The 56,364-nt window shown below is 37.1% G+C and overlaps 1 protein-coding gene across 1 annotated transcript; it reads left to right on the forward strand.

Annotated features, from left to right (window-relative positions):
• Nucleotides 1–3,237: 3,237 nt before the first annotated feature.
• Nucleotides 3,238–52,125, forward strand: LOC128553237 (E3 ubiquitin-protein ligase rnf213-alpha-like; the record flags this gene model as incomplete). Its single annotated transcript, XM_053534363.1, is given in 24 exon segments — nucleotides 3,238–3,904; nucleotides 9,704–9,759; nucleotides 10,619–10,898; nucleotides 23,752–23,856; nucleotides 24,333–24,440; nucleotides 26,450–26,642; nucleotides 27,713–28,021; nucleotides 28,711–29,008; nucleotides 31,156–31,429; nucleotides 33,978–34,134; nucleotides 37,017–37,237; nucleotides 37,765–37,938; nucleotides 38,775–38,933; nucleotides 40,092–40,259; nucleotides 41,311–41,557; nucleotides 42,746–42,973; nucleotides 43,273–43,459; nucleotides 43,916–44,052; nucleotides 44,671–44,745; nucleotides 46,347–46,453; nucleotides 47,453–47,597; nucleotides 48,319–48,517; nucleotides 51,533–51,770; nucleotides 51,979–52,125. Coding segments are annotated over 24 exon segments (4,440 nt in total), but the record flags the coding sequence as incomplete, so codon positions are not given.
• Between the last annotated feature and the right edge of the window lie 4,239 nt (nucleotides 52,126–56,364).

Genomic DNA, 56,364 nt, shown 5'->3' on the forward strand with positions numbered 1-56,364 from the left:
CATTAAAAAACATGGCCGCCAGTGGGTGTGGTCACTTTTCATCAACAATTTCTTTAAACAACATCTCCTCCAAAACCACTGAATGGATTTTGATGAAACTCAAATATGACCACTCAATGTTCGTTGTCCGTTGTGCGTCGTCCGTCCATCAACATTTTCTAAAACAATTTTCTTCTTGAAAACCACTTGGCAGAATTACATCAAACTTCATAGGAATGATCCTTAGGTGGTTCCCTTTCAAAATAGTTCAAAGAATTCCATGCAGAACTCTGGTTGCCATGGCAACTAAAAGGAAAAACTTTAAAAATCTTCCTGCCCAAAACAGCAAGGCATAGAGCCTTAATATTTGGCATGTGATATTACCTAATGGTCCTCTATAGAGTCCCTGCCCAGGGGGTCCCAAGTTTTACATGGACTTATGTAGGAATTTTTTAAAAAAATCTTCTTGTCTTAAACCACAAGACCTAGGCCTTTGATATTTGGTATATAACTTTGCCTTGTGCTCTGGGGGTCTCAAGTTTTACATAGACTTATATAGGAAATAAAACTTTAAAAATCTTCTGGTCTGAATCTGCAAGGCCTATGCTTTTGATGTTTGGTATGTTGCATTGCCTTATGGTCCTCTACCAAAATTGTTCAAATTATTCCTTTGCGGTGAAAAGAGGCCCAGCCTCGGTGGGTCTCAAGTTTTACATAGACTTATATGGGAATTTTTTTTAAAAATCTTCTTGCCTGAAACTGCAAAGCCTAAGCTTTTGATATTTGGTATGTTGCCTTTCCTAGTGTTCCTCTACCAAAATTGTTCAAATTATGTCTCTGGGGTGAAAAGAGGCCCTGCCCTGGGGATACCAAGTTTATCATAAACTTATATAGGAAAAAAATTAAAGATCTTCTTTCTGAAAGTTCAAGGCCTAGGTCTTTGATATTTGGTATGTAGTATTGCCTAGTGGATCTCTAACAAGAATGTTCAAGTTATGCCCCTGGGGTGTATAGAGGCCCCGCCCTGGGGGTCACTTGTTTTATGAGTTTTATAGGAAAAAATACTTCAAAAATTATCAGATCATATTTCCTAGACTGTTTAATTATAATTACCAGATGACCCCAAGCAAGTAAAGGTCACTTGACTGTGACCTTGACTTACTGACCTACTTTCTTGTTTTCTAAGATAAGCCTTGAAATTTGGATTGCAGGTACAGTTTTGCATACCAATCTTAAAACTGACTTTCAGTGACCATGAATGTGACTACTGACTTACTTTCTTAATATTTTAGCATCAGTTTGTCATTTGAAACATATGGTTCATATTACTCAGGTGAGCGATCCAGGGTCATCATGACCCTCTTGTCAAAAGATTTTCTGGTTGCATCAGTCTATGAAATTTAATCCAAGCAAATGAATAAAGTCCCATTGATTGTATTTATATCATTAAAGTTCATGTCTCCATAAAATAGACTTTTTTGTCAAAAGCATTGTTTTCCCCCACCCCCCCCCCCTTCCCTCTCCAATTTGGGGAGACATACTGTTTTTGCCCTGTCTGTCCTTCCTTCAGTCTGTCTGTCACACTCCATTTCCGATCAATAACTGGAGAAAAATTTGACCTAGAACCTTCAAACTTCATAGGGTGTCAGGGCTTATATAGGAGATGACCCCTATTGTTTTTGGGGTCACTCCATCAAAGGTCAAGGTCACGGGCCTAGTTTTTGAAAACCATTTCCGATCAATAATTAGAGGACCACTTGACCCAGAATGTTGAAACTTCACAGGATGATTAGACATGCAGAGTAGATGACACCTATTGATTTTGGGGTCACTCTGCTAAAGGTCATGGTCACAGGGGCCAGAACATGCAAATCTATTTCCGGTCAGTAACTTTAGAACCATTTGACCTGGAACCTTCAATCTTCATAGGATAATGGGACTTACAGAGTAGATGACCCTTTTTGTTTTGGGGGTCACTCCATCAAAGGTCAAGATCACAGGGGCCATGTGTTCGTCACACTTCATTTTCAATAAATGAGTGGAGAACCATTTGACCTGGAACCTTCAAACTTCATACATTGCTTAGGGCTTACAGAGTGGATGACCCTTATTATTTTAGGGGGCTGCTAGATCAAAGGTCAAGGTCACAGGGGCCTTAAAATGGAAAACCATTTCTGATCAATAACTTGAGAAACACTTGACCCAGAATGTTTAAACTTCATAGGATGATTAGACATGTAGAGTAGATGACCCCTATTGATTTTTGGGTCACTTGATCAAAGGTCAAGGTCACAGGGACCAAAACATGGAAAATGGTTTTCAATCAGTTACTTGAGAACCACCTTAAAACTTCATAGGATGATAGGACTTATAGAGTAGATGACCCTTATCGTTTTTTGGGTCACTTGAGCAAAGGTCAAGGTCACAAGGGCCTGAACATGGAAAACTCTTTCCCATCAATAACTTGAGAACCACTTGACCCAGAATGTTTAAACTTCGTAGAATGATTGGACATGTAGAATAGATGACCCCTAATGATTTTGGGGTCACTCCACTAAAGGGCAAGGTCACAGGGGCCAGAACATGGAAAACCATTTCCAATCCATAACTTAAGAACCACTAAGCCAAGAACTTCATATGATGATTGGACATGCTGAATAGATGATCCCTATTGCAGCCAATCATCAGTGTCTCTTTTGACTTTTGCTCCTGTCCCCTATTGACTTCTTGCTTATTACAACTATGCATTGAGGTAGACATGCGCTTTTATGCCCCCGCCATAAAATGGGTGGGGACATATAGTGTTACCCCTGTCCGTGTGTGTGTTTGTCCGTTTGTATGTTCGGGAAAGGGTGATGTTAGTGTCCGGTCCATAACTTTGACATGCATGGTCCGATTTCAAAATAATTTGACACAAATAATAAGCATGGATAGACGATGTGTCAAGCGCAAACACCAGGTCCCTAGGTCTAAGGTCAAGGTCACACTTAGAGGCCAAAGGTCACATACAAGACCTGTCCGTGTGTTTGTGTTTGTGTGTTCAGGAAAGGGTGATGTTCGTGTCCAGTCCATAACTTTGACATGCATGGTCCGATTTCAAAATAATTTGACACAAATAATAAGCATGGATAGACGATGTGTCATGCGCAAAGCCAGGTCCCTAGGTCTAAGGTCAAGGTCACACTTAGAGGCCAAAGGTGACTTTGTCTTGAGCATTTCTTCTTAATGCATGGAAGGATTTTGATGTAAGTCGGTTCAGTTGTAGACAGAATGTCATGCGCATGAACCAGGTCCCTAGTTTAGAATTATTTCCCTTTGTAGTTACTATAAATAGCTTATATTGTTACTTTTTTATTACTGGTCGTACGGAAAAAACAAGACCACTTTTCTGCAGTACAACATGCATGTTACATCCAATTTTGAGAAGTATTTTAACCTATCTCTACCTGGTAAAGATTTTTATGTGGACTTAGGAATTTTTTTTATTTTTTATCTTTTTGTTACTGTGTGTATAAATAGGGCCAAGGGTCCTTTCTCACTTTGTGAGCGGTACCTTGCCTCTGACCTTTCTCATGTTGCGGCGGCATCCGTGTCTGTGACACATTTCTCGTCTACGAAAGCATCTTCTAGTTTCTTGGTATATTTAATTGTATATATTTAATTCAATCAATTTCCCTCTTTTAGTCCTATAGAGAATATGCTGAAGCACTTGCAACCACTCTTTGAGGCGGACTACTTCCTGCCACGGTCGTTCATAGCTGCTGTTGATCTGGGAGATTTGCAGAAAGTTATAGAAACAAAGACAATACCTGTTGAAGCTTGCCTTGCACACTTGACTTTCCGCCTGAAAACAATCAAACCTCTTTCTTACGTTGATTATCGAGATAATTGCAGTAAGCTGTATGCAATGACGATGGATGAGAAGGTAATTTATTGTTATTTGTTTTTAAGATGATTTAATGTAAATCATTAAAAATTTTGTATGGTATCATTTACCTGTTGAACGCACTTTATTAGCTCACCTGTAGCAAAAGTTCAGGGTAAGCTATTAGTATAGGCAGGTCATCTTCTGTCATCAACATTTTAACTTATCATTTTCTCCTTTGAAACATTTGGCCAGAATAAATCAAACTTTGTCTAAAGCATCCTAACAAGGTCCCCATTCAAGTTTGTTCAAATGATTCCACTACATGCCTTTAAAGGGCCGCTAGAGCTAAAAATGTATTTTTTAAAATTATTTCTTCCCATGAACTACGTGACTGATCATCACAAAACTTGGCCTGTAGCATCCTTGTAAAGGCCTTTCTTAGATGTATTCAAATGATTTTTCTTGGCCACTTTTAACTTGCCAGAGCTATGACCGCCTCGGTAGCCTAGTGGTAGAGCGTCCATTTCGTGTGCGGGAGGCTGTGGGTTTGATCCCCGGCCGTGTCATACCAAAGACATAAAAAATGGTACTAGCAGCTTCCTCGTTTGGCGCTCAGCTGCATAAGGGGATAGTGATGGGACTGGTCAGCCCGGTGTCAGTGTAATGTGATTTGGTGGGGTATCATGCCACGTGTCTACGGCGTGATATTCCAGTGAGGCAGCACTATAAAGTTGGGCATTGTGCTCACTGCTACAAGTAGACACTGTCGTTTATATGACTGAAAAAGACGTTAAACCTGAACACGCACACACACCTGTCAGAGCTAAAAGTAGAAAAAACAGTTTTCCAACAATTTCTCATGAACCTTTTGGAACATCACAGGGCTCGACAAACCCTCTTGTTTCAGTTGTCGGTGTTTTCCTTTCATTTAGTATCCAAGTGTCTGTCATGTCTGTACAGGACAGAAACATTCATTAAGTGACTTCACTTTTAGGTCATATGATGCAGTGTGTCATATATATAATCAGGGTCAAATAGTTATGGTCAGAAGAGCAACATAGGGCCGTGAGTACCCTCTTGTTTCAGTTGTCGGTGTTTTCCTTTCATTTTGTATCCAAGTGTCTGTCATGTCTGTACAGGACACAAACGTTCATTAAGGTGGAATGCGCCCCAAATTTTTTTGCCGAATATTGTCCTGAAATTTATACTGTACAAAATTCAGGATATATGTGATTGAGTTAAGGTTTTACTTTTTCGCCATATTGTTCGTGTTTTTTGCTATTGTGTCACAAACATGGCCCCTGACGTCAGTTTTCATGCAATGGCGAGTTCCGAGTCTTTTCGGCATTTTTCCTTTCCTGCGCTCTGAATGTCATGTAAATGAAAAATAAAAAATAATTGTCACTTTGCATTCAGAAAATGCTACTCAGTGGTATAAAATTCAGTGAATTGAAATTGACGCTTAGGACGTCGGTAACGATTTTGTGACGTCAGAACGGTTTTGCTAAAAATTTTGCCTTAAAATTCAGTTTATTAAAAATCGGCTCGATAAAAAAACGTATAATTTTGGTATGTTGTTTGGCAATGTGTGTACGTCTAGTAGACACATAAATACTCAGGGGTCACCGACTTCAATTTTTCGCAATATAACGTGACTTTACCCTCACCCCCAAATGGTTTGTGGCTATTAGATAACGTTAGAGTAAAAAAAATGTGTTTCAGCTTACACAACTCACGTATTTATTATAAGAAATTTTCACGTTATGTTCGATCTCAACTTCAGATGCCATTGTACTAGTGAAAGAAAACACATTTGACAAACTATATATCTTGTACAATTGTTCGTAAGTATTTGACCTGGCACTCATTAATCTTCGCTAATATTTTCGGACGTTTTCGTTACTTTATGCGATATTGTATCCTGAAAAGATCTATAATTGCACAAATAACCTTTATAGTTAACCGTCTGACTTCCAAGCACATTACCATGGGTACGAAATTACCGCAGACCAATTTCTAAATTCAATATAATGTAGTGTTACCGTATTTGCTTTTATTCTTACAATGTCTTTTGCAACGATTTTCGCGAATCTTGTTTTCTCTTGTAGTATCTATTTTCGGGAGAAATTTGCCTTTTTATCTAAGATACCTTTAAAGATTTTTATTCGACACTTACTACTAAATATATTGAATACAAGTAAATGAACCATAAAAAAATAAATAAATAAGACTTAGTGTATTAATATTCTGTCCTGTAAAATTTGGAGATAAAAGTTGAAAATAAAGATGTTAGACTGAGGACTACAACCCACAACTTCGAGATTGACGGCTAATTGTTTTGTCCCCGCAGCCACTTGCACATGCGATATTTTTTAATTCATAAAGAATACTTACGTAGTAGTTATTTCTCTATTGAGAGCCAGGTCAATTCTTATGGGCAATATATCCACTTTTTGCTATCCATTTGTTATTCCTATTGATGGTGTCAAAATGCAGATTCAAAGCTTGAAAAATCGATGTCTTTTCTGTTACTTCTCAGTCTAATGCAAAATGCTAACTTAGCTTTGTAAAAAAGCTAGTATGCAGTCAGTTGACGATTTCATTTCGTGAAAATAGGTACTTCAACATGTTTTAAACATTTAGAAATTTCATTCATATGTAATTTCATGATATGAGGGTTTGCCTGATTTTACCAGAAATATTTATCGACGCATGTCGGACTGTTGCGCCATTTCACATGTATATATAATCAGCACGAAAACAGTATACCAGATCCTATATCTGATATGAAATTATTATTTTTTACATAGATTAATTATGTCTCCCCCAGGAGACATATTGTTTTTGCCCTGTCCGTCCGTCCGTCCGTACGTCACACTTCATTTCCGAGCAATAACTGGAGAACCATTTGACCTAGAACCTTCAAACTTCATAGGGTTGTAGGGCTGCTGGAGTAGACGACCCCTATTGTTTTTGGGGTCACTCCGTCAAAGGTCAAGGTCACAGGGGCCTGAACATTGAAAACCATTTCCGATCAATAACTAGAGAACCACTTGACCCAGAATGTTGAAACTTCATAAGATGATTGGTCATGAAGAGTAGGAGCCTGAACATTGAAAACCATTTCCGATCAATAACTAGAGAACCACTTGACCCAGAATGTTGAAACTTCATAGGATGATTGGTCATGAAGAGTAGATGACCCCAATTGATTTTGGGGTCACTCCGTCAAAGGTCAAGGTCACAGGGGCCTGAACATTGAAAACCATTTCCGATCAATAACTAGAGAACCACTTGACCCAGAATGTTGAAACTTCATAGGATGATTGTTCATGAAGAGTAGATGACCCCTATCGATTTTGGGGTCACTCTGTGAAAGGTTAAGGTCACAGGGCCCCGAACATTGAAAACTATTTCCGGTCAGTAACTTGAGAACCACTTGACCCAGAATGATGAAACTTCATAGGATGATTGGTCATGCAGAGTAGATGACCCCTAACGATTTTAGGATCACTCTGTTAAAGGTCAAGGCCACAGGGGCCTGAACATGGAAAACCATTTCCAATCAATAACTTGAGAACCTCTAGACCCAGAATGTTGAAACTTCATAGGATGATTGTTCATGAAAAGTAAATGACCCCTATTGTTTTTGGGGTCACTCCATTAAAGGTCAAGGTCACAGGGGCCTGAACATTGATAACCAGTTCCAATCAATAACTTGAGAACCACTTGACCCAGAATGTTGAAACTTCATAGGATGATTGAACATGCAGAGTAGATGACCCCTATTGATTTTGGGGTCAGTCTATTAAAGGTCAAGGTCACAGTGGCCTGTTCATGTAAAATCATTTTTTGGAAATAACTTGAGAACCACTTGACCTACAATGTTGAAACTTAGTAGGATGATTGGACATCAGAGTAGATGACCCCTATTTATTTTGAGGTCATTTGATCAAAGGTCAAGGTCACGGGAGCCTGAACAGTGACTTGAGAACCACTAGGCCAAGAGTGTTGAAATTTAGCGTGATGACTGGACATGCCAAGTAGATGATCCCTATTGCAGCCAACCGTCAGTGTCTCTTCGACTTTCGCTCCTGACCCCTATTGACTTCTTGCCTATAGGACTTTGCATTGGGGGAGACATGCGCTTTTTTACAAAAGCATTTTCTAGTTTATTTTGAATCATGAAACAAATTCTACCAATTTAGACATCAATCTCCACTATTTATTCGTGCGAGATTACGAGTTGAGAGAAGAGTCTGTTCTATACGCATATTGCTGAGCAGCTGATATCATTTTTTATATCCTTGGTAAATGGCTAGCGATCAAAGTCCCGACCTTCCGCACTAGAGAGACAAAGAGACAATGACAGTGAGGTCATAGTAGGGCAGAGTAGCTAGTCCACCGAACAGATTTTATTCTTTAAAAAAAAAGATCGTCAGATGACTATAAAAGGTATTGCAGCTGGTCAGACGCAGAGAATTTATTCCTGAGACAGTGTCTTTTTATTACAATCGAGCACAACTGCTGGCCCGATGCAAATAGTTTATTTCTTGGCGGGAACCTTATGATCAAGTGCAGTTACAAGCTCTTAATAATGAATGCTAGAAAATATTTCATAAAATCCTCACCAGCTGCAGCTTCCAGATTTAAGAAGTACGGTAAAGGAAAAGCCATATCTGTTTCTCCGGATGCCCAGGATATAGATGTAGAAACTGTAGTTTCGTGTTCACACTCTGAACACTTGAATTTAAATGATTATAAGTCTTATCTAGGAATCAACACACATAATACATGTTGATTAACCAATGATCAAAAGTCTTTTTCGATATTATCCTTAGATGCGAAATGTCGTTTACATAAATTACACCCTTTATCAAATATCTCATTAAGATATTTCATATCTACAATTCTTTTCAGAACAGGTCCGTAATCACCTGAATGTTATTACATGTTTTTTAAAAAGAAATCGACTTTTTCTTTAACACACTTTCTTAGCAAATCTCGCCATATGTCTCTCAATACTTTCATGTCGATTCATTTCATCAATTCATTCCGAATTTACCTTTAATACATGCAGCTTCGCGTATTCTTTAGATTATTTGGTTAAAAAATGACGATTAAATGTGTCATTTCTTAATGGGGTAGGGGTAAAATATCGTCAAATATTGAAAAATTGAAGTCGGTGACCCCTAAGTATTTATGTGTCTACTAGACGTACACACACTGCGAAACAACATACCAAAATTTTACATTTTTTTATCGAGTCAATTTTTTAAAAACTGGATTTTAATGCAAAATTTGTAACAAAACTTGATGTGAGATTTTCCGTTCTCAGTGACGTCACAATATCGTCTCTGACGTCCTAAGCGTAAATCTTAATTCGCTGAATTTTATACCATTGAGTAGCATTTTCTGAATGCAAAGTGATAATTATTTTTTATTTTTCATTGATATGACATTCAGAGCGCAGGAAAGGAAAAATGCCGAAAGCACTCGGAACTGGGCGTTGCACGAAAAGTTACGTCAGGGGCCATGTTGGTGACACAATAGCAAAAAGCACGAACAATATGGTGACAAAGTAAAACCGGAGCTCAATTGCATATATTTTGAATTTTGTGCAGTATAAATTTCAGGACGAAATTCGGCAAAAAAATTTGGGGCGCATTCCACCTTAAGTGACTTAACTTTTAAGTCAAAAGAATTGATGAAAAGATATTGAAAGAACTGCACATTCATAGTACCAGTTAAGTTGTTAATAGAGATAAATGAGTATAAGAACTACTGTTTCAGTTAAGCTGAAATTGTGGGATAAGCTGAAATTGTGAGATGATATTTGTTTTAATCTTCTTTCAGACTGTTCAACAGTGTGTGAATTCATTACTAAAACAACTGCAAGAGACTTTTTACAGGTATGAACTGATAATCCAGTAGTATTGTTAATAGTATTATTGTGAATAAATATATATCTATTATCATAAAAGTAAAGAATGTTATTGCAATAAATATCTCCTTGATAATATAGAAATTAAATTAGCAGCTTTGGTACTTTGGTCGTATCTTTCTTACATGGGTTAGTGAGTTATCAGATTGCAAATAATTTTCAAACTAACATCAGCAAACAACAAAATTACAAATGGTTGAGAGTCTTGAGCACATTACTGTGATGATCGACAGCTGAATGAATGAGAATAAACGTAAAACGTATTGAGTTAATTATGTTTTTTACAGCAGAGCATGGTTGAATAAATGTTGCAACATGGGAATAAACTTCCCTTGTAAATCAGAAAGTAGTATTTTGGTGTTTTTTTTACATATCATAGGGCATGTTGAAACAAAACATCATACAATTGTTAATACAGCACTTGGTTGTCTGCCTTTAACCCTTATCATGCTGAACATAATTTTATTCTGCCTTTGCAACCTGTGTAGATCATGATCAGCCTGCACATCCATGCAGTCTGATCATGATCTGCACTGTTCGCTATTCAGTCAGTATCTTTTTGGTAAGCACCCCTTTTAACAGTTAATGGTACTGTCCAAATTGAAAGATGGACAAGTTTATTATAGAAATTCAGCAGGATAAGGGTTAAGTATTAGGCAGTCAAGCAGTATTTAAGTACTTGTACCAGAGATCTAACAACATTATTTTTACAAAACAGACCATGGTTATGTAAATGACTACTGTTGCAAGAATGTTAGTGCTCCTCAGCATACACAAACTAGTAATCTCATTGTCATTAGAAGCACACAATTTTATTTCAATTTCAGTGAAACATTAGTGGAGTCACAGTGGACAGTGAGCTACATAATTGCATCCCACATGCTGAGGAAAAGCATCCAAAACAAAAGAGTAGATACAGTTTACCTGTGTGCGCAAGTGCTCATTCATTGCATTGCGATGTATGACAGGATGATTTCAGAACAGAAACCTCCCCAGGATGCTAAAGCAACAAAACATCAAGATGTTTTACAGGACAGTGCCAGAGAGGCAGTGAGATGGGTAGAAACATACAGAAGATGGGATTTACAGATGAAAGAAATTTTAGACGTAAGTCTTGTGTATGGTATGCTACTTGAAATAATTCTTTTCAGTTCTTTCAGAACTTAAATTGCTTGTTTTACTGTTATAACTGTTTTCAACTAAATGAAGTAAGTACAATATAGCAATTCCGTGCTTCACTTGTGTATTTATCAATGTTCTTGTCATACCTTGTCTGTATTATAAAATAAGAGTTGTATTTGTGGTAGAAGTCCAGACTACGTAATTATACTCTTAATTTGACACAGTTATTTCTTTATATTGAACTATTGTGATCACGCTGTGTCCACCTCCTTCTGGCATCAATAATTCAACTGTTGATACTCTAGAGGTCACAATTTTGGCCTAATCTTAATGAAGCCTGTCAGAATGTTACATCTCAAAGGAGATTGTTACTGGACCATCTGGGGTCAAAAATTTGGTCACTAGGTCAAATAAAAGGAAAACCTTATTAAAACTCTGGAGGTGGCATTTTCATGTTTTGTCTAAAAGTTTATTAAGTCAAGATGAAATTTTAAACTGGGTTATTTGAGGTCTAGAGGCTGAAAATTCTGCTTGATATTCATAATACATTTTCAGAATGTTTGTCTCGTAGGGTCAAGTTTGAACTGGATTGTCTGGATCAAAAACATAGGTCACAAGGTTTTATCATACACAGACCTTGTTAACACTCCTAAGTTCACATTTTCTTCATGAGACTTGGTCAGAATGTTTGTCTTTTTAAATATAGGATGAATTTGTAACAAGGTCACTTGGGTAAAAAACTAGTTCGCTCTGCCAAATCATTGACATGATGGTTAAAGATCTACCTGATTTACATAGAGCATGGTCAAAATATTTTTTTCTGTATATGAAATCTAGTTTTAGCACCAACTTAGAATCTCCCTTCAATGGTAGGAATCTAAAATTGTACAAATGATGCCCTGACTCCTGCTGGGGCTAGAGTATGGAGGTTTTTATGTGTAACAAGGGTTTTCTTTCAAATGGCTCAAAACTACTTGAACCAGGTTCGTAGGTCAAAGTTCAAGGTCACAAATGGAGCTCAGAAGTCTAATTCGTCTGTCATATTCTGTGTCTAGAGCATAACTTTATAACCATTCAAGGTATTGACTTCAATTTTGGCATATAGGTATGCAGCAATGAGATAATGTGCAGACTGCATGAGCCAGATAGATAGATAGAAGGTCAAGGTCACATCATAGTCAAATTTTACATCGTATATTTTATGTCCAGATTATAACCTCAAAGCCATTGAAGCTGTTTTCTTTGAACTTGGCATATAGATAGGCTGAGACAATGCAGGTTGTATAAACTCAGTTGGTAGCGCTAAGATCAAGGTCATAAATTTTTAGCTCACCTGAGCACAAAGTGCTCAAGGTGAGCTTTTGTGATAGCCCTGTATCTGGCATCCGTCGTCAACAATTTGACTGTTAACACTCTAGAGGTCACAATTTTAGGTCAGTCTTAATGAAACTTGGTCAGAATATTACCCTCAATAAAATCTTGGACGAGTTTGATATTGGGTCATCTGGGGTCAAAAACTAGGCCACCAGGTCAAATCAAAGGAAAAGCTTGTTAACACTCTAGAGGTCACAATTTTTGCCAAGTCTTAATGAAACTTGGCCAGAATGTTACCCTCAATAAAATCTTGGACGAATTTGATATTGGGTAATCTGGGGTCAAAAACTAGGTCACCAGGTCAAATCAAAGGAAAAGCTTGTTAACACTGTAGAGGCCACATTTTTGACTATATATTCATGCAACTTGGTCAGAATGAAAACCTTGATCTTCTTCTTGTCGTTCGCATCTACACTTTCAGACCAGTAGCCTCGATGAAACTTGTGGTCTGCCTAAGATCCTCAATGCCTCCATACAGTTTCTGGTGGATTGAGGTATCTATTGGCCAAGTCGCAGCTCGCTCCTGGTCGTGCCTTTTATATCTCTGAAGTATATGCTCCGCAGTCTGACCTTCTTCACCACATGGACAAGTTGGCGATGATGTCAGTCTGTATTTCTTGTACATGTGAGCATTGAGCTTGTTGTGCCCTGAGCGGAGCCTGACCATCATCACTTGTTCAGACCGATCAAGGAGATGAAAAGCATCTTCCTCCATCCTTGGTCTCGTTAGTGCCTTGATGATGGTGACTTTCTCCTTGTAACTCACAGGTACTGTTGGTTGTTCTGACTGAGCTCCTAGCTTAGCCAGTTTGTCTGCCTCTTCATTGCCTGCAAGTACACAATGGGATGGAATCCACTGAAGTGCTACTTTGCAGGTTATACTCAGGCTCTGCATTCTCCTGGCTAGCTGCGGAGCTTTATTGTTGATCAGAGCTTCCATGACAGACAGTGCATCTGTGAAAAAGACGACTGAGGAGCTGTCTTCTGCCGAGTCTTCAACCATTGATGATCTTTAGGTCAATTTCAAATCTGGGTCAGGTTGGGTCAAAAACTAGGTCATCAGGTCAAATCAAAGGAAAAGCTAGTTAACACTCTAAGCCACATTTATGACCGTATCTTAATGAAAGTTGGTCAGAATGTTGATCTTGATGGTCTTTAGGTCAGTTTTGAATCTGGGTTGGACGGGGTCAGAAACTAGGTCACCAGGTTAAATCAAAGGAAAAGCTAATTAACACTCTAGAGGACACATTAATTTATGACCATATCTTAATGAAACTTGGTCAGAATATCAATCTTGAAGATTTTTATGTCAGATCTTTAATCTGGGTCAGGTAGGGCCAAAAACTAGGTCACCAGATCAAATCAAAGTTAAAGCTATTTAACACTCTAGAGACCTAATTTTAAGTTTGAAACTCATGGGAATTAATCAGATTGTTTGTCTTGATGACCTCTAGGTCAGGTTTGACTCTGGGTCATGTGGGGTCAAAAACTAGGTCACCCGGTCAAATCAAAGGTAAAGCTTGTTAACAATCTAGAGGTCACATTTATGACTGTATCTTAATGAAACTTGATCAAAATGTTGATCTTTAGGCCAAGTTTGAATCTGGGTCATGTGGGTGAAAAACTAGGTCACCTGGTCAAATCAAATGTAAAGCTAGTTAACACTCTATAAGCCACATTTATGACTGTATCTTAATGAAACTTGGTCAGAATGTTAATCTTGATAATCTTTAGCTCAGATTTAAATCTGCTTCAGGTGGGGTCAAAAACTAGGTCACCAGGTCAAATCAAAAGTAAAGCTTGTTAACACTCTGGAAGCCACATTTATGACTGTGTCTTATGAAACTTGGTCAGAATGTTAATCTTGATTAATCTTGAAGATCTTTAGGCCAAGTTCAAATCTGGGTTATGTTGGACCAAAAACTAGGTCACTAGATCAAATTAAAGGATAAACTAGTTAACACTCTAGAGGCCACATTTATGACCATATCTTAGTGAAACTTGGTCGGAATGTTAATCTTGATGATCTTTAGGTCAGTAGGTCAGGTGAGCGATACAGGGCCTTCATGGCCCTCTTGTTCAAAAATGTGCTTTGAATTTGGTGTCTGGAGCACAACTTTTATTTTGGCCAAGTTATGCCCCCTTTTGGACTTAAAAAATCCTTGACAAAGTTTTGCATGCTAGTACATATAGCTATTATTTAAAGATACATATCTTTGTAACTTATTTTTTCTTTTTCTTTATCAATAACCAACCTAACAGGATCAAGTACCATAACTCTTACATCTACTTTGGGCAGACTGTTCCCCCTTTTGGACTTCCTGGTTTAAGTTTTATATGCAAGTTACTATATGCGAAACTAATGCAGATAATGCGCAAGACCCAGACCCCTAGCTCTGTCAGAAGTCTAAAGGTTAACAGGGTCTGTTTCTTGTCCGGTAAACAAAATGAATCAAATAAGGGGGTTATGCCTTTAGAGCATCAGTAATCAGTAAGTTGATTTCTTACATCACTGACCATGTTTAAAGCATAAAAAGTGCAGTTTTGCGACTTGTTAAAAAGTTGAAAAATATATTCTCCAAGGCCATAAAAACATTTATGGTCAGGCCAAAAATTTAGGGTAGATCGGGATACCAGAAACAAACAATTCTTTTTTACGCCCAATGAGTTGATGTGTCATGTGCAAGACCCAGACCGCTAGCTCCAAGGTCAAGGTTACCTTTTGAGAACAATTTTTAGCTCGACTATTCATAGAATAGTAGAGCTATTGGACTCGCCCAAGCGTCGCGTCCGCATCGGCGTCCGCGTCCGCGTCCCAATTTTGTTTAAGGTTTTGTATGTAAGCTGGTATTTCAGTAACCACTTGTGGGAATGGATTGAAACTTCACACACTTATTTACTGTGACAAACTCACTTACATTGCACAGGTTCCATAACTCTATTTTGCTTTTTTACAAAATTATGCCCCTTTTTCGACTTAGAAATTTTTGGTTAAGGTTTTGTATGTAAGCTGGTAACTCAGTAACCACTTGTGGGAATGGATTGAAACTTCACACACTTATTCACTGTGACAAACTGACTTACATTGCACAGGTTCCATAACTCTATTTTGCTTTTTTACAAAATTATGCCCCTTTTTCAACTTAGAAATTTTTGGTTAAGGTTTTGTATGTAAGCTGGTAACTCAGTAACCACTTGTGGGAATGGATTGAAACTTCACACACTTATTCACTGTGATGAACTGACCTACATTGCACAGGTTCCAAAACTCTATTTTGCTTTTTTACAAAATTATGCCCCTTTTTCGACTTAGAAATTTTTGGTTAAGGTTTTGTATGTAAGCTGGTATCTCAGTACTTACTAATGGGAATGGATTGAAACTTCACATACTTGTTCACTGTCATGATCTGACATGCACTTAGCAAGTCCCATAACTCTACTCTTTTTTTTTTCAAAATTATGCCCCTTTTTCGACTTAGCAGTTTTTGGTTAAATTTTTGTATGTAATCTGATATCTCAGTATCCACAAATTGGAATGGATTGAAACTTCACACACTTGTTCACTGTCATGATCTAACATGCACTGTGAAGGTCCCATAACTCTACTTGGCATTTTTACAAAATTATGCCCCTTTGACTTAGCAGTTTTTGGTTAAGTTTTTGTATGTAAGCTGGTATCTCAGTATCCACAAATTGGAAAGGATTGAAACTTCACACACTAAATGTTCACTGTCATGATATGACATGCAGTACAGAGGTTCAATACCTCTACTTGGCATTTTACAAAATTATACCCCTTTTTAGCTCACCTTGTCACTAGTGACAAGGTGAGCTTTTGTGATCACCCTTCGTCTGTCGTCCGTCGTCAGTCCGTGCGTGCGTGCTTGCGTGCGTGCGTGCGTCCGTCAACAATTTCTTGTCTGCACGATAGTGGTTTCATTTATGATTTTATTTTAACCAAACCTGCACACAACTTGTATCACCATAAGATCACGGTTCATTTCTTGAACTGGCCAGATCCCATTATGGGTTCCAGAGTTATGGCCCCTGAAAGGGCCAAAATTAGCTATTTTGACCTTGTCTGCACAATAGCAGCTTCATTTATGATTTTATTTTAACCAAACTTGCACACAACTTGTATCACCATAAGATCTTGGTTCTTTTCTTGAACTGGTGAGATTCCATTATGGGTTCCAGAGTGATGGCCCCTGAAAGGGCCAGAATTAGCTATTTTGACCTTGTCTGCACAATAGCAGCTTCATTTATGATTTGAATTTAATTAAACTTGCACAAAATTTGTGTCACCATAAGATCTTGGTTCCTTTCTTGAATCGGCCAGATCCCATAATAGGTTCCAAAGTTATGGCCCCTGAAAGGGCCAAAATTGGCTATTTTGACCTTGTCTGCACAATAGCAGCTTCATTTATGATTTGATTTTAACCAAAGTTGCACACAACTTGTATCACCACAAGATATTGCTTCCTTTCTTCAGCTGGCCAGATTCCATCATGGGTTCCAGAGTTATGGCCCCTTAAAGGTCCAAAATTGGCTATTTTGGCTTTTGCAGCCATATAGAGACTTCATTTATGGTTTTATTTGATACAAACTTCCAAAATATCTTCAACAACAATAAATCTTGGATTCCATGACAAATCAGATCCAATCGTAGGTTCCAGACTTATTTTATATCTGATTACCTCCCCTGATTGTAATCAAAATGGATTTATATCAGTAAGTACTTATAGGACTTATTTGAAATTTCATCATTGTTATTAGTTGGACCGAGACAAACAGGGTAGATAACTATGAACTGATTTTATGTCCAATAACCTCCCTTTATTATCCCCCGACGAAAGTCGGAGGGATATAGTTTTGGCGTTGTCCGTCCGTCCGTCCTTCCGTCCGTCTTTCCGTCCGTCCGTCCTTCCGTCTTTCCGTCCGTCCGTCCGGAGCCATATCTAGGAAATGGTTGGGAATATTTATTTAAAACTTCATATACATGTTCACCACAATGAGTTCTTGCGGCCCGTCAACTTTCAGTCAGATTGCCCAAGTAACACCAGAGTTATGGCCCTTAGAAGTTTCTAGTGTTAACTATATAGGGTACTATAAATATGGTAATTTCTGCATCATAACTTTTGATATATTTGACCTAGAACTATGAAACTTAAACAGAATTTAGATCACCATAATGTGGTTGTGTACACACAATTTCATTTGGATTTATTTGTAAATTAAGAGTTATTCCCCTTTAATTGTATAAAAATCCACATATTTGTACATAACAAACTTACCTTTTGGTAGAATTTCATTAAATTTCTTTCATTCTTTCCATGAACATTATTGTAAACATGTAACGTTGTGTACCCACACCTGGTCCCCCCTTTACCTTGGTCACACACCTCCCCCCCTATCACCGACACTCACCCCCACCCCCCCCCCCCCCACAAAAAAAAAAAAAAAAAAAAAAATTCATTCCTATTTGATTTTTTTCAAACAAACTTCATATAGTTACATGTTCACCACTATGAGGTTAGGGGGTCCCATCAAGTTTCAGACAGATTGCCCAAGTAACCCCAGAGTTATGGCCCTAGAAGTTTCTAGTGTTAACTATATGGGTACTTTAGATCTATAGATATGCCAATTTCTGCATCATAACTTTTGATATATTTGACCTAGAACTATGAAACTTTAACAGAATTTAGAGCACTATAATGTGGTTGTGCACAGACAATTTTGTACGGATTTCTTTTGTAAACTTCAGAGTTATTGCCCTTTAATTGTCTAAAAATCCACATATTTGTACATAACAAACTTACCATTTGGAAGAATTTCATTAAATTTCATTCATTCTTTTCTGTGAACATTTATTATAAACATGTGAAGTTGCGCACCCACACCTGGTCACCCACTTGCCTTGGTCACATCCCTCCCCCTCCCAACCCCCTCCGAAATTTTTTTTTTTTTTCATTTCTTATTTTAGATTTTTTTCAAACCTTCGAAGTTGTACCATTCCCCCACCTCACTTCTCCACCCAGTCATGCCCACCACTGATCATGCATCCTCTGCCCCCCCCCCCCCCCCCCCCCCTCCAACTTCACCCTTTTACCTTTTTTAGCTCACCTGTCACATAGTGACAAGGTGAGCTTTTGTGATCACCCTTCGTCCGTCGTCCGTCGTCAGTCCGTGCGTGCGTGCGTGCGTCCGTCCGTCAACAATTTCTTGTCTGCACGATAGTGGTTTCATTTTTGATTTTATTTTAACCAAACTTGCACACAACTTGTATCATCATAAGATCTCGGTTCCTTTCTTGAACTGGCCAGATCCCATTATGGGTTCCAGAGTTATGGCCCCTGAAAGGGCCAAAATCAGCTATTTTGACCTTGTCTGCACAGTAGCAGTTTTATTTATGATTTGATTTTTACCAAACTGGCACACAACTGGTATCACCATAAGATCTTGGTTCCTTTCTTGAACTGGCCGGATCCCATCATGGGTTCCAGAGTTATGGCCCCTGAAAGGGCCAGAATTAGCTATTTTGACCTTGTCTGCACAATAGCAGCTTCATTTATGATTTGATTTTAACCAAACTTGCACACAACTTGTATCACTATAAGATTTTGATTCCCTTTCTTGAACTGCTAGATTCCATTATGGGTTCCAGAGTTATGGCCCCTGAAAGGGCCAGAATTAGCTTTTTGACCTTGTCTGCACAATAGCAGCTTCATTTATGATTTGGATTTAATCCAACTTGCACAAAACTTGTGTTGCCATAAGATCTCAGTTCCTTTGTTGAACCGGCCAGATCCCATAATGGGTTCCAGAGTTATGGCCCCTGAAATAGCTAAAATTAGCTATTTTGACCTTGTCTGCACAATAGCAGCTTCATTTATGATTTGATTTTAACCAAACTTGCACACAACTTGTATCACCATAAGATCTTGGTTCCTTTCTTCAACTGGCCAGATTCCATCATGGGTTCCAGAGTTAGGGCCCCCTTTAAAGGTCTAAAATTGGCTATTTGGCTTTTGCAGCCATATAGAGACTTCATTTATGGTTTTATTTGATACAAACTTCCAAAATATCTTCAACAACAATAAATCTTGGATTCCATGACAAATCAGATCCAATCGTAGGTTCCAGAGTTATTAATATCTGATTACCTCCCTGATTGTAGTCAAAATGGATTATATCAGTAAGTACTTATAGGACTATATTTGAAATTCATTATTATCATAGTTGGACTGAGCCAATCAGGGTAGATAAATAGACTGATTTTATCAAATATCTCCCTTTTTCACATTAAAAGGGTAATCTCCGTAGCTAATGAAGATACTGATCTGAAATTTCATTTATGTCAACAGATTTATTTGGCAGAAACCTTCTTTTGTTCACTTACAATAATTTATTTTAATTACTTCCCTTTTACGTTAATATGAATAGCTTATTTTTAGTAACTTTTTTAGCTCACCTGTCACAAAGTGACAAGGTGAGCTTTTGTGATCGCGCAGCGTCCGTCGTCCGTGCGTGCGTAAACTTTTGCTTGTGACCACTCTAGAGGTCACATTTTTCATGGGATCTTTATGAAAATTGGTCAGAATGTTCCCCTTGATGATATCTAGGTCAAGTTCGAAACTGGGTCACGTGCACTCAAAAACTAGGTCATTAGATCTAAAAATAGAAAAACCTTGTGACCTCTCTAGAGGCCATATATTTCACAAGATCTTCATGAAAAATTTGGGCAGAATGTTCACTTTGATGATATCTAGGTCAAGTTCGAAACTGGGTCACATGGGGTCAAAAACTAGGTCATTAGGTCTAAAAATAGAAAACCTTGTGACCTCTCTAAGGCCATATTTCTCAATGGATCTTCATGAAAATGGTCAGAATGTTCACCTTGATGATATCTAGGTCAAGTTCGAACTGGGTCACGTGGATTAAAAACTAGGTCAGTAGATCTAAAAATAGAAAAACCTTGTGACCTCTCTAGAGGCCATATTTTTCATGAGATCTACATTAATATTGGTCAGAATGTTCACCTTGATGATATCTAGGTCAAGTTTGAAACTGGGTCACATGGGGTCAAAAACTAGGTCATTAGATCTAAAAATAGAAAAACCTTGTGACCTCTCTAGAGGCCATATTTCTCAATGGATCTTCATGAAAATTGGTCAGAATGTTCACCTTGATGATATCTAGGTCAAGTTCGAAACTGGGTCACGTGGGGTTAAAAACTAGGTCAGTAGATCTAAAAATAGAAAAACCTTGTGACCTCTCTAGAGGCCATATTTTTCATGAGATCTTCATGAAAGTTAGTCAGAATGTTCACCTTGATGAATGTAGGTCAAGTTCGAAACTGGGTCATGTGGGTCAAAAACTAGGTCAGTAGGTCTAAAATAGAAAAACATTGTGACCTCTCTAGAGGCCATATTTCTCATGGATCTTCATGAAAATTGGTCAGAATGTTCACCTTGATGATATCTAGGTCAAGTTCGAAACTGGGTCACATGCGATCAAAAACTAGGTCAGTAGGTCTAAAAATAGAAAAACCTTGTGACCTCTCTAGAGGCCATATTTTTCAATGGATCTTCATGAAAATTGGTGAGAATGTTCACCTTGATGATATCTAGGTCAAGTTCGAAACTTGGTCACGTGGGGTTAAAAACTAGGTCAGTAGATCTAAAAATGGAAAAACCTTGTGACCTCTCTAGAGACCATATTTGTCATGAGATCTTCATGAGTATTGGTCAGAATGTTCACCTGGATGATATCTAGGTCAAGTTCGAAACTGGGTCACGTGGGGTCAAAAACTAGGTCAGTAGGTCTAAAAATAGAAAAACCTTGTGACCTCTCTAGAGGCCATATTTCTCAATGGATCTTCATGAAAATTGGTGAGAATGTTCAGCTTGATGATATCTAGGTCATGTTCGAAACTGGGTCATGTGCGGTGAAAAACTAGGTCAGTAGGTCGAAAAATAGAAAAACCTTGTGACCTCTCTAGAGGCCATATTTTTCACGGGATCTTCATGAAAATTGGTGAGAATGTTCACCTTGATGATATCTAGGTCAAGTTTAAAAGTGGGTCACGTGCCTTCAAAAACTAGGTCATTAGGTCAAATAATAGAAAAACCTTGTGACCTCTCTAGAGGCCATATTTTTCAATGAATCTTCATGAAAATTGGTCAGAATTTTTTATCTTGATGATATCTAGGTCACATGTGCTCAAAAACTAGGTCATTATGTCAAATAATAGAAATAACGACGTCATACTCAGTTCAACACTGGGTCATGTGGGGATAGGTGAGCGATTCAGGACCATCATGGTCCTCTTGTTTTTTTTTTTTTTTAATTTTTAATTTTCAATCAATATTTGTAATCAAGATGTGAAATTTTGTTTCCTCTCCCGTTCCCCTGCACCCCCACCCCCTAAAAAAATAAATATATACATATATCTATATATAGATATATATATTTCCATTCCTTTTTTTTTTTTTTTTTTAAATGTTCAAACCTTCAATATGTTAAGTTGTGACTGCACAAACCTTGCCCTCAGCCATGTTCAAGATATCTTACCTGTGTTCTCTTAAGGACATCTGATCTTTTAAGTTCAAATGTACATGTAAAACAGCAACAATGGTGCCAAACCACTCAAAGACAATATTACATTCCAGTTAAACTTCAAGCTCACATTTCAATTAACTGCATTTAATTTTAAAAGCTAAGCTTATTACAGTAAGCATATCCCATTCAAAATAGATTCTTTAGTCAGGATCAAAGTATCATACATTTATTATGTACTCTTTAATTAAACATTTGTTTCTGTTAATTGATTTTGACTAATGAAATTATATGCTTCTTATTAACATCCTTAACTTTTTGCCGGATATATCTTTTTGCCATTCCTCACCACAAACCCTTTCGGCGGGGGATACCAATTCATCGAATTTGCTTGTTTCAAATTAAAATGGGTATATCTCCATAACAAATGAAGATACTGATCTGAAATTTCATTTGTCAACAGATTTATTTGGCAGATCCTTCTTTTGTTCACTTACAATATTTTTTTTTTATGCCCCCACTTTGGGGGGGGGGGGGGGGCATATAGATTTGCTCTTGTCCGTCCGTCCTTCCGTTCTTCCATCCGTCTGTCCGTCTGTCCGTCCTTCCGAAAATGTTGTGTCGTGCGTAGCTCTGAAAGTATTTGACGTAGAGTCACAAAACTTTACAGGAATGTTGGTCAGCATGTGTAGTTGTGCACCTGGGGTTTTGCGTCTTGATTCATTCAGTCATGTAGAAGTTATGGCCCCTGACTTTGTAAAAATTGGTCATTTTAATGTTGTGCGCGCCTAGCTCCAAAAGTATATGACCTAAGGGCACAAAACTTTACAGGAATGTTGGTCAGCATGTGTAGTTGTGCACCGGGGTTTCGGGTCCAGATTCATTCAGTCATGTAGGAGTTATGGCACCCGACTTAGTAAAATTTGGTCATTAATGTTGTGTTGCGCATAGCTCCAAAAGTATTTGACCTAGAGTCACCAAAGTTTACAGGAATGTTGGTCAGCATGTGCAGTTGTGCACCTGGGGTTTCGCGTCCTGATTCATCCAGTCATGTAAGAGTTATGGCCCCTGACTTAGTAAATAATTGGTCATTTTAATGTTGTTCGCGCATAGCTCCAAAACTATTGACCTAGAATCATCCCAAAATTACAGGAATGTTGGTCGCATATGCAGTTGTGCACTGGGTTTCGCGTCCGGATTCATTCAGTCATGTAGGAGTTATAGCCACTGACTTAGTTAAAAATGGGTCATTTTAATGTTGTGGCGTGCGTAGCTCCAAAAGTATTTGACCTAGAGTTTTTGGCTCCTGACCTGGGAAAAAATTGTCATTTTAATGTCATGTAGTGGGGGTATCTGTGTCCCATGGACACATTTCTAGTTTTAATTACTTCCCTTTTACGTTACTATAAATAGCTTATTTTAGTAAATTGGCTGTAGGGAAAACACGAGACCACTTTTCTGTGGTACAACATGGATGGTACCTCCAATTTTTAGGTGTATTTTGACATATCTATACCTTGTAAGAATTTTTTTTTTTCTTTTTGGTTAAATTTCTTCGCTTTGTTGTTCCTGTCCTTTGGACTTAGATATTTTTTCTGAGGACCTTCTTGTCCTCAAGTGCAATGATAACAGGTGAGCTATATAGGGCCATCATGGCCCTCTTGTTCAACTTTTGTATTCATTCAATTGACAAGGCTGTTTAAATGTCGAGCGTTGCTGTCCTCCGACAGCTCTTGTTTGTTGTCCTTTTTTGGTCTGGTCACAAAATAGTTAATACCTAAACTATTCTGGCATATTTTGTGCAGCTAGACTATTGTAGCAGTCTTGGTCACACTTTGGGGGCATTTGTCACTAATAGTGACAGCTCTGGTTTTTACCATTTAACTATGATTTTCTTTTTTTTAAGGTTTGGAACAACATCTTTGCCCCAGTGGAACTTCAATCAGAAGATGTTAGGAATGCCTGGAACAAGATCATATCAGAAGGACTTGTGTTCAATCTGGAACAAAGGGTGTGCTACAAATTAGTACTTAAAAATGACTGTTTATGGTATACAAAATTCAGTTGTGCAGTGCTGGCTATGTTTATAGTATAAATGCATTACAAACAAATCTGTGGATAAAGCTGAATGCTTTGGAGAGCAAAAAGTGTTCTTTATTTGCTGTTGAATATATAATTTTTGCAAGTTAAAATACACCGCAAATGAAATCTCGAGGTCTATATAGTTGGATGGTCTGTGTTCTCAATTGTTTGATTGCATTCTTACTATTCTTACACATATTGACAGTAGATATGCCATTAAGTATTCTTATCAGTGCATCTGAATGTTTTTCCTTTATCTACTGCAATCTGTTTATTAGAAAATTTAGTATTTTTGGTCATTTCAAAGTGCTGAGTCGGTAAAAACAAAAAAAGGCCTAGTTTAATCTTTGTAAATTAAATATGGTTTCTTACTTGCATATAATTCTTTTCGTTTTTATGTTAAAGGTGTGTAAGGAAGTATTCCAAATGCAAAAGTTTGTGGAATTATATTGCCAGAAGCTAGACGAGTACAATCCAAGCATGCAGGAGTGCATGAGTAAAGTTGCTTTTGTGGTAAGTGAAGATAGATTGATTTTTTTTGTGCATAATGTAAGACAGAAAAACTAACTTTGTATCAATAATAGAGGAATTTCCAGACTTTTATAACCAGTATCTGCAACTGAGAGAAATCAGAGTTCAGAATATTGTTCAAGATAAAATGCCAAGCGAAATAAATATGTTGTGATAGTTTGTCAAAGTATAAACTATACAAGACTTTTTGCAATAGTACTTGATGTATGATTTGAATAAGGATACCTAAAAATGTTCATGACAACATTATTTAACCAGTTGATTGACTTTTCTTCACTGTTCATGTACATGTTTCGACAGTGATGTTACAGCTTTATGTATTTTCTTTTCTGTCTGTCCACCTGTCCATCCATCTGTATGTCTGTCTGCCTATCACACTTCTTTTCTGGAGGGTTACTCAAAAAGTATTGAAGATATCAAGTTGTAATTTTATAAAATGATAGAGCTTATTGAAAGGAAGTGCAGTGACAAGGAATCATAACACTGGATGGTTCCATGTTTAGCTCACCTGAGCACAAAATGCTCAAAGGTGAGCTTTTGTGATCGCCCTGTGTGTGTCGTCCATCGTCGTCCGTCCGTCGTCAGTCATCTGTCGTCAACAGTTTGACTGTTAACACTCTAAAGGTCACAATTTTGGCCCAGTCTAAAAGAAACTTGGTCAGAATGTTACTCTTAATAAAATCTTGGATGAGTTCGACATTGGGTCATCTGGGGTCAAAAACTGGTCACCAGGTCAAATCAAAGGAAAAGCTTGTTAACACTCTAGAGGTCACGATTTTGGCCCAATTTTAATGAAACTTTGTCAGAATGTTACCCTCAATATAATCTTGGATGTGTTCGATATTGGGTCATCTGGGGTCAAAAACCAGGTCACCAAGTCAAATCAAAGGAAAAGTTTATTAACACTATAGAGGTCACAATTTGGGCCCAATCTTAATGAAACTTGGTCAGAATGTTACCCTCAATAAAGTCTTGGATGAGATTGATTTTGGTTCATCCGGGATCAAAAACTAGGTCACCAGGTCAAATCAAAGAAAAAGCTTGTTAACACTGTAGAGGCCAGACTTATGACTGTATCTTCATGAAACTTTGTCAGAATGTTAATCTTGATGATCTCAAGGTCCAGTTTGAATCTGGGTCATGTAGGATCAAAAACTAGGTCACCAGGTCAAATCAAAGGAAAAGCTAGTTTACACTGTAGAGGCCACATTTATGACCGTATCTTAATGAAATTTGGTCGGAAGGTTAATCTTGATGATCTGTAGGTCAGGTTCAAATCTGGGTCAGATGGGGTCAAAAACTAGGTCACCAGGTCAAATCAAAGGAAAAGCTTGTTATCACTCTGAGACCACATTTATGTCTGTCTCTTCATAAAACTTAGTCGGAATGTTAATCTTGGTGATCTTTAGGTCAAGTTTGAATCTGGGTCATGTGGGGTCAAAAACAAGGTCAACGGGTCAAATCAAAGGAAAAGCTATTTAACACTCTAGAGGCCACATTTATTACCATATCTTAATGAAACTTGGTCAGAATGTTAATATTGATGATCTTTAGGTCAAAAGGTCAGGTGAGTGATACAGGGCCTTCATGGCCCTCTTGTTTGAATTATTTCTCTTTTTCGAAAAGCTTGTCTGGGCCATAATTCGAATACTATGTAAGATATTGACTTGATATTTTACAAACTGATAGAGGTCAGTGAGAGTGAGTGCAGTGACATGGAACCATAACTCTAGGTTATTTTTGGATTACCATTCTTTTTTTGAAAACCTTGTCCATGCATTTCTTGAATATTGTGCTAGGTGTTGACTTGATTTCCTAAAATTATTATCAAAAAATAAACTATGAAGAACAAAGCCAGTTGCCTTAAAACTTGCAAAATAATGAAAATTACATACCAACCATATGTGTTTTTAAGACAGCTCCTGTTCACTTTTCACCACTAATGTTTGTGAAGTGAAAACATTATCAACAGTTTATCATCATACTTTTAGGCCATTGCAAAGGGATATACAGTTGACTATGGCCAGTTCTTGCCATATCAAAATAAACGCTTTGGAAGTCTGCTGTCTGAGTTATTTATATCTGAATGGAAAAAAAATGTGAAGACTGGAAAGGATGAAGATATTACCATGTTGAGACATGTCCTTAGATGGCCACCATTTTCACAATACCTGAAAATTTATTGTAAGTATGAGTGAATAGGATTGTTTGATCTTTTATTATAAAGAATATATTGGGTGTTTTCACTACCTGGTAGATGCCAGAGGGATGTTTTAAAGCATTCAATGTCACTGTGCCTGTAAATACTTCTTGGTATATACATGTACATGTATACACTACTTGGGGTATAGAATTCTTTATCTGAGAAAGCTATTCAGCTGCCTGGTTCTATATTGATGCCCACACATGCCTGAAAAAATACCTTATGGGGCATTTATTTGACGTTTTCAAAAGCTAGAAAAGTTTAACACAGTATTAACCCCCTCCTCCCCATCCCCACCCCACTAGCCCCAAAAGATGTTTTGTCATTGCCTATATTCTTATCAGTGGAATTGGTGTCAGTAATGTTGTGTAACCATTGAAAATGAGGTTCAAACTACATGTATCACATTAAGGAATTCAAGATAAACTTGTAGAAACACCAATGCTTCAGAAAAGATATTAGTTAAGGTATAAGGCAACAAAATCATGACTGGTTTCTATTTTTTTTTTTTTGGTTTTAAAATAAGATTAACAATAATAAAAATAAGCTGCACCATGAGAAAACCAACATAGTGGGTTTGTGACCAGCATGGATTCAGACCAGCTTGCGCATCCATGCAGTCCAGTCAGGATCCATGCTGTTCACGTTCAAAGAGTTAGAGAAACTGTTAGCAACCAGCATGGATCCTGACCAGACTGTGCTGATGCACAGGCTGGTCTGGATCCAAGCTGGTCCCAAAGCCACTATGTTGGTTTTCTCATGGTACGGCTCAAATGCTTTCAGACAGAAACATTCATCTTGATTTATTCAATTCTCATAACAGGTATTTTGTAATCATGCATGAGTAAGCAATAGGCGGAGAGTGTTCAATTAAAAAAGAAACTACTTTAAGATTTTAAAGCATAACATGCAAAATACTGGCAAAACTAATTACAAGAAACAGATTTATTTGCTTTTACTAACATTTTCTGTCAGTTTGTTTGATTTTGCATTTTTGCCTGCATTTTGAATGTGATATACTTTTCTATTTTCGTCATTTCCTGTATTACAGATAAGGACCAGAAAAAGATGGAAATGCTCACAGAGGAATGTTTACAGCACCTTATTCAAGCTGTATCTGTTATTGACAGCAGAACTACAGCTTTATTGACTGGTTCTATGACTATTGGAGACTTCAACCAGATAACTGAAAAAGATGGAAAATTTCCAGAACTTGCTGAACTTCTACAGATCAAGAAAGAACATACTGCAGCATTCATTACAAAAGCCATCGGAATCAGACAAAAGGAACTTGGAACTTTCCAGGTGCAGGCCAAAGAAATGGCAACACTTGCATCTGTCTGTACACAGTTAGCTAATGGTGAGTACAGTCAAACCTGTCTATAAAAAACCACCCTTGGGAGAGCCAAAATGTGGTCTTTATTTGGAGGTGGTCTTTATTCATAGGTTAAAATACACTGTTATTGTTAAAATGGAAAACAAAACATGGGGTCTTCAGAGCCAGGTGGTCCCTGTTCAGAGGTTGTCTGTAACACAGGTTTGACTTTTATACTTAAAGTGGACTTGTTGACAAGTTTTGTTAAAAACTACCAGTGATCAGAGGTCGTCTTGGTCTATAGACATTTAGTAAAACACAGCTTGCATAGTTATATTAAAATTGACTTGATGAAATCTATGTCAGAAGCTAGGCCAATTCAACTGTTGGACACATGAGAGTGGAATTGAGGTCAGTGGTCTAAGGCCACATTTACTGTCTTGTTATCGCCTCCCTTTTTTACCTAAAGTTTTGAATTAAGCTGAAATAGCAATAGAAAGTACCAGTAAAACCAAAATATTGCATTAGCTCTTTCAAAATTAGCTATAACAGAAAATTGCTGAATGCGAAAGAAATTAATATTCCCATTAAAGGGAGGTAATAAAATTTGATGAAAGCCAATAACAAATATAGTTCTTGTTGGACTTTGACAGATTTGTAACAGCCCATACACACTCAGTGGGTTGGCATTTTTTAGAAATTTCTTTTCATTCTTTTTTCATCCTTGGAAATAGTTGACAGAAAGTGCATTGATGACACACTAAAGAAACAGGAACATATAGAAAAACACCAGATAAAAGAATTCTGTGAGCCTGCTGATGTAACTAAAGTAGACATTATTGAAACATACAAGCCCAGGCTGTGCGCATTTAGAGTTTCCCCAACAGTAATGAGTATTGTACCACATCTACATGCCTGCTGTGAAAGCAGTACATTCATGATGTCCTGGAATGCTCAATGTCAAGAAGTATATAACCAGTGTGCTACACTAGACGATGTAGTGCAGAAAGTTTGGAGTGTTGTAAAAAACAGGTAATTCTGATTTAACTTTGATGCCCTTTTTATTGGTGAATAGTGACGTAGATGTAAGAATTATTGTGTTTAATTATTATATACCATTTTAGACATGATGCTGAAATTTTTATTAAATTATCTGAATTTTAGAACTGAAGGTTCACTATGTATTACCATTTTACTAAATTTGTTATTAGCTCACCTGTCACAAAGTGACAAGGTGAGCTTTTGTGATCGTGCAGCGTCTGTCGTCCGTCGTCCGTGCATGCTTGCGTCTGTAAACATTTGCTTGTGACCACTCTAGAGGTCACATTTTTCATGGGATCTTTATGAAAGTTGGTCAGAATGAATGTTCATCTTGATGATATCTAGGTCAAGTTCGAAACTGGGTCATGTGCGGTCCAAAACTAGGTCAGTAGGTCTAAAAATAGAAAAATTTTGTGACCTCTCTAGAGGCCATATTTTTCAATGGATCTTCATGAAAATTGGTCAGAATGTTCACCTTGATGATATCTAGGTCAAGTTCGAAACTGGGTCACGTGCAGTCATAAACTAGGTCAGTAGGTCTAAAAATAGAGAATCCTTGTGACCTCTCTAGAGGCCAAACTTCTCAATGGATCTTCATGAAAAATGGTCAGAATGTTTACCTTGATGATATCTAGTTCAGGTTCAAAACTGGATCATGTGCCATCAAAAACTAGGTCAGTAGGTCAAATAATAGAAAAACCTTGTGACCTCTCTAGAGGCGATATTTATGATGGGATCTGTATGAAAGTTGGTCTGAGTATTCATCTTGATGATATCTAGGTCAAGTTCGAAACTGGGTGAACTGAGGTCAAACACTAGGTCAGTAGGTCTAAAAATAGAAAAACCATGTGACCTCCCTAGAGGCCATATTTTTCAATGGATCTTCATGAAAATTGGTCAGAATGTTCATCTTGATGATATCTAGGTCAAGTTTGAAACTGGGTCAACTGCAGTCAAAAACTAAGTCAGTAGGTCTAAAAACAGAAAAACCTTGTAACCTCCCTAGAGGCCATATTTGTCAATGGATCTTCATGAAAATTAGTCAGAATGTTCACCTTGATGATATCTAGGTCAAATTTGAAACTGGGTCATGTGCGATAAAAAACTAGGTCAGTAGGTCTAAAAATAGAAAAACCTTGTGACCTCTCTAGAGTCCATACTTTTTAATGGATCTTCGTGGATCTTCATGAAAGTTAGTCAGATTGTTCACTTTGATGATGTCTAGTTCAAGTTCGAAACTCGGTCACGTGCCATCAAAAACTAGGTCAGTTGATCAAATAATAGAAAAACCTTGTGACCTCTCTAGAGGCGATATTTTTCAATGGATCTTCATGAAAATTGGTCAGAATGTTCACCTTGATGATATCTAGGTCAAATTTGAAACTGGGTCAACTGCATTCAAAAACTAAGTCAGTAGGTCTAAAAATAGAAAAACCTTGTGACCTCCCTAGAGGCCATATTTTTCAATGGTTCTTCATGAAAATTGGTCAGAATATTCACCTTAATGATATCTAGGACAAGTTTGAAACTGGGTCAACTGCAGTCAAAAACTAAGTCTGTAGGTCTAAAAATAGAAAAACCTTGTGACCTCCCTAGAGGCCATATTTTTCAATGGATCTTCATGAAAATTAGTCAGAATATTCATCTTGATGCTATCTAGGTCAAGTTTGAAACTGGGTCAACTGCGGTCAAAAACTAGGTCAGTAGGTCTACGTCAATCGTGTGTCCGTGCATAAACTTTTACTTGTGACCTCTCTAGTTTAACAAATTTGGATGACATGTACAGTTTTACACACTTATCTTTAAACTGTCTTTCAGTGACCATAAATGTGACATACTGATCTACTTTCTAGTATTTTAGCATCAGTTTGCCATTTGAAACATGTGGTTCAATATATTCAGGTGAGCGATTCAGGGTCTTCATGACCCTCTTGTTTTTCATACATATTTTGATAAATCCGTATTTAAACAATGTCACTCTGCTAACGGAGTCAATACTAAAAGTAGGTATGGTAATGGTCCAGTGATACTTGACTTTGCTGGCTAAAGAGTTTCATTGAAATCTGCCATAAATTGTGTCATGTCCTAGATTTACATATAACCTGTGTTAAACATTAAAACATTTTGATAAATTGAAGATGGGACACTATAAAAAACAGAATACAGAGTGGTGATATAAAATTCAAAGACTTTGAGAAAGTTGTTGGCCAGAGGTACAGGGATGGATATGACCAGATGAAAGTAGAGTTAAGGATGATGAATATTCCTGAGAGATGCATCAGGGAACGAATAGATCAGCTGATGAAATACAGACAGTTGGAAGCTTGTGTAAAAGGAGCAAAGACAATACTAAAGTTTGCTCAGGAGTACAAACTGAAGGGAGATTTTACTCAAATAAGAGTAATTGCAACAGTAAGATGATATTTACAGAAATTCTTTTATTTTTAGTTTTTTATTTGTAGTTTTTTTTTTTCACTGATATAAGTGCCATTAACCAGAAAGTAGGAGTATGCACTTATATGCTTAGTATTTGTTTGCCTTTTAAAATAAATGGTTAATGTTTTTGTTCTTACAAGTCTGGCATTGACCTCTCATAAATTTGTTAAGATAGTTCTGCTTTGCCTCTACAGATAAAAATCAAAAAAATCTTTTGATAACTTCTTCACATGAACTACTTGAGAGGTCATTATCAAATTCTGTCTGAAACATCTTTGCATTTACTTCCTTCAGGTATGTTCACATGGTTTTGCTTAATTCTTTAGAGGGGCATCAGAGGCAAAGCTAGAAAGAAAAACGCTAAAAAAACTTCCTCCTGAATAGCTGGATGGATCTTCACCAAACTTGGTCTGTAGGATCCATATAGATAGACGCTGCTCAGTTTGCTTACACAGTTAGGCTTGACTGCACTTAGGGGTCTTTAAAGCTTCCAAAATAAATGTTTGAACACTATCATGAACAGTTTGATTGATGTTTGGTCAAAAGCATCCTCTCAGATTTGTGCAAATTTTTCCCCTTGACATGCTCTATCTCACCAAGGTTATCATATTTCTGAATGAATGTTTTTTCACTCAAAATTGTTGCAGTTAATGATACAGACTAATATTTTAGAGGACTTCTTAGTAATTATGTCTCCTATATGTTACAGGTTTAGTGCTTTCCATCTGTCTGTCTGTCTGTCAGTTTGTTTGTCTGTCTGTCTATCCATCTGTCTGTCATAAAGTTTACCCATGTAACTCCTTCAACACCATTAGGCTGATTTACACTCAGCTTCACAGGAATGATCATTGTTCATTCAGTAAGAAGATTTTCAGTGGAGTTATAGCTCTTGATTCATCAAAGTTTATGATGTTTTGCCCACTTCTCTTATCTTATAAGATGTATTTCCATTAAACGTCACAGGAGTGATCAGTGCCAAACCTCATTATATTTATTGTCAGCATTTTCTGGTTAAATGATTTTCAGCTGAGTTCTGGCCCTTGATTCATCAAATTTTATGATGTTTTATCCACTTCATTTTTATTATCCAGCTGAATTCCACCAAACCTTACCTCATTACATAAATTATATTCTCAGCATTTTATGGCCATTGATTGGTTATATTTTACCTTGTACAGGCAACTGCTCAGATACAAACAGGAAGAATTACACCTAACTTCACAAAAGTGATCATTGCCAAGCCTCGGTGCACATATCTTTGGCATGTTTCAGTTCATTGTTTTCTGACAGAGTTATGACTCTTGATTTGTCAAATTTATGATACTTTAGCCAGAGTTATGACCCTTGATTTGTCAAATTTATGATACTTTAGCCACTTTAGCCACTTACATAGTGGTTTCCACCAAACCTTACAGGAGTGATCAGTACCAAGTGTTAAAAGTATTATCGACATGTTCTGCTTCAGTGATTTTCAATGAAGTTATGGCCCTTGATGTGTTATATTTTATAATACTTGCTGTATACAACTAGGTTAAATTACACCAGACCTCACACATGATCAGTTTGAAGTAGAGTTGTGTATAATATCATCATGTTCTTATTAAATGGTTTTCAGTGGAGTCATTTCCCTTGATATGTCAGATTCTTTGATCTGTGCTACTTCTCCTATTCCACTGGTTGGAATTCCACCATACTTTACACGAGTACCTCTACCATTGGAATATGATGGTTTGAATTGTTTTACAGTTAGTGGTGGGAAACATACAATTTTGTGAAAAAGCAGCCTCTTCTTACTATATCAAAGATTTTCAACCTGACATAGTTCAGTTTTTTTATCTTGAAAGCCAGTGATAGCCTGAGAAATGTCAGATGTATATTTCATACACTGCGAAAAAAGAGTTAATATACGGGAGTGTACGGGATCCCGTATATTACCCGTATACGGGAAGAAATACGGGAAAACTAAAATACGGGCGTGTACGGGGCTTGTATATTTTAAAGTCCGTATACTAATAAAATACGGGTTTCCGTATACTATGAAATACGGAATTCTTAGTATACGATACTCCGTATATTATTGAAATACGGGAAATTCTAAAAAGGGTTATTCTGATCGTATACAACACCGTATATTCCCGTATATGTCTGGTGTACGGGAATACATAAATCCGTATATTACGAAAATACGGGACGCATATTTCCCGTATATGTTTCACATACAACCCCATATATTTCCCGTATATTCTGGATATACGGGATATATTCTGGAAATACGGGATATGTATAGTTTGTATATTTCGAAAATACAGGGATTTAATTTCCCGTATATTCTTTGTATACAACTCCGTATATTTCCCGTATATGCCGGAAATACGGGATTTAAATAATTATAGCCAGGTGAAAATGTTGATATCAGAATTCTTCTCACCAAATATAAACAAGAATTTCAAAGAAGTCCACAGCTCTTATTTTGTGCTTTCTGAGAGTTTTAGTGTGTCTTAAGCTTATAAAATACTATTTCCAGCATGGAGAAAATGATCAAGACATGAAAGCGTTTGATAACAGCGTAATGAAAGCCTGTGAATTTCTGAAAGACCTAACACCAGACAAGGAAAAGTGCTTGAAAATGTTTGTTCACTGTGAACCACTTGTCCATTGGCTGAAAGAGTCAATGAAAAAATGTATGTCAAATATTGTCTTTATTTCAATCTACTTAGACTTACCTGTTGCTAGAATATTGTCAAAATCTATAGATTTTAATCCTTTTTGCAGAAACTAACTGCCTATGCTTTGTTATCCCTCGCCGATGAAATCCGTCCGCAGCCATTTCTCAGTAACTACTTGGTAGAATTTCATGAAACTTGAAATAAACATGAACCAACATACTGCGATGATGCCCGTCAAGTTTTTTTTTTGATTGGTCAATTTCCCTCAGAGTTATTGCCCTTGATTTAATAAAAAATGTCCGTCTGCAGCCATTGCTCAGTAACTAACAGGTAGAATTTCATCAGATTTGAAATAGACATGAACCAAGATACTGCGCTGATGCCCGTCAAGTTTTTTTTTTTTTTGATAGGTCAATTTCCCTCAGAGTTATTGCCCTTGATTTAATGAAAAATGTCCGTCTGCAGCCATTTCTCAGTAACTAGCAGGTAGAATTTCATCAAACTTGAAGTAGACATGAACCAAGATACTGCGACGATGCCCTTCAAGTTTTTTTTCGATTGGTCAATTTTCCATATAGTTATTGCCCTTTAATTATTTAAAAATCCACAGATCTGTACATAACAAACCAACCAATTGGAAGAATTTCATTAAACTTCTTCCATTCTTTTCCATGAACATTTATTATAAACATGTGATGTTGTGGGTCACCCCCCTCCCCCTCCCCCCCCCCCCTCCCACCCAATTTTTAGCCCACCATCATCAGATGGTGGGCTATTCAAATCACTCTGCGTCCGTGGTCCGTCGTCCTTCCGTCCGTCCGTCCGTCCGTCATTCCTTCCGTCCTTCCGTTAACAAATTCTTGTTATCACATCTCCTCAGAAACTACCAGGGGGATTTTGACCAAACTTTGTCAGAATGATATATTGATACCCTAGTTGTGTCCCCCTGAAAATCAGACAGGTTCAACAATTTTTTAGTAAGTTATGGCCCTTTGTTTATTTCTATAATTTACATAGATTTATATAGGGAAAAACTTTGAAAATCTTCTTGTCCAAAACCACAGAGCCTAGGGCTTTGATATTTGGTATGAGGCATCATCTAGTGGTCCTCTACCAAGATGATTCAAATTATTTCCCTTGGGTCTAATATGGCCCCGCCCCGGGGGACACATGGTTTATATAGACTTATATAGGGAAAAACTTTGAAAAACCTCTTGTCCAAAACCACAGGGCCTAGTGCTTTGATATTTTGTATGTGACATCATCTAGTGGTCTTCTACTAAGATTGTTCAAATTATCCCCCTAGGGTCAAATATTGCCCCGCCCTGGGGGTCACATGGTTTACATAGACTTATATAGGGAAAAACTTTGAAAATCTTCTTGTCCAAACCACAAAGCCTATGGCTTTGATATTTGTAATGTAGCATCATCTAGTGGTTCTCTACCAAGTTTGTTAAAATTATCCCCCTAAGGTCAAATATGGCCCCGCCCTGGGGGTCACATGGTTCATATAGACTTATATAGGGAAAAGCTTTTAAAAACTTCTTGTCAATAACCTACAACATTCAAATTTGGACCACATGTATGGTTTTGAGTGGCGAGATGAACCTTGACATGAGTTGACCTTGATTTTGACCTAGTGACCTACTTTCACATTTCTGTTGCTACAACCTTCAAATTTGGACCACATGCATAGTTTTGTGCACTGAAAAAAACTTTGACCTTGATATTGACCTAGTGACCTACTTTCACATTTTTTAAGGTACAGGCTTCAAATTTGGACCACATGCATTGTTTCATGTTCCGAAATGAAAATTGACCTTGATTTTGACCCAGTGACCTACTTTCACATTTCTCAAGCTACAGCCTTCAAATTTGGACCACATGCATGGTTTTATGTACCGAAACAAACTTTGACCTTTACATTGGCCTAGTGACCTACTTTCACATTTTTGAAGGTACAGGCTTCAAATTTGGACCACATGCATAGTTCTGTATTCCGAAATAAAATTTGACCTTGATTTTGACCTAGTGACCTACTTTCGCATTTCTCAAGCTACAGCCTTCAGAATGGACCACATGCATGGTTTTGTGTACCGAAACAAAGTTTGACCTTTACATTGACCTAGTGACCTACTTTCACATTTTTGAAGGTACAGGCTTCAAATTTGGACCACATGCATAGTTTTGTATTCCGAAATAAAATTTGACCTTGATTTTGACCTAGTGACCTACTTTCACATTTCTCAAGCTACAGCCTTGAAATTTGGACCACTTGCATAGTTTTGTATACCGAAATGAACTTTGACCTTAAGATTGACCTAGTGACCTACTTTCACATTTCTGTAGCTACAGGCTTCAAATTTGGACCACATGCACAGTTTTGTGTACGGAAATGAAATTTGACCTTGAGCTAGTCAATAAGTCTTGAAATTTGGAACACTTAAAAATGGCACATTGGTGGGCGCCAAGATCACTCTGTGATCTCTTGTTTTTTTTTTTTTTTTTTTTTTTCATTTTTCGTTTTCTATCAATATTTATAATCAACATGTAAACTGTTGTATCCTCACCCCACCCCCACCCAAACAAACCATTCATTTTCTTTTAATTTGATTTTGACTAATGAAATTATTTGCTTCTTGGTAACATTCTTAACTTTTTGCTGGATATATTTTTTTGCCGTTCCTCAACTCTGACCCTTTCGGCGGGGGATTCCAATTCATCGAATTTGCTTGTTAGATCTGCAAATAATTTGTAATGAGTCCTTATTTTTCATGATGCCCAAAAGCATAATTCCAAAGAAAATAAAGATCAGTTTAAAGATAAGCATGTAGTGGAAATCCTGATCTTATGAAAGTGTAATGTATATGAAATTGATGATGTAAATATTATTACAGCTGGATTGAAAGAACTGAAAGTGTTTGTGGACTTGGCCTTTATGTCAGCTGGTGATGAGCCAATCAACATTGCCCGTGTTCAGTGTCTACACTCGGCTGTAACAGGATATGCACCTCTCATATTTGATCTTGATGAGAGCTGCGGTTACAAGCAGTTATTGAACCTGTGTGCTGTTGTATGGAAAGAACTTGAAGCAAACCCTAAACTGCCAGAAAAATTGGTAAAATATATTTATTGTATACAGTAAATTTATATGCTAATATGGGCACGAAATAGAGTAAATGCGTTATATTGTTTTAGTATGTACAGTCAAACTGCCTTAGGTAGCAAGCCAAGGGAGTAACATTGTGGCTGCTTTAGACAGGTGGCTGCTTATGTGTTGTTAAAATTAGGACAAAAAGAAGATATTAAAATAACATATTTGCTGACTGGCTGTGTAAGGCAAATGGCAGGTCAATTCAGGTGACCACATAGGCAGGTTTAACTGTACATGGTAATTCTTGTATTTATATGTGAAACCGAAGAAATCAAATATCTCTGTGAATGTTCCATCAAGACTGAATTCATAGGATAGTTTATAAAAAGAGCATTTGTTTAAAAAGGGATCATGATCATTTATGTTTGTTCTTCTTTTATCTTTTTAAACTTATATTGCCTTTAATTTATTTTCATTGGTCCAAATCTTCATTTAACAGGATTGTGCTAAAATGTACTAGTTCAGTATTTTTTCTTGACTATCATTTCTAGAGAGACACAACCCGCCAACTACAGTGGCTCAAAGAGATCAAGAAAGCCCATGGTTCAGTAGAGGTTACCTCCCTTATGCAAGCAGAAGCCATCAATGCCAATGGAATATTTACAGTTGGTAAAAATGCATGGAAGAAGGATGCACAGACTCAGAGTATAGATGGAACATTGATGGTTAGCTTTTGTTTATTTATTAAATTCCTAGATACAGATGACATGTAGAGCACCCAACCCAGATCACTTGGTCCTTGGTCAGGGTTACACTCGGAGGTTGAAAGTCAGATGGCTTAACTTACCGTCCATTCTGTATTGTTTAAAACACTTTTAAGATTTTCATAAAACTAGCATCAATTGTTTACCATGTCAAGACAACATGCAGGGCCCAGACCATGGAAAAACTGTTTTCAATCAATAACTTAAGAATCATTTGACCCAGAAATTTTAAACTTCATAGGGTAATAAGATTTACACAGTAGTTGACCCCATTTGTTTTTGAGGTTACTCTATCAAAGATCTGGGTCACAGTGGCCAGATCATGGAAAAACGTTTCAGAGGGGACAGAACATGGAAAACTGTTTCCAGTCCGTAACTTGAGAACCACTTTACCCAGCATGTTGAAACTTCATGGGATAATTGGAAATGTCGAGTAGGTGATCCCTATTGCATTTGTCACTAAGCCAACCATTATTGTCTCTTTACTTTCCCTCATGTACTTTATTGACTTTTTGCCTATAAATACTTACACTTTGGGGGAGACATGATTGTGCTTTCCTACAAAAGGGTCTTCTAGTTTGAAGTATTAGCTGCTTTTTTTTTGTACCGGGTACATCATTTTGGGATATAGACTTATGATAACTGCTAACTTCTGTTCTGCTGTTTGTTGGAAATAAAAGTGGCAGACTTTAAATGTAATTCTTCTGTAATATTAAATCCTTAAGTATCCTGTTATAGGGAAATAACTGAAAGAGTTTTAACTTGCATTAAGAATGACAATTACATTTGAATTAAAGGAACTAAAGGACACCTTGAAGCTGACCGTACCAGAGCAAGAGGGTAAAAGAGAGTTGAGGAACTACACATTCTCTCAGTGCCAGGACCTGCAGAGTAGACTCATGTTGGTGGCAGGGAAGGCAGAGAAAGGGACTGACAGTGTGGACAGATTTACTATGGTAAGGGCAATATATTTCTTTTTTATTTTCTTTACAGGTTTGTGCCTAGCTGTGGCTAGCTGGTTATAGTCACTGATTTTGAATCTCTTGACATTGATCATGGTGTGTTCAAAACCTCATATTATTTATTACTGTTTGATGTGAGGAGGCTATGCAGTCAGCTTGCATTTTACCTTTTAACGATCCCCTGCCAAAAGTAAAGGGATATAGATTTAGCATTGTCTCAGCCGGCTGTTCGTCCAAGCTTGCGTGCGTCATTGCAATCATTTGTCCGAAATTGAAAATGCATATATTCAAAAAGTATTTTAGGTAGGATCACCAAACCACATATAGTAATTCATAATAATTAATTACAACCCATTCGTTGGGAGATATAAATTCACCAAATTTACTTTTTAACATCCTGTCTCTGAAAGAGCATTATATCTGGTCAAAGTACGATAACCAGCAAAATTGCCTCAGGCACTTTTGGATAATTGCCCTTGAATAACTTGAAAAACTGCTAATTTAGCCTTGTCTGCTCTCTAAGTCAAACAGTTTTCATCAGAACTTCACCAAACTTGCTGTTAACGTTTGTGGGCATAATATCTTGGCCAAGTTCGATAATCAGCCAGATTGCCCCAGGCACTCTTGGGTTATGGCTCTTGAATTACTTGAAAAACTGCTAATTTAGCCTTATCCGCACTCAAACAGTTTTCATCCAATCTTCACCAAACTTGTTGACAATGTTTGTGGGCATAATATCTCGGCCAAATATGATAACCACCAAAATCCCCTCAGGCACTCTTTGATTATGCCCCTTGAGATAGGCAAAGTTCGATGAAGGGTATATTTTGTTACAGTCTAGCCTTGTTGTTGCTTAGAGTTAAATGCCAACAGGAACAGAAACAAGATGGTGTTCATGTTGATGTTGCTCAGTTTCTTGAATACTGGGTACAATGCTAGAATTGTCAAGTTTTGCTTTTCATGAAATATAGTGAAATGAATTATAATGTTGCAGTCTTGTTTTGGAAGTAGGAATTTATACTTGTTATGAGAATGCAGGATAATTGGTTGTAAAAGCTCATTAAGAGCTTATGTTTATAAGTTGTTGTCTTGCCGACTAAAAATAAATCTTATCTTATCTTATCTTGCTACAAATGTATTGTCATCTTGCAGATATTTGACAGTATAACTAGGCTAAGCAGTGTTTATATGAAGCTGTGTTCATCTGGCTGTGTCCTCTTCAAAGACTGGACTGCAAGATTTTTGTGTGACCCTAAACCAAATCGGCCGGTTTGTGCTGTTTTAGAATTTGGGCAAGGTGATGGAGCTCCTCAGCTGAAGGTTAGTTTTTATGCCCCCGAAGGGAGGCATATAGTTTTTGAACCGTCTGTCAGTCTGTCCGCAATTTTCGTGTCCGGTCCATATCTTTGTCATCGATGGATGGATTTTCAAATAACTTTGCATGAATGTGTACCACAGTAAGACGACGTGTCGCGCGCAAGACCCAGGTCCGTAGCTCAAAGGTCAAGGTCACACTTAGACGTTAAAGGTCATTTTTCATGACAGTGCATTCGTGTCCGGTCCATATCTTTGTCATCCATGGATGGATTTTCAAATAACTTGGCATGAATGTGTACCACAGTAAGACGACGTGTCGCGCGCAAGACCCAGGTCCGTAGCTCAAAGGTCAAGGTCACACTTAGACGTTAAAGGTCATTTTTCATGATAGTGCATTCGTGTCCGGTCCATATCTTTGTCATCCATGGATGGATTTTCAAATAACTTGGCATGAATGTGTACCACAGTAAGACAACATGTCGCGCGCAAGACCCAGGTCCGTAGCTCAAAGGTCAAGGTCACACTTAGACGTTAAAGGTCATATTTCATGATAGTGCATTGATGGGCGTGTCTGGTCCATATCTTTGTCATTCATGCATGGATTTTAAAATTATTGGGCATGAATGTGTACCACAGTAAGACGACATGTTGGGCGCAAGACCCAGGTCCGTAGGTCAAAGGTCCTAAACTCTAACATCGGCCATAACTATTCATTCAAAGTGCCATCGGGGGCATGTGTCATCCTATGGAGACAGCTCTTGTTTAATTACATAATCATATATTATATTCTACACTTTGACAACTAAAGGTATATTTATCATGGCACTTATAAGGTTTTAGAAAGTTAAAATTAAGAAAATAAAAAGATGTAACAGCAGTTTAATTCAAAGTGCTCCTATATGATTACAGACATTTTTAAGAACTTTCATAGAAAGTTCTTTGTTGTGATAATACTAATTTATGGAAAGAATTTTGTTGTTAAACTGCTTGAGTGTGGTGATTTTCTTCCTGGCATTTTTTCACTATTGTATGAACATTCATGTTTCCTAATCAGGGAAGAAGGTCAGAGAAAGAAGATCTACAAGACATAATTCCTGAACTTGCAAACTTCATGGAGACCTGTTTGGAGGAGTGGTTGAAGTACATAAAAGAGAAACGCAAGAGATATCTTCACCTGAACTATTTCACTGTAGACCAGTTAGTCATTCTTCAGAGAGAGCTGGTGAAAATGGGTCTTGACTCAGAACCTTCCCATCTTGTCTACCCATTACTTTCTGCTGTAAAAGACAGATGTACTCCAGGTTATTTCATTACAACTCTTTTAAGTTTAGCTGAATTGAATTTTCTGAAGATATATAAAATAATCACTGGGGGATTTAAAGCTGTACTGGTTGGCGATACAGATTCGGACAATTTTACAACCTTTTCAGCTGTCATATTTTTAGTTTTCGTCCATGAAATGTTACCTAAATCAAGTTCAGTTCTTCGGTGTCGTAAAACGTGAATTTGTTTCTATCTAAAAATAAACTGAACACATCACTGAGGCCTGAAAGAGGGTTTGTAAATTTAATGTTTTCAGTGTGTTGCAGGACCCAGAAACCGGACAGTAGGAAAACGCTAATTATCGTCATTTTTATCTTGCAAAATCACTTTTAGGTCAGTTTTAATGATAAAAAAGTTTAAAATTGTACAAGTTTTCTCCATTTGATTGATTTTTTATGTGACCCTGCTTATTAAATTAATCGTTTCCATTTTTTTTTTAATAACTTAAGTGATAAATAATGGCCATTATCTTCTGGAAAATTTTATTTAAGCCTGGCACTTTCTACCCATTTGATTATTTTAAAACACGCAATTTTCCCGTCTGCATTTAGCAGATTGTAGAGGAGTACCCCTTGAATGTTGGGGCCTCAAAACAAGTATGCGCATGCGCACTGAAAGCACATGCAACTTCCCTCAGCGAGAGCTGTCACAACATTTTGTGAACAAATGTAAATATTTCAGTTTTGTAACTTTTACTTACCAATTTGCAAATGTTTCAGTGGATGTTGCACATAAAGCATGTGTGTACTTGCCAACAAATGATCAAAAACGCGGAAATGAGCGTTTACGCAACTGTCCGGGTTTTAGGGTTGTCTGAAATTCTGGGTCGCCAAACAGACTAGTGGCTAAGAAATAATGGCAAAAACAACAGTGTTTTATGCTCAGTTGTAATTCAACTTTCTGTATTATTTCGAACAGTTCTGTCAGAACATATTTAAGAAAATGGTGCTGAAGCACAATTTAAACTATCTCACTTTCCTTTGGTAGGATGTTTTGTTTTTGTACAGAAGTGTCACTAGTTTTTAGGAAGAATAAACCTAAAAGCATCTGATTTGAATTTCTCTAAGTATACTCTCTACATTCATTTATAGACACCTCTTCAATTTGTTTAGCATTTAAGTTACAAACATTTTGATATATTTTAAAATTTCTTGATGAATTATCAGATGACCTACTAGAAGCTATGGCTGCTGCTAAAGAGGAGATAGAAGGAGATGCAGATATGGAGGCTGAAGAAGATGTTGACAGTAACAATGAAGAAGCTGAAACAGTTGAAGATTCAACTGAAGATGAGAAAAAACAGAGCTTTGTACATGAGTTGGTCCAGGCTGGCTATGAAGAAGCCCTAGCTGTCAGAGCATTGGAATTTGTGGACCCAGAGGATGTGACTGCTGGTTAGAAAATCTTTTTACTATGTTTGCAAAAAAAAAAAAAAAGAAAAAAATAACTAAAAGCATTTATACAAAGAAATTTATAAACTAAAGAAACTACATGACATACAATTATATCCTGATTAAACAAAGGAAGTTGCAAATGAATTTTTACCTTCTAGTAAGTCAAAAGATATTGTTATTAGCAACTGTTACAGGTATATTTCTCAAATGTTTTTACAATGATTTGCCTTAACACTTGTTGTCTGAGGTATTTTGTTGTAATTCTATAATGTAAAACAGATGATATCATTAAACTACAGGTATAGTCTGGTGCATGGATCATGAAAACATTGAAATGTCTGATGACCATGACCAACCATTGCCAGAAACATTTGAGCCAATGAGAGAGCAGCTTACACAGCGTCCTACCTTCAGTGGCTGGAGCCAATCACAGACTGACATACAAACCATGATCACAGCTAACATAACTGGATTAGGAAAACGAAAGTATATACAGTATAACATAGATTTCAGCATTGAAGACTTTCAGTATCTTTGAAAATGTTTAATATTTATTCAGTTTATTAATATATATGAAATCTTTACAGATTTCAAAACTATACTAATGTATTTGATATAAATGGAGGACAAACTTATTTTTAAAACCTGTTCAAGTATGCAGACCTGAGCACTCCCCAGGAAATGTCCAGTATAAGCTCATTATTGGCCAAGTAAGATGCAGGAAGTCATTAATGGATTTTGTATAACTAATTTATATACGCTGCTGAAACACTTTGATCTGATTGTTGGAGAGTAATACATGCGAAAACAGATAGCACCACGGATGTTTGTTAGCATTGGGGGCAGTATGTAGTTTTATCTACTTGTGTGAAAGTTATGTTGAGTGGCCAATATTAATTGTCTATAATTACATTTTTTGACTTAACATACTTACAATTTTAGCACTGTTGGATCAGACCCTTTGATCAGTGATCTCAAAGCATTATGGAACAAGTTTTTAGAGTCAATATCCTCCAACATACGAGACTATCTTAGTCTAGAACATCTTGGTCTCATCTTGAAATATCTCGCCATAAAAGGTAAGGTCTTTTGCATTTCATCATTTATATAAAATTTAAGACTTTGTATAGCTTTTAGGTACTTTATATGTGTTTTGTTAAAAGAAATATCTTTGAGAAAAATGTTCTTGAACAAAAAGAGCATGTTCTGGGCATATCTTAGATTTTTATGTCTTCCTCCAATAAATGGAAATAATATTTTATTCTTTGATCAAAATTTAGAAAACTGCTTTAAATATTTATTGGCTATTTGAATATTATTGGCCATGTTCAAATAGTCAGCTCATACCAGCTTTTAAAAAAACCTTTTTCAGAATTCATGCAGATATTATCTAAAAATAATGAACAGCAAGAACTATATCAGTTTCAGTTTATTCAGCTTGTGTAGTTTTCTTTATTCGGGAAAAGTATGCTTATTGAAAGTATGTAAGTTTTAAAATATAAAGTATGAAATATCTGTTAAATAGTATCACATAGTCATATGCTCACATTTTCTTGCCTTCTTTTCAATGACATATCTTTGTCATGACTTTATTACTGAGGCTGAGTTGGGTTTGAATTAAAACTTCCAAACTTAAGCTTGTAGAGTTTAGTTTACTCGCTATATACTTATTCTTGATACATTTTCTGTTTGTATAGATACTAGTGAGATGTCCAGATCATTACCACCTGGGTTTAAGGAAGGACAGCCAAACCTGATAATTTGTCCTTCAGGTAGTTTTTCTTTGCTTTGTTATTGTAATTTACTACAACTCAAGTCATGTTGGTTTTGGCATGAAAAGAAGTTTACTAAAAGTTTTTCTCAAAATTGCATTTTGTTAACATGTTTTTGTGATATAAACTAATTTCCACACAAGTTTTTGCATCAGAATCATCACTCCTCTTAGGGTTTTGAAAATATTTTTATGCCCCAACAAAACGAAGTTTGGGGGGGTATATAGGAGTGAGCTTGTCGGTCGGTCAGTCGGTCGGTCCGTTGGTTTTGCATGGTTTCCGGATGATCTCAAGAAAGGATTGACCAATTGAAATAATTTTTGGTACACAGGTGTAACATCAGAAAATACAGGGCAAGTTCGAATTTGGGGTCAGTAGGTCAAAGGTCAAGGTCACAGTGACCCTGAACAGTTAAATGGTTTCCGGATGATAACTTGAGAATGCTTGGGTCTAGGATCATAAATTTTGGTACACAGGTGTAACATCATGAAATGCAGGTCAAGTTCAACTTTGAGGTCTGTAGGTCAAAGGTCAAGGTCACAGAGACTCAGAACAGTTAAATGGTTTCCGGATGATAACTTGAGAACGCTTGGGCCTAGGATCATAAATTTTGGTACACAGTTGTAACATCATGAAATGCAGGTCAGGTTCGACTTTGAGGCCTGTAGGTCAAAGGTCAAGGTCACAGGGACTCGGAACAGTTAAATGGTTTCCGGATGATAACTTGAGAACGCTTGGGCCTAGGATCATAAAATTTGGTACACAGGTGTAACATCATGAAATGCAGGTCAAGTTCGACTTTGAGGTCTGTAGGTCAAAGGTCAAGGTCACAGTGACTCAGAACAGTTAAATGGTTTCCGGATGATAACTTGAGAACACTTGGGCCAAGGATCATAAATTTTAGTACACAGGTGTAACATCATGAAATACAGGTCAAGTTCTACTTTGAGGTCAGTAGGTCAAAGGTCAAGGTCACAGTGACTTTGAACAGTTAAACGGTTTCCGGATGATAACTTGAGAATGCTTGGGCCTAGGATCATGAAAATTGATAGGGAGGTTGGTTATGACTAGCAGATGACCCCTAATGATTTTGAGGTCAGTAGGTCACAGGTCAAGGTGACAGTGATCCGGAACATTTAAACAGTTTTCGGACAATAACTTGAGAATGCTTGGGACTAGGATCAGGAAACTTAATCTGGAGGTTGGTCATGTCAAGCAGATGACCCATATTGATTTTGAGTTCCAAAGGTCAAAGGTCATTTAAACCTTTCACGGACAATAACTTGAGAACGCTTGGGCGGAGGATCATGAAACTTCATAGGGAGGTTGATCATGACTAGCAGATGACCTCTGTTGATTTTGTGGTCAGTAAGTCAAAGGTCAAGCAATTTTGGCTTTGACATTGGCTTAGTTCTGTGACAAGGCCATATTGTGGGGGTATAATTCGTCACTCTTGTGACAACTCTAGTTGTGTTAATTCTGATGTCAGGTATGCATTCTGATTTATGTTATGTGTTTGTATTTTCCTAGCAGTTGAAAATAAAACAAATTTACAATTGTCATTTGTTTTTCAAGTGATTCTTTTGATTTGACTTTTCTAGGAGATGTTTTATTGACCACACTGTCTGTATATATGATGGACAAAGACCAGCCATTGCCACAGTCAGATGAAATACTGATGTGCACAAGCCAAACTACAAAAGATGAAGTAAGCTTTGTTTCAAAGTATTACTGATTGTAGGTATAAAGTTGATGGGCCAGTTCCAAAAATATTTGATATATCTCTTTGACATCCAGATCTCTTACTTTAGAGGAAAAAATTGCCATTTACATCTGGAAGACACATTTAAGATAAGGTAGCTATGAAATATGTGAGATTAATTAATTTTCCCTACCCAAGGAACAGTGTGGAATGAGAAACCAAACACTAGTGAAGTTTATTAGTCCCCTACTGGTGGAACACTGGAGGGGACTGTAGGAATGCCCTCTGTCCGTCCGTCCACAAATCTGGATCCTGCAATTACTCTAAAAGTATTCATGCTAGGTTCATAAAACTGTGAATAGAGGGCATTATGTAGATTATGCAAGTACATGACTTATGTTTGTAGATCAAAAGTCAGTATTGAAGGTCAAGTGAAATTTATTTCTGCTCCATAACTTTTATATGCATTGATGGATTGGTGCTACACACAAATGTTCCCCATGATGAGACTTTATGTCAACACATGATCTATGCTTGTCGGTTAAAGGTCAAGTTCACTGTTTAAGTTCAAGTAAAAATTTGTTTCTGCTCTATAACTTTTAATTGTTAGAAAATCAGCAGTATATATATTATGTGTGTGTGTAAAGTTTTTGAATAAATGGGCTATATTCTTTGTAGCTCAGAAAAAAAGAAAGAAAATCAGCAGTCATTTGCTGACATGTAAGAGCCCTTTTCTGGCCTATCTTATTAAAATAGATTGTGGTGACAAATGAATTTTTGTATTCCTGGCATGTATATAGTGTATGACGTTATAATATTGCAAGTACTATAATTAGGTCACTTAAGTACATGCTATTTTAGACATGGTATTCCTTAGGGAAACACTGGAATATCTATTCCTAGCAGGTAATAAGACAATTCAGTACTGTTTGCACAATGCAAAGGCAAAAAGGAACTGATACAACCATCCCACTGACTTCAAAGCAGTGCTGTTTTGCATTTTAGGTGGATATATTCTGGAGGAGAGCAATATTTGATGGAGCAAGAAAGATTCACTGTCTGGTGAATGCCGACATGTTGGACTACGATGTTAGTGAAGCGGTGGAGAGATGCCTGGAAGAATATCTACTTGAGGTGTATCATGATAAAGGTGGGTTGAAATTTAATTATGAAGTGATTGTAGATATACCTTTAACCAGGGAGATGCCTTTTTTTTTCGTTTGCTTAAGTTTAGACTGTTGATGTTAATTAAATCTTTGACAAATTTAGACTGCAACAGTTACTATACTATATTTTCTGAAGCAACAGAATTGTGATTTTTAATTGTTCTACCAATCAGTTAAGTGTTCACTTACATTGATGCTTAGGATTAAGGTGGGGGCCTCTGTGGCCGAGTGGTCAAGGTCGCTGACTTCAAATCACTTGCCCCTCACTGATGTGGGTTCGAGCCTCACTCGGGGCATTGATTTCTTCATGTGAGGAAGCCATCCAGCTGGCTTACGGAAGGTCGGTGGTTCTACCCAGGTGCCCGCTCATGATGAAATAATGCACGGAGGGGCACCAGGGGTCTTCATCCACCATCAAAGCTGGAAAGTCGCTATATGACCTATATTTGTATCGGTGCGACGTTAAACCTTACAAAAAAAAATTAGGATTAAGGTAAGACTTTGTATACAATGATATGATGATTGCAATATTATATTTTGCCATTATTTCAATATAATAGTGATTAAACTAATTGCAGTTACCCTGACTGCTGCTTTTAACATCCGGTTATGTATGTATTCTAAGGGGATATGCATTTATTTCCTAAATGTCATATGGGCTTTAAAATGCAAATAGCAATAACCTTAAGTACATAAATTTAACAGACCTGAAGTACCGTCTTCTTGTTATCTGTGGTTCTGACAATGAGTACAAATCTACAATTGCATCTGCACTTGACAAGTACAAGAGGCAGCCACTGCCAACAAATGTATCACACCTGCGGGAATACCTTTCCACCAAACTGACTCTTCAACAGCAGCCAGTAACGGGAGTGAGACCGGCTGCTTATGTTGACCATCAAAGGTAGGCAAAGACGGAGTATATGTAGCCTCTATTAGCTCAGCTATTTAAATTTTTCAAGTTTTACAGCTTTTGTTCTTATCCATTTGTTTGCGTCAGCATCCACATCACAGAAGGTTTGCATGTAAGCAGGTTTCTCATAACTTCTGGGTCTAATGGTTTCAACCTACATGTACGAGTTAAGCTTCATAAGATGTCTTCTAAATACAAGTTACCTAACTCAAGTCTTTATTTTGTCAAAAATATGCATCTTTTGACTTAGAATTTCAGGTAAAGTTTTTGCATGTAAGCAGGTTTCTCAAAATGTACTGGGCCAGATACTTTCAAACTTCAAATGTCTTCAGCATCATGAGATGATCTAATGGGTCAAGTTTATAACTCTAGCAATATTTTCCCAAAATTATGCTCATTTTTAACAAAGAAGTTTCGTGAAAGTTTTTCATTTAAGCATATTTTTCATGAATTACTTGACAAAATGTTTCCGATTCTCTATACTTCTTTGGCTTCATGAGATGAAATCATTTGCCAAGTTTTATATCTCTGGCTTACATTTAGACAATGTTATGCCTCTTTTTTTAACCTAGAACATTTTTCTAAAACTTTCATATGTATAAAGCTAATATGTAAGCTGGTATTAAGTGGTAGGGCTCCAAAAAGTCAAGCATATTGTCATTTAATAGCTATTGTTTAAGATATCTGGTTTTTTAGGTACAAACATCATGCTGACATATTCTTATACTGGGCTTAGTCACATTTCAATTTACCAACTACAAAGGGTTGCATGTAAATATACATATCTAGAATTACAAGTAATAGCTATAAGACGACCCTTTGAAAACACAGAACACAGCCAAGCAAAACAAGACATTTAGTATATCGTTCTTATTGTTACTACAGGAGCCATAATAAAAGTGACTGAAGAAATGAAAACTTATGACTTGCCATCATCTCTAAATATTTTTGTTGTTTTTAGCTCACCTGTCACAAAGTGACAAGGTGAGCTTTTGTGATCGCGCGGTGTCCGTCGTCCGTCCGTCTGTCCGTCAGTCCGTGCGTCCGTGCGTCCGTAAACTTTTGCTTGTGACCACTCTAGAGGTCACATTTTTCATGGGATCTTTATGAAAATTGGTCAGAATGTTCATCTTGATGATATCTAGGTCAAGTTCGAAACTGGGTCACGTGCGGTCAAAAACTAGGTCAGTAGGTCTAAAAATAGAAAAACCTTGTGACCACTCTAGAGGTCACATTTTTCATGGGATCTTCATGAAAGTTAATCGGAATGTTCATCTTGATGATATCTAGGTCAAGTACGAAACTGGGTCACGTGCGGTCAAAAACTAGGTCAGTAGGTCTAAAAATAGAAAAACCTTGTGACCACTCTAGAGGTCACATTTTTCATGGGATCTTTATGAAAGTTGGTCAGAATGTTCATCTTGATGATATCTAGGTCAAGTTCGAAACTGGGTCACGTGCCGTCAAAAACTAGGTCAGTAGGTCTAAAAATAGAAAAACATTGTGACCTCTCTAGAGGCCATATATTTCAAAGATCTTCATGAAAATTGGTCAGAACGTTCACCTTGATGATATCTAGGTCAAGTTTGAAACTCGGTCACGTGCCATCAAAAACTAGGTCAGTAGGTCAAATATTAGAAAAACCTTGTGACCTCTCTAAAGGCCATATTTTTCATTGGATCTGTATGAAAATTGGTCTGAATGTTCATCTTGATGATATCTAGGTCAAGATCGAAACTGGGTCACGTGCTATCAAAAACTAGGTCAGTAGGTCTAAAAATAGAAAAACCTTGTGACCTCTCTAGAGGCCATATATTTCATGACATCTTCATGAAAATTGGTCAGAACGTTCACCTTGATGATATCTAGGTCAAGTTCGAAAGTGGGTCACGTGCCATGAAATACTAGGTTAGTAGGTCAAATAATAGAAAAACCTTGTGACCTCTCTAAAGGCCATATTTTTCATTGGATCTGTATGAAAATTGGTCTGAATGTTCATCTTGATGATATCTAGGTCAAGTTCGAAACAGGGTCATGTGCGGTCAAAAACTAGGTCAGTAGGTCTAAAAATAGGAAAACCTTGTGACCTCTCTAGAGGCCATACTTGTGAATGGATCTCCATAAAAATTGGTCAGAATGTTCACCTTGATGATATCTAGGTCAAGTTTGAAACTGGGTCACGTGCCATAAAAAACTAGATCAGTAGGTCAAATAATAAAAAACCTTGTGACCTCTCTAGAGGCCATACTTTTCATGGGATCTGTATGAAAGTTGGTCTGAATGTTCATCTTGATGATATCTAGGTCAAGTTTGAAACTGAGTCAACTGTGGTCAAAAACTAGGTCAGTAGGTCTAAAATTATTAAAATCTTTTGACCTCTCTAGAGGCCATATTTTTCAATGGATCTTCATGAAAATTGATCTGAATGTTCACCTTGATGATATCTAGGTCAGTTTCGAAACTGGGTCATGTGCGGTCAAAAACTAGGCCAGTAGGTATAAAAATAGAAAAACCTTGTGACCTCTCTAGAGGCCATATTTTTCATGAGATCTTCATGAAAATTAGTGAGAATGTTCAAAACGGGGTCACGTACCTTCGAAAACTAGGTCAATAGGTCAAATAATAGAAAAACCTAGAGACCATATTTTTCAATGGATCTTCATGAAAATTGGTCAGAATTTTTATCTTGATAATATCTAGGTCAAGTTCAAAACTGGGTCACATGAGCTCAAAAACTAGGTCACTATATCAAATAATAGAAAAAACGACGTCATACTCAAAACTGGGTCATGTGGGAAGAGGTGAGCGATTCAGGACCATCATGGTCCTCTTGTTTTTTGTGCCATAAAATGTGAAGTTCTATGTGTCATGCACTAAATGGCTTTATTATTGTCCGAGTTCTTATTTTATTACTTTAAACCATTTAAAAGTTCCTGAACAACTTTTGTGTGTTCTCATATTTAAAGTCGTTACCAACTTCAATGTGATTTTATCATTTCATTTCAGATCTTCTGTACGTGTTGTCAAATCTTGGAGAGCAGGAGTAGGGAAAACTTTGTATAAACAGAGAAGAGAGGATAGAGTATCAGGTCTGAATAGGGGAAATGTTAAATCAGAGACTGTGTCAATCCCTCTGCAGGAGAAAACAATAGATCTGCATTATGTTATAAAGAGACTGTTAGAACATACAACACATCCAGGGGAAGATGCAGCCAGATTGTTCCATATAGACGTGTCCCATGAGGTAACTATAGAACAATTTGACTTACGGCTCTGACACTATTAAAGTAGCTTGAAATGCATATCAGCAGGGGTTTGAATGTTTTGCAAATATCCCTGGTTTGCTTGAAAAAGATATTAAAATAGAAGTTGATTTTCAATGGGTGCAAAATATGTGAACTCTGAAAAAAGACTAATATTTCTATGTTTTTAGAGTGTAAGAAATGTTTCAGGTGGAAAATGGAGTGGACTACCTACTGTTTAACCTTTTAACTCTTGGATGTTTGATGGACAAAACAGGATTTGTATGGAGAAAGTCGCCAACTGACATTTATCTGATAGAAACCATGCCTTTGATGATGCAAACGACAAATAGACGGGTAAGATGTTATTTATATATATTGAAATCAGAAGATAGTATACCCAGAATCACAATATTAGAAGCAGACAGTTAATTTCAGCTACTTCCCTGCCACTTTGCTTCAGATTTTTACACCGTGACTAACACGGTAGAAAGCTTCTTATGTTTAGTAGTGTAATAGTTTGAATTATTGCCTAGTGTTTGATTCACCTTTTTTGTAACAAGGTTTTTCTCAGAATTGTGTTTATATATAAAGTAATACCATTTATATTACGTAATTCTAAAGAACTCCTAAGATGGTAATAAGAATTTTGGAATATCTGGATTAGTTTTGAATTTATTATCAAAAAACAATTTTGGTGGGGGTATTTTCTATATTTTTTATAAATTTCAGCCATTTTTGATTGTGATTTACAAAGGGAAACTACATTTTTGGCCATGAAGTTGCCATTATTTTATCATTCGAAAGTAAATAAAACAAAATACTTAACGGTTTATCATTATTATTTAATAAGAATCATGTAAAACATTACATCATATGACATTTATCACAAGGGGTAACAAGTAACTATAATAACATTATTATGGTAAGTTTGGAGGTTTAAGGCCACTTAATGTTTGGACAGGGTGTGCCGGAGCAACTCTCCAAACACAGTCGGTCGAGAAGAACCAGCGAGCCTGAATGAGATATTATGACAGGGAGTGCCGAAGCAACTGTTCAAGCCTGCAATATTATGACAGGGAGTGCCGGAGCAACTGTCCGACATGAATAGCAAAATGAGCAAATGGCAAAACCTGTTGCGAATAAGGCAAGCTATCATTGGAATCCACGGGCAAAGACGCAAATTTACTTGAAACCAATCAAGTAAAAAACTTGGCAAGTGCAACAATAAACTACGCAAACTAGGCAAATATGGCAAGCGCAACAGTAAACTAAGCAAGCTAGGATTGCCAGATCACTTGGGCAAAACCTAGAAACGCAAACAGAATTGCAGGCTTACAATCAAAATTTATCTAACCGCGATTCAAATTACGCTGTTTATTATTACTATAAATACGTCAGTCGAATAGGCCCCCAAACCGACGGGAATGAGGCCAAGGCCCCAACATCGATTTAGGAGAAAATTCGACAGACAGATACCATACAATATCAAATAATAGAATAATTTTGTGTATAAGCAGTAAATTTTGCTGGCTCGCGTGTTCAACCCTCGACCGACAGAATTTTTACGATAAGTGACAGTATTATATGACAATAGAGTAATTTACTGAAAAGAATTGACAATCATCTTTTATATTCAGTTTCTCAAAGACTATTATGAACAGTTATTACACATCAGTTATAGAATCCTTATGCAAACGTTCATCACAAAGAATGCAATAACAAAGTGTTCACATCCATAGATATACATATCTACAGACTGTATAAGTTAAGCAAACAACTTCCCACAAATACTGTCCTGAATGTCCTTTCTAATAACAATTCTAATAACGATTCAACAAACACAATATGAAGTTCACTAATGTGCAAAGCACTATAGAAGTTTATTATGTAGTATTATACACTTATCACTTAGTTTCTGACAGTGATGAGAATGTCTGAATGTCTACAACTTCATGAGTGACAGATCGTTCGCTTGATACCCCTTGTCTGGTAAACGATGTTGCCATTCCCACATATTAGCAAGAAGACTCTGAAAAATACATTAAAACACAGCAGAGCAGAGCAAAGAAAGAATCATTATATAATTTATGTATTAATACGATGTCTAAATGAAAAATCGTAGGCAAACAACGATTTCTAAACAATTTTGGGTGGGTGGGATGGGAAATTGAGCTTTTAGCAGCGTAGTTTATCTTCGGTGTTGAATCGAGAAAGAGAAATTTGCACGGACTTTTGGTGCTTATATACCGTTGGTAGAACTGATACCCGGCTTAATGATAGCATGCTGGCTAGAAACCATGCATAACGGATGATAATCTCCAAAGATCACCAATTGCCTAGTGATCGTGACGTAACTGCATAGCAACGGTGTTGACAGCTTTTTCTTGCAAAATAAAGTAAATTATTTGCAGAAGAAAATAATTTCTATTATTTTATCATTCGAAAGTAAATAAAACAAAATGCTTAACGGTTTATCATTATTATTTAATAAGAATCATGTAAAACATGACATCATATGACATTTATCACAAGGGGTAACAAGTAACGTATAATAACATTATTATGGTAAGTTTGGAGGTTTAAGGCCACTTAATGTTTGGACAGGGTGTGCCGGAGCAACTCTCCAAACACAGTCGGTCGAGAAGAACCAGCGAGCCTGAATGAGATATTATGACAGGGAGTGCCGAAGCAACTGTTCAAGCCTGCAATATTATGACAGGGAGTGCCGAAGCAACTGTCCGACATGAATAGCAAAATGAGCAAATGGCAAAACCTGTTGCGAATAAGGCAAGCTATCATTGGAATCCACGGGCAAAGACGCAAATTTACTTGAAACCAATCAAGTAAAAAACTTGGCAAGTGCAACAATAAACTACGCAAACTAGGCAAATGTGGCAAGCGCAACAGTAAACTAAGCAAGCTAGGATTGCCAGATCACTTGGGCAAAACCTAGAAACGCAAACAGAATTGCAGGCTTACAATCAAAATTTATCTAACCGCGATTCAAATTACGCTGTTTATTATTACTATAAATACGTCAGTCGAATAGGCCCCCAAACCGACGGGAATGAGGCCAAGGCCCCAACATCGATTTAGGAGAAAATTCGACAGACAGATACCATACAATATCAGATAATAGAATAATTTTGTGTATAAGCAGTGAATTTTGCTGGCTCGCGTGTTCAACCCTCGACCGACAGAATTTTTACGCCACAATAAATTTCTAGAAATTTATACCCCAAAAATTCTTAAAGAACATTGTGGATAATTTTTCCTTCATGTAATAGTCTCACATTTCCAGCTCAGCAGACTTTTGTAGCAGTAGTATTAAGCTTTACATCCAAAGGGCTTAAACTACTAACACTATTGCTGTAAGTTTTCGTCCAGTACATCTCTAATATAGTCTAGTGTAGTAAAATTTAAATTATAAACTCTTGGCTAATTGCTGACGTCAGCAAAAGTGGGCACTAAATATTGAAAAGAAAGCTAATTACGAATATAAATTCTATAAGACTTTGAAGACCAGTGACCTAATGACTTATTACTTCAGCCGAATAACCCGCCTGCGCTAAATCAGTTGCTCTGCCTATTCGAAAGCTATGCGACCTATAGAAATAGAACTGACTCATAATGATTAATTGCGACCTGTTTTAAAACCGAGCACACTACAACTAATACATTCCAAGTTAGCGGTGCTCTTTTGTCCCTAGAAATACGTTTCCTATGGCAACCCTCAAGTATTTTCTTTATAACAAAATTACTAGTGATGACGTGATAACCGTGCAGTTTGTGATAGTAATTCAAACCAGAAATATAGGTTGAAATGCTTTTCGGTAAAAGTCCTTTCTCAGAACAATGAGAAATAAAAACAACTATGTGTTTAATTGGGGTTGGCCAAAAATCGCCTAATTTGTAAATTTGTCTGAATTGCCTAAATACGTTTAGCGCTACGTTGTAGTTTGAGAGGGAGTTCAGGGCAGTTACTGCCCGGCTCTAAATTGAAGATATTCCAAAGAAAGGAAGGTATCTGGCGAGGGGCTGTGTCTGCTTCTGGAGCGACCTGTCTGAATCTGTCCCACTGAAACCGAGATAATGCGTCGCAAACGATATTTGAACGACCTTGAATATGATTTGCCTTGACAATGATGTTTAACTGCAAACACCTCAATGTGAGAAATTTAACTAAACACATGATACGTTCGGATTTTGATGACAATTTGTTCAAAATATGAACTACCGAAATATTGTCACAATTAATTTTTTAAGTCAGTGACCCAAATAAATAATGCTACAAGAATGGGAAATAATTCCAAAACCGTAATATCAGATGTTATTCCCGATGTGTGGCATGATTCCGGCCACTCAGCATTACACCATTGGCTGTGGAAATATATTCCAAAAGCCCTGTCTTGGCCCCCAGCGCTATCCGTAAACAACTGAACATCCTCATTTGTGACCCAAAAGCGGTCGTGAAACACTGAAATCCCGTTATAATTTTGAACGAAATTTAACCACATTTGTAGGTTAAGGCGGATTTCTTTATTGATCTGTATTTGATGGAATGGTTTTGTGAAACCACAAGTAGCATTGATC

Source organism: Mercenaria mercenaria, unplaced genomic scaffold (assembly GCF_021730395.1).
Source record: "Mercenaria mercenaria strain notata unplaced genomic scaffold, MADL_Memer_1 contig_3618, whole genome shotgun sequence".
Taxonomy (NCBI): domain Eukaryota; kingdom Metazoa; phylum Mollusca; class Bivalvia; order Venerida; family Veneridae; genus Mercenaria; species Mercenaria mercenaria.